This window comes from Erpetoichthys calabaricus, chromosome 18, assembly GCF_900747795.2.
Source record: "Erpetoichthys calabaricus chromosome 18, fErpCal1.3, whole genome shotgun sequence".
Taxonomy (NCBI): Eukaryota; Metazoa; Chordata; class Cladistia; order Polypteriformes; family Polypteridae; genus Erpetoichthys; species Erpetoichthys calabaricus.
The window spans coordinates 53,794,526-53,866,614 of NC_041411.2; positions in this window are offsets into that span (position 1 = coordinate 53,794,526).

Sequence of the window (72,089 nt, forward strand, 5' to 3'; positions counted from 1 at the left end):
AAAATGTGCAGAGGAGAGATGCTGAGTATATTGGGAGTAGGATACTAAGGATAGAGCTGCCAGGCAAGAGAAAAAGAGAAAGGCCTAAGAGAAGGTTTATGGATGTGGTGAGAGAGGACATGCAGGTCATGGGTGTAACAGAACAAGAGGACAGAAAGATATGGAAGAAAATGATCCGCTGTGGCGACCCCTAACAACAACACTAACATTTATTTATATAGCACATTTTCATACAAATAATGCAGCTCAAAGTGCTTTACATGATGAAGAAAGAGAAAAAAGACCAAATAAATAAGAATTAAAATAAGGGAACACTAATTAACATAGAATAAAAGTAAGGTCAGATGGCCAGGAAGAACAGAAAAAACACAAAAACTCCAGACGGCTGGAGAAAAAATAAAATCTGCAGGGGTTCCAGGCCACGAGACCGCCAGCCCCCTCTAGGCATTCTACCTAACATAATTGTACCTCATTGTATTCAGGGTTCTCATGGAAGAACTTGATGATGACGGTCATGTGCACTTCTGACCTTTAATCCATCAATGTAGGGACATCACGGTGCCTTGATAAGGTGGTGGTGGCGCAGGTCGCCACCCCAGAAAACCGAAAAAAGAACAGGAGCAGCCGAAAGAAGAAGAAGAAGAAGACACAAAAAATCACATAATCATATCCTTCAACTTTAAACTTCATTGCAATATTTAGATTCTCATTCATTCTGTTCAAAACCATGTAAACTTGTCTTCGGAAAGAAGCTTTAATGCTGGGGATTTACACCCCAATGGAATAAAACGAATTCTAGAAACAAGTGTGCCATGGCGCTCCAGCTCTTTTTCAATAGTTTCATTCTTTATAAACGTTGGTACATTTTAAATAATTCCTTTGCGGACTGGGGTGCCCAGCGGAGTTACCAGTACAAAAGATCTGTCAATAACTACACCTCTTTCCTCCACTATTGAGACCAGATCTACTGAACTTAAGGATAAAATAATTGAGCCGCTCATTCTGGAAGCCACCTGACTGACTGCTAGGACCACCGTCTCTAATGGGACAAACTCCTCTAACAGAAATTTTATCCCATGGCAGCGGCTCAAGGTCTCTAAATTCGTAGCCATACCAGCTGCAGTAGCCAAAACGCCACTCAGTACAAACAACGCTCAAAACCTTTCAATAATAGTTCAAAAGCATGACAGAATAGTGAAAAAGAATGAAAAAAATTGATAAAGATTCGGAAAAAAAAACACTCACCTCACTCAGAGTCTACCACAGCCACTCGTGCCAGATCAAACACCCAGCATGCACAGCGAAACAGGAAGGAAGTGCATAGATAGATAGATTTTAGATGGGTAGTTAGATAGATAGATAAGTTTTTTTAGATAGATCATTTTAATTTTTAAAATAAACTTTTATTTTACACAATAATTAAAAACATGAACACAGCAGTAATATGCAGTTAATAAATATGTAACAATTTCAAAAGAAAGCTAATACAATACAATACAATTTATTTTGTATAGCCCAAAATCAGACAAGAAGTGCCGCAATGGGCTTTAACAGGCCCTGCCTCTTGACAGCCCCCCAGCCTTGACTCTCTAAGAAGTCAGGGAAAAACTCCCAAAAAAACCTTGTAGGGAAAAATGGGAGAAACCTTGGGAAAGGCAGTTCAAAGACAGACCCCTTTCCAGGTAGGTTGGGCGTGCAGTGGGTGTCAAAAGAAGGGGGTCAATACAGTACAATACACAGAACAGAACAAATCCTCAATACAGTATAAAAATAAAAATTTTAGAAGTACGTAGCAGAATTTAACAGTAAATGATATCACATAAGATGATTTGGATATATCTTGAGTCCTGGAGACCTCATCCATCAAGCTGCCTCCCCCATTTGGCCATTCCATGGCTGAAACAGCGCTGGGCCAGCCAATCCGATGAAAGGACCCCTCCTTCTCATGATTCCTGCGATCCTCCATCAGGGATGACTTTACCTTGGGCAGGTAAAACAACATGACAGGTGGGCCGTGGCATCAAGTGCCACATTTCAGAACCGAGAAGAGAAACAGAATAGGTGAGGGTTAGTATCCAATTATAACTATCATGTTACTTATGTTTTAGTGCTAATGACTAACAACAGAGATGCAGTATGTACAGTTAATCAGCAGCTCTAGTCAGGATATGCTAAACTGAAGTAATGAATCTTCAGCTGGGATTTAAAAGCTGAGACCGAAGGGACATCTCTTATAGTAGCAGGCAGACCATTCCACAGTTTAGGGGCCCTGTAACTAAAAGCTCGACCCATCCATCCATCCATTTTCCAACCCGCTGAATCCGAACACAGGGTCACGGGGGTCTGCCGGAGCCAATCCCAGCCAACACAGGGCACAAGGCAGGGAACCAATCCTGGGCAGGGTGCCAACCCACCGCAGGACACACACAAACACACCCACACACCAAGCACACACTAGGGCCAATTTAGAATCGCCAATCCACCCAACCTGCATGTCTTTGGACTGTGGGAGGAAACCGGAGCGCCCGGAGGAAACCCACGCAGACACGGGGAGAACATGCAAACTCCACGCAGGGAGGACCCGGGAAGCGAACCCAGGTCCCCAGGTCTCAAAAGCTCGACCTCCCATTGTTATTTTATTAATCCTTGGAATCATAAGCAGACCAGCATCTTGAGATCTTAATGTGCGCTCTGGTTTGTAAGTCATGATAAGTTCCGACAAGTAAGCCGGACCTTGGCCATTTAATGCTTTATATGTTAAAAGAAGGATTTTGAAAACTTAACCGGGAGCCAGTATAAGGATTTAAGAACTGGAGTTATGTGTTTGTATTTTGATATAATTCTTGCAGCCGCATTTTGGATTAACTGGAGGCTGTATAAAGAACAGTTTGAACATCCAGTGAACACTGCATTGCAGTAGTCAATCCTGCTAGAGACAAATGCATGAATTATTTTCTCAGAATCCTGTTTATTTAGAAAGCGCCTTAATTTCCTAACATTTTTAAGATGGAAGAAACATGATTTGAACAACTTTGTAATATGCGCTTTAAATGACATGCTAGAGTCAAAGATAACTCCTAGATTGCGGGCTGATTCAGTATAATTAATGGGGATTCCAACTGAGTTAAATGATGACAAAATATTGTTATGATCAGCAGGGCCGGATTTTCCTATAGGCTAACTAGGCTTCAGCCTAGGGCCTCAAGATCAAGAGGGGCCTACATTCAAATTGTTAGCAAAATTTTATTATCTCTCATGTAATTTACAAACTTAAAAATGGAAGGTGAAAGGGCCTCATAAGTGGAATAGCCTAGGGCCTCTTTTCATATAAATCCGGCCCTGATGATCAGCGTCATTCCCTCCAACAATTAACATCTCTGTTTTATCTGTGTTTAAAGACAAGTAGTTCTCATTCATCCACTCCTTTAATTCACTAACACAACTAATTAAAGACAACATTGTAGAAACTTCATTTGATTTAAATGAAAGGTATAACTGGGTGTCATCTGCATACAAGTGAAAATTAACATTATGTTTCCTAATGAGAGATACCAGTGGAAGCATGTAAAGTGAAAACAATAAAAGTCCCAGTACTGAGCCTTGCGGGACACCATATTGAACTTCTGTGTATAATGATGGAGTACTGTCAGCACATTTCTGTACATATTGGAATCGATTTGATAAATAAGAACTAAACCAAGCGAGCACAGTGCCTGTAAGCCCCACATCATTTTCTAACCTGTGTAGTAAAATAGAATGGTCAATGGTGTCAAATGCTGCACTTAAGTCCGACAACATAATTACAGTGGAGTTTCCTTCATCAGACGATATCAGAATGTCATTTACAACCCGTGTTAGTGCCGTTTCTGTACTATGACCAGTGCAGAAACCAGATTGGAATTTCTGTGTGACTGAAGCTGACTGGCGACTACTTTTTCTAGTATTTTAGAGAGGAACGGTAAATTTGAAATAGGCCTATAATTATTTAGTATGTGTGGGTCTAGGTCTGACTTTTTAAGTAATGGTTTAATGACTGACACTTTTAGTGCATCAGGTACTGTGCCATGCAATAATGAACTATTTATAATGTTTAGAATAGGCGCTGCAAGAGCATCCATTGCACTTTTTACTAGTTTTGTTGGCACTGGATCTAGAGAACAAGTAGTGGGCTTCATTTTAAAAATTAAAGTTAAGACTTCCTGCTCAGTTACAGGATTAAAATTATTAAAGTGCTGAATGCAATGTGAGACAGGGTCTTCTAAGCTAGTATTTGGTTTGTAGTGTGATGCAGAGATCTGGGATCTTATATTTTTAATTTTCTCATTGAAGAAGTTCATAAAGTCTGTACTGCTAATATCTGTTGGTATTTTGCACTGTTGATCTGAATTTCCATTTGTTAATTTAGCCACTGTACCCGAGGATTTTTATTTTATTTTTATTATTGATTGCATTACTCCACTACTATTGCCCCTTACACGCCTCCTAGTCCGCACAAGTTATATAATTGTCCATAATAAATATACAATTTATAATTAGTTCATTATACCACCACTCCCCTGTACACGCCTCCTAATCCATACATAAATTTAAATAATTGTCCAAAATAAATACACACTTCATAATCAGTTTACTCCTCCATTACTCCCCCTGTACACGCCTCCTACTCCGCACATAATTCACTAATAATAATAATACATTAATAATACATTTTATTTATATAGCACCTTTCCCATGCTCAAGGCACTTCACAGAGTTTAAGATAGAACGGCAGGGTATATAGTATAAAGCATTGTACAAACCAGATAAATAAATAAAGAGGATTAAGACAGTAAATTCAGAGAAAAAGCCTAACACACAACATAATTTGTGAATTTCCCCCTGGGATTAATAAAGTATCTATCTATCTATCTATCTATCTATCTAATTGATGGTCTAGCACACACACACAGGTTACATGAGCAACTTGACATAGAGGTAAACTGAAAGAAGGGTAATAAAGTCAAGTAGAGCTAAAGCCTTCCTGAACAAACGAGTTTTGAGTTGTTTTTTAAAAGAATTCATGGAGTCAGCTGACCTGATTAATTTCGGTAGGTCATTCCAGAGTCTGGGCGCTATACAGCTGAAGGCCCTGTCACCCATAGAGTGTAGATTAGTGTGGGGCACAACAAGATTGCCAGAATCAGAGGACCTTAGTGGGCGGACAGGCACATAGTAATGGAGAAGGTCACAGATGTAGTTTGGCACAAGGTCATTTAAGGCTTTGTAGGTTATTAGTAGGATTTTATATTCGATTCTGTAAGACACAGGGAGCCAGTGAAGGCGGAGCAGGATGGATATTATGTGCTTGCTGCTGCTGGTTCAAGTAAGGACTCTTGCAGTCGAGTTCTGAGTAAGCTGGAGCTGTTATATAAGATTAGAAGGGGCACCTGCCACTAGGGAATTACAATAATCGATGCAGGATGTGATAAAAGCATGAACAAGTTTCTCAGCATTAGAAAAGGAGAGGAAGAAGCGAACACGGGATATGTTACGGAGGTGAAAGTAAGAAAGTTTCTTAATGTGGTTTATGTGGGCGGAATAAGAAAGGGAGGGATCAAATATGATACCAAGTTTCTTTGCACTAGAGGCATGGTCTGATGAGATCACCGCCAAGAGGGACTGGGAAGTAGCTCATTTTATTAAGTTGCACTTTAGTCCCAATTTGCAGGAGTTCAGTTTTGTTGCAGTTTAATTTTAAAGAGTTCTGCTCCATCCAGGTATTAATTTCACTGAGGCAGGTTGTGAGCCGAGAAAGCTCTGATGAAGTTCCATTTTTAACATTGTAATAAAGTTGAGTATTGCTAGCATAAAAATGATAACCTAGTCCAAAGCTATGAATAATATGGCCAAGGGGAAGCATATAAATACAGAAGAGGGCTGAGGACAGAGCCCTGAGAAACTCCTCGTGTGACTGACGCTGAGCTGGATCTGCTGTTGCCAAGACTAACAAACTCTTGCCTATCAGTCAAATAGGACTTGAACCACTGGAGGGCAGTGCCAGAGATACCCAGCATGTTCTCCATTCTGGACAGTAGAATGTCATGTCTGACAGTGTCAAATGCTGCACTGAGGTCTAATAAAATTAATATGCTGGTTTGTCCAGAGTCTGCTGCCATAAGCAAATCATTAGTTACCCTTATCAGAGCATTTTCTCAGCTCTGCTGCGCCCTGGAACCAGACTGAAAGGATTCCATCAAATTATTAGAAGTTAAGTAGTTGTTGAGTTGGGAGGCTACAACATGCTCAAGTACTTTTGACAGAAAAGGTAAGTGGGAAATAGGCCAAAAATTGTTCAGATTGTCAGCATCAAGACCAGACTTTTTTTAACATTTGTGGTTACAGAAGCGATTTTAAAAGTGATCTGCACAGATTCAGTGTCGAGGGATGAGTTTATTATTGTTGTAACAGTCGGGATTATACCATGAAAGCAGGATTTAACTAGTGTGCTAGGGATGGAATCCAGTACACAAGTAGTCAGTCTCATCTTACAAAGCAGGTTATTAACAGACGCAGATGTGACTGGTGAGAACTTAGAGAAAGAGCTGGATGGAGTGGGAAAACAGGAAGAAATATAAACAGCTGATGTATTTATGTTAGTTGAATTATTTAGATCTTTAATTTTGTTATGGAAAAAGTGGAGGCATTCCTCACAGACTTCAATAGAAGAGGTAGTTGGGCCAGATGCGGGTTCAATTAATTTATTAACTATAGAAAACAAAACCCTTGGGTTATCGTGGCCACTTTCTATTATTCTGCCATAATGGGTGTTCTTGGCAGCAGTTCGTGCTTCTCTGTAAGCTCTTTGGTGGTCAGAGAAAGCCTGGATGTGCATGGTGAGGCCAGTCTTACGTGACATTCTCTCAAGGTGTCTGCCAGCTGCTTTCATAGATTGCAATTCTGAATTATACCAAGGACCTGAACGCTTAAAGGAAACGTCCATATGTTTTAAAGGAGCTGTTTTATCTAATGCTGAATGAAGGGCTGTGTTATAGTGGTCAACGAGACTGCCTAGTGTTGACGGAATAGGTGCAGACAGTAAAAGATCAGAAATGGATGCAGAAAGGATAGAGGGACAGATATTTTTAAGGTTTCTGTAAGAAATTTGTTGTTTACAGGTAAGAGGAGGGAGAGGCAATGAGACAGTGAAAAATACTGCTTTATGGTGAGAGAGTCCCAAATCAGTGCTGTAAATGTTGGCAGCAGATAGTCCAGAAGTGCAGATCAGATCCAATATATGACCACCAGAGTGGGTGGGAAAATCAACATGTTATGTCAAGTCAAAACAGTCCAATAAGGATAGGAATTCATTCCTCAGTTTAGATGTAGTAATGACAATATGGATGTTGAAATCACAGAGAAGGATAATTCTCTGAGAGTAAGAGCTTAGGTGGGTTAAAAGTTCAATCAGTTCGGATAAGAATGATGCATTGTATTTTGGAGGACGATAAAGAACAATGAGTGAGACGGGACCTGATCCCGTTATTAGTTTAAGAGCCAGGCACTCAAAAGACAATGGACAGTCAATTGGGATTCATATGATGTTTAAATCTACTCTGACAATTACTGCAAGACCACCACCTTGTCTTGAGCCGCGAGGCTCTGTGTGGAAAGTGAATCCAGGTGGTGTCACCTCCGTGAGAGACGTAAATTCGTTCAGTCTTTGCCAAGTCTCCGTTAAACACAGTATATCAAGTTTGGTGTCAGTGATGAATTCCGACTTCATCAGCTTTGCCATTAAGAGATCTCGATTAAATAATGCAGTATTAGTTAATGAGGCTTCTTTTTGCACAGAGCCGTGATCGGAGTTTATTTTCACATAATGTAAATTTGGCACACTGACACTTCTATTTCCAGGGCCATGAGAAGGACGGTGTATTCCTGAGCAAATGCTGCTGGTGGTCTTTTCATTCGCAGCCCAGCAGTGATAGTGACCTGACTCGCAATGTACATATTTCGGGCGCCGCAGAATCCCGGCATCTTTTAGGATGTTCCAATCAGACCATTTGCTCTGGACAAACTGTTTAATAAGAAGGAGTTTGTCATGAGAGTATTTTAGCATGATAATGAGTAATACTTATCTGATAGCAGTGGAGAAGCAGCACAGCGCAGTGGAGCCGGTAGGACAGGCGAGTGTGGTAGCGTAGATGAGCGGCGATAGCAGAGCAGCAGAAAGCATAGCAGGAGGAGGTAGCAGGATATGGAAGTTCCAGCATACAGATATAAACAGTAACGCTGGGTATTACAGGCGTGATCACCCCAGAGCCACCAGCCAGGTTGCTTTGAACATCAGATCAGTTTTTAGTCGTAGAGTAATGTAAAATGAATCGGGAGCAGACCAGGATAGCAAATATAATCAAGGAGACAGATTATCCCGAGGTCCTAGATTGCCAGGTACAAAGAAATGCTCGTAAGGCTCATCCCGTCATCCACAGGTTCAGTTGTTCCCAGTCAAAGTACTGTCCATAAAATCTGTAAATATTAACCAAATCCATACAATTCGAGACAGCTGCATCCACTAACTATATGTACAAAAAAGGAAATAAAACAAGCGTAAGAAAGTGTAGAATTAAGGCGAGTTTTGCGAAAAGTGTTGTTAGCAGGGAGGATCGGCAACAGCATTATACACACAGCACTGTATTTCCCAGTACGTCTCCTATTCTGTGCTTTCAACCATCCAGTGTTTAAATATTGTGAAGGACATTTAAAGAAGTCACCACCCAGTCACCAAATTGCCCCTCTCAACTGAATACAAACTCCCCCCAAGCCCCCATAAATCACAGAAGATCTGCATGTCTCCAATAAGGTGGTGGTAAGTGAACTCCAGTTTCACTAGGTACTTCACCAGCACTTTAAACATGAAGAGCATATCAGTTGTCATTGAGTTTTTCTCTTTGTTCCTCCTGGTTTTGAGGATTGAGAGTCTTGCTTGGCCAAGAAGATAATTTCCCAGAACACACTTGCTTCTCTGTTTCAGAGTATACTTAACACCAAAAATAAAGCAAACAGCTGACAACTACAGTCATATCCCATCAAAAAATGTCTTGAGAAATGTAAAGAGTGGTTCAAGTCTTTTGCTGTTTACAAAAAGGTGAAAGACAGTTTCTCGCTGTTCACAAAAAGGACAACAGTCTGATGTTCCAGGTGAAATAACCAATAGTAAAGTGTTGGCGGTGAGAGCCGCATGAAGAATCCTCCATTGAAGGCTGTCAATTCTTTTTTGCAGTGGTTTCTTGTAAAAGTTTCTCCACTCTGGAGTTTCATTCACTCCAACATGCAGTTCTTCTCTGCACTGTGTGTCTGGCAAGTCACTAAGAAATTTGTTAAAAAAGTCACTTTAACTCACACCTGGTACAGTTAATTTTTTCCTATTGTATCAAACTGTTTGTCTATTAAGCTGCCATATCTCAGAATTGAGTGCAGTCTGTGACATTGGGCTTGACTTGAATGACGAGCTCTGTGACATCCGAGTCGAAGATCAGATTTTCTGGAGAAATGCTCTGACATAGTGACCCTGCACCTAAAGGGACTAAGGCCTCCTTAAACTGGCACAGAAATTGGTGTATGAGCCATTCAGACCTCATGCCCAGGACCGATGTGAGATGTGCTGCAGTGTGCCATGTGCTAGTGTGGTTATTTACAAGATGGTCAATCTTTGTGATTCCCTTTTTAATAAGGAGTGAGGTGAAATGATACGAGTTGAGCAGAGGAGATCTCAGCACATTATTCCAAATCAGAGTTTCCTCCAAAAAACAATGAAGATTACCAAAAACAAAACATGATCTCATAATCTTATTATGCCAAGTAAGTAGCATGGACTGATAAAATTTTGGCAACTTTGTATAATAGTACAAATGCCAGGTTTCTCCAAGGCAGGCCACCTGGGCCATAGAGCAGCCTCTGCAGAGTGTGGATCCTGAAGGCCTCGATTTTATTCTTGACGTCAATCAGTCCCTTCTGCTACTGGTAGGTGCAACACACCTTTCTGAACCCAGTGCATACTGGCCCAAAAAAAGTCAAGGATGATCGTCTGTACAGATTTGATCAGTGCTACTGGTGGATCAGCACACCTGAGCTTGTGCCAAAACAAGGAGGCTATCAGGTTATTCAGAATTAATACCCTGCCTCTACAGGAAATGTCCCTCAGAAGCCACTTCCAACGGTTCAGCCTAGCTTGGATCATATCTGTCCACCCTACCCAATTGTCTACAGCGGTGCCATCCTCTCCTAAATACACCCACAGGTACTTAATAATTTTCAAGACACCAAATATGTTTGTGTAGAGCATCTCAATATATTTGGAGAAGAAGGACCCAAACACAAAAGCCTGTCAGTCTGAAAAGATATTTGTGCTCCACTCTGTCAAAAGCTTTTTCTTGATCCAAAGAGATCAGTCCTGTCTTTAAACCAAGAAGCTTTGAAGTCGTAATTAGGTCTCGCACCAGAAATATATTATCAAAATTGGAGCGGCTTGCCACACAGTAGTTCTGATCTTGCCTGATTATGCACCCCATTACCCTGCGCAGGCAAGTAGCCAGGGCCCTGGAAAGAATATTGTACTCTGTACATAAAAGACTAACAGGATGGCAGTTCTTAAGGTTGGACAGATATCCTTTTTTAAAAGCAGAGTGAGCACAGCCCTTCAACAGGATAATGGCAGTTCATTACTTAATATGCTCGCCCTAAAGACCACCAATAAATCAGCACCTAATAAATTCCAAAATGTTTTTAAAAAACTCGACCATCAGGCCATCTATTCCATGTGACTTTCCTGTATTTAGTCCTCTGAGGGCTATAGTCAAGTCCTCTAAGCTGAGGGTTGCATCCAGAAGCTCTTTTTCTGTATTGGGGATTTGTGGCAGGTGTTCTAGGAGGCTCCTGGTCTCAGCTTTTTATAAAAATCCCAAACTAGAGTCCTGATGGACTCAGGCTTCTCAATGATGCCCCCATCCTCATTTTTTAGAGTGTGAATCACTTTGCTCTGTGATCTTTTTTTCTCAAGTCCAAAAAAATACTGAGAAGGAGAATCCATTTTAGCCAACTCCTGAATTATTGTGCGCACAAGAGCACCATGCACCCGTTTGTCACATAAGTCCATGAGATCTTGTTGGACTTTAAATTCTCAAAGACACCAGTGTTGAAAGAGCTGTCTAAAGATGAAGAGAGTTCTAAGATGTCCTCCTCCCACTCTGCCATTGCCTTTCTCATGTTCTGAGTTACATGTTGTGTGTACTGTTGACAGAGCACTTTGATTTCAGTTTTGGAATTTCTTGTTAATTTCCACCTCTTCCAGAAAAATTCAAAAACTTCAAAGAAACGGACATCTTTCAGTAGACTATTATTGAAGTGCCACTATGACGGAAAGGAAGATTGAAATGGAAGGGAAATGAAGTACAAGACTGTGATCAGAAAAGCCAGAAGGATGAATGGAGCTGTTCAGTATAAGATTGCTGTGGTGCTTCGAACAGTACACCCTGTCTAATCTTGCCATGGAGGTTGAACCTGCCGAATCCTTCACTCATGTGTACGGCCGAATTCATGGGTGTAACGCCCTCCAGATATCAAAAAGGTCAGCCTTACTGAGGACTGATTTGAAGTGAGCTGCTGGGTGAGTCTCATTGAGTTGGGGTGAGGCTCCAGGCTGTTTCTATCTAACATGGAGTTATCAGTGCAGTTAAAATCCCCCACCACAAAACCAAGATCTTCATCTTTGCACTGCAACAGCAAGTCACAGGGCAATGAGAAAAACTGCAAACGTTCCCTGCCTTCATTGGGTGCATAAACATTTATAAAGACCCACGTCGAGCCCCCTAAGCAGGCTTCCACTTTCAGCAGTCTGCCTTCAAACACCTGGTCAGGTGAGAAAACAGCAGAAAAGAAAATGGCGACCCTTGCACTAACACTCAACCCATGACTCAGAAACTCACCATCTTTTAAGCTTTCCATGAACACTGCATGCACATTAGCCCCTAGTAATGGCCAGAACTGTCTGTAGAATCAACAGGAAGGCCATCAATCCCTGGAGCCTTTCCTGTGTTTAGATCAGAGAATGAATCCGACAAATCCTTAAAATCATTTGTGATCCTAGGAAGTCCATTGAGGAAATCAGCCATTGCCATGTTATCAATAGAATTGTCCTTAAATAAATTTGTATAAAAAAAAACAGCAAAGTCTCTGATGTCTTCAGTGGTGCACAGTTCTCTCCCCTCTGTGTGGTGCAGCATCTGAATCAATTTGCTTTGGGCTTCTGTTGTGATGTAAGATTTTGCATATAACTTGATAAATATTTTGTATGTCTTTATTTGTAGTTTAGGCAAAGCGATGTAATTTAGTGTTTACCCAAATTTAGGAATGGGTCTTTTTGAATTTTACGACAGAGATGGTGGGGGATGTGCCTTAAACCATTTTTGCAAGTATTTCACTTCTAAAGTCTTTCAACCCCCACAAGGAAGCCAGGTTACCTTAACATATGGTTTTGTGGGATGGCAGGTGTTAAGATTGTCTTTGCCCCATTGGTCTGAAGCATGGCTGTTTGGAATTGGCTTCCAAATTGGCTATCAGAAGCTTTTAAGTATCATGATGTCCTATTGGCTGTAGGGGTTGGACAGAGAATCTATAAATCTGCTTGTTCAACCACATTCTCTCTCTCTTACTAACCAACATATGATGAAGAAGTATCTCTGTTACTAAACTGATGAAGACCATCACACCATAAACTGAAGAAGACAACACAATGGGGAGCACAACTCGGCAGCCATATTGAGGCAGGCAATGCAGCCTGTTCTGAAGAAAGCTGAATGATGCTTTAACTTATGACATTTTTAGGTAACTAACAAGTTTGTGTGCCGCCTGAAACTACACATCGCCATTTAATCAGATTGTATGGTTGCCAATATTCAAATGTACTTTGCATATTGTTATTATTTATGATTATTATCAATAATACATTATTTTATGTGTATCTTAACTCCTGCTTGTTTTTTTACTACACCTAATTGCCTGAGGTTATAGATATAGAAGGGAAGGTGGGGATAAGTTATATACTGTAATACCTTATAAACAGTGGTAAGTCTGTGAGATAGGCATTTTGACAAAGGCTATTTATTAATAATACAATAGGGGAAAGTAGAGCAACATATTACTCTACCAAGATAAAACAGCTTCTTTCTTCTCCAACCCAAAGAAAAACTTTGTAGGTGCATCCAAATGATTTATGTTTTGAAAATGTGACCTCATCAGGGCCACTTGTGCATGTAAATCCAAAAGATCAGCAAGGGATTTTTTTTAGATGTTAGAGCAGAAAAAATCTCCTCATCAAACCCCTTTTGTTAAGCATCCTGCAGTTTTAAAATGTCTTCTTCCAAGGCTTTCATGTTCAGTAGGCACTTTGAGTGACTTCTTGTGTGTATTGTTGGCAAAAAGCCTTTATCTGAACTTTAGAAATGTCCCACCACTGCTTGAGTAAATCAAATTTAGATTTGGTAACAGTCCATTGCTTCCAAAAAAATTCAAAGCATTTGACAAAATGAGCATCTTCTAGTAATGATACGTTGAAGTACTAGAAAGTTTTGAAAGAAAGTTTCTTTTTGGGGATGACAACTTTCAACCCCACCAAAGAATGGTCAGAAAAACCAACAGGATAGAGAGAGGCAGAAATGACAGTGTTAAGATTGTGACTGGGACAGTAAAACCAATCTAATCGAGCCATAGAAATATTTCCACCTCATCCCTTCCCCCATGTGTACTGTCTGTCTGATGGGAACTTATGACGCCAGACATCCACAAGATCGGCCTGTTTTAAAAGAGCTGTTAGGACTTGGGCAGAGCCGGGATAAGGTTCAGCACCATTGTGATCCTATATGTAACTAACTGTGCAATTAAAATCACCACCCACCAGTACCAACTCGCCATTAACAAAAGAATCGACCACCCTTTGTAATGATTCAAAGAAACAATCCTTTCTTTCCCGTTGGTAGGGGCATAGACATTAATGAACACCAGATCCTGATCCCCGTCTTTGACCTGAACCACTAACAATCGTCCAGCCATCATCTCACTGATGGCAGTGACCTGGAATCGTACAGATTTTGAAAATAATATGGCCACCCCAGCACTAACACTTGAACCATGGCTAAGAAAAACCAGACCCCCCCAAATTCTCATAGCTAGTCTGGTTGATTCTGAACGTCAGAATGGGTCTCCTGGAGCAGGCTGACATGCAAAGCTTTCTGTTCTAAGAATTTAAAAACCATAGCCCTCTTTGTCCCTCCTCTACAGCCATTAACATTCAAATTCCCAATGTGTAGTGATTGCATGGAAAAAATGTCAATGGGAGGCCACAGTAAAAAACACCACACCAAACATATTAGCCAACTAAAGAGACAATCCATTGTTTTGGGTTGAGTGGCTTGCACACTTTACTGATGACATTCTTTAAAATGGTTGCATCTTTTTGCTCCATGCGTAACTGAACTGCTTCACTCATAACTCTTTGTGCAGATACTAGAAAAAACTGCAGATCTGGAAAATGATCTTCTGCTCTCACTCCTTACTTGCCAGCAATAAACACCAAAAAATTCTTAACACTGGCAGTACTATTACTGCCTCATATCAGATATTGAGAGGTGTCAATGTCACTCTCAGCCTCCACATTGACCCTTAACTCATTTGTGATGTCACTTTAGTTTTTCACTCACTCGCCATGTTCCTTAAATGACTGATTTAACACAAGGCTTTTCTTTGCCTGTCCTCTATCCATTGATTCCTCCTTTCTTTTTCAAGTGGAAACTTTAACAGACTCATTGCTCGCACTCACTCCCTCACTCACGACTGCGTTGCCGCTTTCCACAGTGGCCACTCTGCCTTCAGTCTCAGCTCTCTCACATCTCTGCCCCTCTGCAGCCACCTTCGATGCACTCTCCAGCAGGTGTCTGTAATCCGAAGCATTCACTTCTATAAAATCATATCAGTAATCTGAGGCTCATTTACAGCAAAGACCAGTGGTGCAGTTTTCCCCGAGCAAACAGCTGCTGCCACCACCCCAGTGCTATTGATCTCAGGTGATACGTTAACTTTAGTTGGTGTGCTCTCTTCCGGCTCGCGGAGCTTAGGACTGACTGATAGGTGATCAGCTGAACTGCCACCCTTGGTCGACTTATCTGTAACACTTTGAAGCAGACTCTTCTCAGGAGCCGCTGTCATCAAAGTACTAAGGGGATGATTATCAACAACACCCGCTGCAGCCATCGCCTCACACTCATCCATACTTTCAACCTCTTCACCATTCTCAGATTCATTCTCACTATCTTCATTGTTCTCTTCATCTAAATTCTCCTCAGGGTGAGTAGGAGAACCTGCAAATACCACTGATCCTGTTTGGTACTGTGAAGCCTTGTGTCCTGCTCTACCACAAGTGAAACATTTCATGGATTCAAACGTGATAAAAACAACACAGTCACTGACGTCCACTTTAACTTGGAGGGCTGCATTGATACAACGTATTTTAATTCTTGCCATTTGCATCCAAGAGGTATCATTGTCAGTTCTGAAACAATTTGGCCATACCACTTCAGTTCATTTACCAGAACACCGTTCTTTAAAAATGGAGGAACATTTGAAACAATTCCTTTTTTTGCTGGTGTTGATAAAGGCAAAACCGGGACAAGTGCTCCACTTATAACTAACCTTCCCTCTACCAACTTATTTACCAGGGATTCCTTGTTTACAAAAACCACCAGAGATTTATTAATTCTTAATGCCGAGCGAACATTTTTATATCCAACTACTCTCCCAACTGACTCCACACACGTTTCAACAGAGACCATCAGATCCGCCAAGACCTTAGCTCCATTGCAGCTGGAGAGATTTTCATAAAACTTTGGCAATAAACCCGGCACTGAGTCTTTCGACGGGAATGGCCAAAAACATGCCAAAGCTGTGTCTTAACTAACAACAAACTTTCCAACAGTAATATAGCTAAGAGAGAAAAAGAGAAGAAAAATATGATAGAAAAATAAACACTAACCCAAAAGTCCTTTGCTACTTTAAGTAGTGCGGTTTCTATACTATTATTTGTTCTAAACCTGATTGAAACTTATTTCCTGCAGTCTTTAGACAATCCTGGAAGATCCCCAGTATTTATTAACGAGTTAACTAATCCAAGTACACTATCAATTAGCATTTTTAAAAATATCCAGTTGGAACTGGGTCAAGGAAACAAGTTGAAGGTTTTTGTTAAGAAATTATTCTACGGCATTCAGGAAAACCTATATCAGCGAAGAAATTTAATTCTCTGAAAAAAAATGCTGAGGTTCATCAGAATTAATTTTGGAAAGATATATTATGTTACTTTTAATATAATTTATTTTGTGTTTAAAAATGTGGAAAAAGCCTCACAAGTTTCACTAGAAGTTTTCAGGAGGCACTGCTTTGAATGGACTGGGTTTACTAGATGATAATTTGTTAAGAATAAATCTCTCGGATTATCAGAAATCTCTTAGAATATTAGAACAATCTAGATGAGAACAGGGGATTCAGCATAGTAAAGCTCACCAGTTTTTTCCAGTAAATTCTTCCATAATAATACCAAGTCTAGTTTTAAAAGTCCCTAAAGTCCTACTGTATACCCCACTACTTAGTATCTTATTCAATGTGTCTGTGGTCCTCTGTGTAAATAAAAACTAATGCTTATGAAAAATTTACCCTTAACAAATTTCCAACTGTGTCCCTGTGTTCTTGATGAGCTCATCTTAAAGTAACAGTCTCAATCCAGAATACTGATTCCCTACATAATTTTAAACACTTCAATAATGTCACCTCTTAATCTGCTTGACTTAAACTGAAAAGGCTCAGCTCCCTTAATCTTTCTTCATAATTCATCCCCTGTAGCCCTGGAATCAGCCTAGTTACTCTTCTCTGAGCATTCTCTAGTGCTGCTATGCCCTTCTTGTAGCCTGGAAACCAAAACAGTACACATTACTCCAGATGGGGCCTCACCAGTGCGTTATAAAGCTTGAACATAACCTCCTTTACACTACACATTGTGCTTTTCGAAACCCCTGTAGACCATCACTATCAACGTCAGCCAATTCTGATACGGTTCTTTGCACCATAACCCTCTGCTTCCAGCATTATCATTTGTAATTTTAGAAAAACAGGCCTGCCTCTCAAGATGGACTATTGTTATTTTCAGCTATATGCTCCTTTATACAGTGATCCCTCCTCGATCGCGGGGGTTGCATTCCGGAACCCCCCACAAAAGGTGAAAATCTGCGAAGTACAAACCATATGTTTATATGGTTATTTTTATATTGTCATGCTTGGGTCACAGATTTGCACAGAAACACAGGAGGTTGTAGAGAGACAGGAACTTTATTCAGACACTGCAAACAAACATTTGTCTCTTTTTCAAAAGTTTAAACGTGCTCCATGACAAGACAGAGATGACAGTTCCGTCTCACAATTAAAAGAATGCAAACATATCTTACTCTTCAAAGGAGTGCACATCAGGAGCAGAGAATGTCAGAGAGAGAGAGAGAGAGAGAGAGAGAAAAGCAAACAATCAAAAATCAATAGGTGCTGTTTGGGCTTTTAAGTATGAATGTCAGAGAGAGAGAAAGAGAGTGAGAGAAAAGCAAACAATCAAAAACCGATTGGTGCTGTTCGAGCTTTTAAGTATGCGAAGCACCGTGCGGGAAGCATGTCGCTTGACAAAGCAGCTGCAAGAAAGCCCAGGAAACAAAGGGAGAAATGTGAAGGTAGTCTTTCAGCATTTTTTAGACGAGTGTCCGTATCCTCTAGGGGTGCGAACAGCCCCCCTGCTCACACCCCATCCATCAGGAGCAGAGAAAGTCAGGGAAAGAGAGAGAGAGAGAGAGAGAGAAAAGCAAACAATCAAAAATCAATAGGTGCTGTTTGAGCTTTTAAGTATGTGAAGCACCGTGCGGGAAGCATATCGCGCAACAAAGCAACCACAAGTAAGCCCAGCAAGGAACGGAGCAATATGAAGGTAGTCTTTCAGTGTTTTTTGAGGAGCGGCCGTATCCTCTAGGGATGCGAACAGCCCCCATGCTCACAATATATTTGAGGAGTTTTATTTAATACGTAATACATGTTCTGATTGGGTAGCTTCTCAGCCATCTGCCAATAGCGTCCCTTGTATGAAATCAACTGGGCAAACCAACTGAGGAAGCATGTACCAGAAATGAAAAGACCCATTGTCCACTGAAACCCACGAACCAGCTAAAAATCTTCGATATATATTTAAATATGCTTACATATAAAATCCGCGATAGAGTGAAGCTGCGAAAGTTGAAGCGTGATACAGCAAGGGATTACTGTACATATATACTGTATATGTATATATACTGTATGTATATACATATATATATAGCCTATATACATCAGACTTCCAATACAACTTGGAGTCCTGCCATGTGCAAAAGTTCGCTGATGACACTGCTATTGTGGGCTGCATCAGAAGTAGGCAGGAGGAGGAGTATAGGAACCTAATCAAGGACTTTGTTAAATGGTGCGACTCAAACCACCTAAACCTGAACACCAGCAAAACCAAAGAGCTGGTGATGGATTTTAGGAGGCCCAGGCCCCTCCTGGACCCTGTGATTATCAGAGGTGACTGTGTACAGAGGGTACAGACCTATAAATACCTGGGAGTGCAACTGGATGATAAATTGGACTGGACTGCCAATACTGATGCTCTGTGCAAGAGAGGACAGAGCCAACTATACTTCCTTAGAAGGCTGGCATCCTTCAACATCTGCAATAAGATGCTGCAGATGTTCTATCAGACGGTTGTGGCGAGTGCCCTCTTCTACGCGGTGGTGTGCTGGGGAGGCAGCATACAGAAGAGGGATGCCTCACGCCTGGACAAACTGGTGAGGAAGGCAGGCTCTATTGTAGGCACGGAGCTGGACAGTTTGACATCTGTGGCAGAGCGATGGGCACTGAGTAGGCTCCTGTCAATCACGGAGAATCCACTGCATCCACTGAACAGTATCATCTCCAGACAGAGGAGCAGCTTCAGCAACAAACTGCTGTCACTGTCCTGCTCCATTGACAGACTGAGGAGATCGTTCCTCCCCCACACTATGCGACTCTTCATTTCCACCCGGGGGGTAAATGTTAACACTATACAAGATTATTGCCTATTATACCTGCCTTGCACTCTCTACCCTGCTATCTTTTTTTTTTTTTTTTGCACTGCGTTTTTATTGCTCTTTAATTAAAATTGTTTTTATCAGTATGCTGCTGCTGGAGTATGTGAATTTCCCCTTGGGGATTAATAAAGTAAAGAAATAAAGAGATCAAGAGGTAACCCTTTTACCACTCCAAGAAGACCGTCTCAGATTTTGGAAGGAACATGAGCATGAGTACCCTCAGTTAACCAGAGTAGCAAAGTGTTTCCTTTGAATTCCTGGCACAAGCATCTCCACAGAGAGAATTTTCTCCACTGCAGGAGACATTGTTACCACACAGAGAAGTGTTCTGAAAGCTGGGCATGTTGACCATCTCATCTTCCTCCACAAAAACCTTGACATTAAAAAATAAGCTCTGACATATATGCATACTGTAATAACATGTTCAATCCAAGTTTAAGATCTGAAAATGTTCACATCAGTATATACATATTTTCTTACATTTGTTTAATATTTTCTTTAGGAATCCTGCAAGCACTTTCAATTTTCACTGTTATAGGCATATGTAGTTCCTTTCTTTAGATTTCAGAAAATATAGTATTATGAAGTTGGATGTTACGGGGATGATGCATTTTCTTTTATTAACTACATGAGATTGAAAAAGAAAAAAATAGAATGTGAACCTTTAGAGCAGAATTTAATATATATACTCTCTGCATATATATGTAACACTGTTTGATTTTTTAAAATTTTCTTAATTTGTTTACAAAAGATCCCTGCAAGCACTTTTATTTTTTACTGATATACTGTAAGCAAATGTTAATTCCTTTGTTCAGATTACAGTACTATGATGTAATGCATTTTAAACTACTTGAAACATAGTGTGACATACTGTGAATCTTTAAAGCAGGATCAAAAAGTACAGTGATTTTTTTAGTGTTATAGGAACATGTTAATTCCATTCATCAGATTGCAAAAAAGTATTGCTATGATGTCTGAAGTTACAGGGACTGTGATAAATGCAGTTGCAGATCCCACTGTTCTGATTGCATAAAAAAGTAAACTTTTTTTTACTCAGATTTTATGCATATGGTGGTGAGTTCTTTATACTATGACAGTTTTCCTAAAATTAGTTTTAAAAAATTGCAGTATATTACCTTGCTTACAATATATTGAATCCTATCATAATCCTAACTTTATTATGATACGTAATGTATTGCAAAATTCTTGCCAATACACAGCCCTAGGTTTTATATGACAGGGCCCTAGAAAAGGGCATTTATTACCGCCAATTTTTTATTCAAACTGATGTCTATTCAATAAGATTAAATGTATTCCCCAACAACTGCTTTAAATACATTATTATTGCAAAGGAAAGTCTCACTCTATTAATAAAATGAATCATTTTAAATGTTTCCTTTTCAGGTTACAAAAATGCCTGACTCAAGTTACAAATGTTCTGTAAAAGTTACAAAATTGCCCTATTACAGAAAACCCCTACTGAAGTTACAAATTCTCCCAATAAGTTCCAAATCATCCCTATGCCTGTTACAAATGATCCCTATGAATTACAAATGGTCCCTGTTTAGGTTAGAAATGGTCCTATCTATCTATCTATCTATCTATCTATCTATCTATCTATCTATCTATCTATCTATCTATCATATTTCATAGTGGACTTTTAATTTAATTTTCTTCCATTTAAACTCACCCTAATGACATTTTTCTTAAGATCCAATACTCTGTGGGCGTTCCAAGGTATTCTAGTGCTAGAGGAATTACTATTATCTGGGGGAAGACATGCGATTATTAATGGATACATAATTATCTAAGAAGTCAACAACTTTTAAAATTGCCAATCACGTTGCTCCAAAAAATGCCCTGTAAGATTTTAGCCTTCTGATGAACCTGTCACCAAACGTGCACTTTTTTGGAGGTGCCTAAATAACATTTAAAATCTCATGATCCACATTACTGATTTCTTTGATTTTTTCAGTTTGTGCAGAATATCTTTATGTTTCAGTCTTCCAAATGGTATTGAATTTCATTGTATATATTTTAAGTTAATAACATTTTTGTTTTCTAATGAGGTTACAAATGTTACAATTGATCCCTACTTGAGCATTTTGAAAACTGCTTTATAACAAATTGTATCAGTTTAATAACAGACATTTTTATCTGTGGGTTTTTGTATTATATAAGAAATAAATTTAGGGTCAAATATAACTTGAAAATGCTTTCTTAACCATCACTTCCAGTAAGGTTCTGCAGAGAGTAGTGCTTTGGAAGACAGCTTCAGGGCTGTTATTTGCTATTGGAGTGCCCCTAGATGGAAGTCTATTGGGAAACATTATTTAATTAAGTGTTCTTCATTGTAAAACTTTATATTTTTCCATATTATAAACATGTAGTTATCAATTTATGTAGATCTGTGTTTAATTTTCCAAAGATATATGTATTTGTATTATTTCAACTACTTTGTAACACGATTTGTAATCGCAATGAAAGGAACTAAATAAACTTTTATATACTGAGTGTGGATTTCTAGTACAGGAATTATTGGGTAAAAGCATGTATATTATAATTTCAAGTGTTAGTAATGTAAAGATCTTTTTATTAATTCTTTCTTTATCCAAATGTTTGTATAATCTTTCTATTACTTTTAAGAATAATGTGATGTATTTATTTATTTATTAGTAACCTATTGATACTCTCAAACAACACATCATTTATTCTAAACCCCACTTAATCCAATTCAGAGCCAGACAGCCAAATCCTGGACAAGGTGGCAGTCTAACACATGAGCCACTCATTCACATACTGGGGCCAGTTAGGAATCATCAATTGACCTAATTTTTTTGTAACAAGAGGAAATATCCTAAACACAGAGAGAACGTGCAAAGTTTCATGTCCGGATAAGTTGGCCCCCGCATTTGGCCCCCAACACATTTCACCTCCAACACATTTTGCCCCCAGTAATTTTCACTCCCCAAACACACATTTTACCACCACTATATTTTGCCCCGGTATTTATGTACATATCTATAATTGCAATTAAAAATTTTATAAACTATACCCAACATTGAAAATAAAAAAAGTTCACTCAGGTAGTGTTCTTATACGACTCACAGATCAACGTGTTCCACTGAAAATAGTATCCGTGATTGCCTCCATAAAAGGTGAGTATTGTACTTAAAATTTAAAATGTGTTATGTGATATAGTATTATACGATTGTACTGGATTTTGTGCGTTTTTTCTGCAAGCACTACGGCCATTTCAAGACGCGCATTTATGGTTTTCACCGCATGATTATTGGTGGTGCATGGCTGTGTTGAAGAACCATCAACACCTCACAGACAACGCAATATCAAAACTGTTGCGTCACCTCTCGCCACATTGTGTATTACCTTCTCACTGAAAACGTTATTTTTGCATCGTGACTAAACCTAAAATTAACTTTATAAAATTTCACTATGGCAGAACGAATTTCATCAATTAGAAGTAAAAGAAAATTAATAGATGATGATAACCACATTTACGTGTTTTCAAAGAAAACAGTCGATGAACGACATGGAATCTGGGTCTATTATTAATATTATATCATTAATATATATATGTGTATCCATCCATCCATTTTCCAACCCGCTGAATCCGAACACAGGGTCACGGGGGTCTGCTGGAGCCAATCCCAGCCAACACAGGGCGCAAGGCAGGAACCAATCCTGGGCAGGGTGCCAACCCACCGCAGTATATATGTATATATACATACATATTTACATATACATACAAAATTGAATTTCACATATGTTTTTTTGCAACAGCATATTATATTAATTTTGTAAAATTGTTTCGATTCGTTTAACCGAAATAAAAATGTATACAGTAATCCCTCACTTATCGCGGGAGATAGGTTCCAAGGCCGACCGCGATAACTGAATTTCCGCGAAGTAGGGACACCATATTTATTTAATTATTTAACGTGTATTTGGACGTTTTTAAACCCTCCCTGTATTGTTTACAGCCCACCCTTTACTCTATTAATAACAGGGACAACTGCTAAGCAATATGAAATCGGTAGATAAGTTTACACTTACTGTATAGCGAAGTACACGTAGCAGCTTGTAGGCAGTCATGACGTCGTCGACCTTGTTGCAAAGATTCCTAAAGCAGATTCCATCCAGACTACTGCCTTATCACGTCCACTTGCAACTCGTTTTGCGCCCTGGTTAAAGGACACTGCGGCCGTAGATCTTATATGCTTTTCCTCCTTTTTAAATAAAAAGAATTGTGGACTCATTGATGCTGTAATAGTGTCCTGACAGCGGTGTAGCTGTTCCCTTCCTTCAACATATCCAAAACTTTTACCTTTTCTGCAATCATTTGCATCTTCTGTTGGCGCTTGGACACGGCCCCTGAAGCAGTAGCACATTAATGCTGAATGAGTGAGATAAGACTTCCTGGTTAATGCAACACTCCGTCGCTGAGCCAATCAGCAGCACACAGGAACTTAACTGCGTGCTCTGATTGGGTAGCTTCTCAGCCATCCGCCAATAGCATCTCTTGTATGAAATCAACTGGGCAAACCAACTGAGGAAGCAAGTACCAGAAGTAAAAAGACCCATTGTCCGCAGAATCCCGCGAAGCAGCGAAAAATCCGCATTATATATTTAGATATGCTTACATATAAAATCCGCGAAGTCGTGAATCCGCGAAAAGTGAACCGCGAAGTAGCAAGGGATTACTCTATATGTTTACAGAGCGTTTCATTTAAGTGATGCACTATTGCTAACTTTTTTATCATTTTGCTACAAAAATGTTTAAATTAGCAAAGTCAGTTTTGAACACTGAGAACGATTATTCACTTTATTTTTTCTAGAAACTAACAACACTCAAAACGTCTGTGTGTGGGTATTAGAAGTTACTGGGGTGGGGAAGAAATATCATGGAGGCAAAACGTGCTGGGGGCGAAATGTGCTGGGGCAAAATGTTGGGGGCGAAATGTGAGAGGCGAAATTTCCGTAAACTGTACAACAATTAGGTGAGGTAGTCAAACTCAAGTTGATGGATCTGTAAAACAGTGACATTGTCTACCGGGTACCAAGCTTCCCAACTGATCAGCTAAAGTAAAATCCATCTGTTCTTCTATATATTCACTTTAAAATGCCTCTCAGTACAGCTCAAGAGCAAGAACATGTGAAATTTCGCTACCCTTGCAGCACTGTGAGGATGGCAGCAACCAGTCCCAAATGGGATGCCTGTCAACACCACACACACATTGGGCAAGATTACAGTTTCTATTAATGTTATCTATACACCTGTGTCACATGATGTCATATCATTTTCTAATGTGCTTATCCAACCAGGGTCAAAAAGACTAAGCACTATAAAGCCTCATACAGTCTGTGGATGTAATCCGCTATTGTGAGGATTTTTTTGATGGGGCAGGGCTATAATCTTAGCATAAGGGCAGAGCTCTTTAGAATCATCAGGATTACACAAAAAACTGTAACCATCCTTGGAGACACAAGAGAGAAATTGTGAAAAAAACTTAAAGGAGAATGTCCATTAGTGACCAAGGGAGACTTTGACATCAGTTGTTCCTTCTTATTAGGCATATTTAACTCTAATCTTGATGACATCTCTGGCTCAAGGGTGGGAAATGGGGCATAGTCACTGCCAAAAGATGGATATGTGAGAAAAATGTTAAGAACACATAATTTACGTGTTAAATATACTGTACATATTATTTTACGAACAGTACAAAATGTTAAGACTATTCCATATAGAAAAACAATTAAATTGACTTCAAAGTTGACATCAGAGACAGACAATGAAATCTTTGTTTAACTAGGTAAGGTAAAGTGCTCTCAAAGTTACTGCATCCCAGTACCCACATCACCATCTTATTACAATATACAGTATACTATGAAGAGAAGTCATATGGATCTTGGTAATAATAAAAAATACTGTGCATAAATTTATGATGGTAGGCTGATTCTGGAATATCAATGACTACTTAATTTAACTAATGGGGATGGTGGCAGCTATTGGAAAAGCCTCAAGTAAGATGCAAAGCCTTCTCTGTTAGCTCATGTTCACAATCTCACTGGAAAAGACCACTGCTATCCTGTTTTTGGACACTGACAATAAAAACCAATTGTATTTTGTAACAGTTGTTCCTGTGTTCGGATTCAGCGGGTTGGATAATGGATGGATGGATGTTCAATAAAAAACAATCAGCTAAATTGGTACTAAACAGTGTATTGTGTTAGGAGTAGGAGCATTTCAATCACTTAGGAAGGTACACATTTCCATATTACCGAAGTGAAGACAGTAACATAAGTAAATGCAATTAGTTACTTTATACCACTACTCCCACCTGTAGTTGCGTTTACCAAAAATTAACAAAGTTGAGCAGTTCCAGCATGTAAATGGGATTCAGCAAAAGCCTGATGCATCAATATGATTTCAGAGACAAAATATGTTTGTTTTTAAAAGCTTTAGTAAAAATTCAAAGTAAGACAATTCACACAAAAAAGAGAAAATTTAAATAGCAAAAATTAGAAAAGTTATTGTTTAAGAGAAGTTCTGTTCAAAACTTATGTCTTGTTTCATTTCTAATCATTACAAAATCACTTCTAAACATTTCTGAACCATTTCAAAATGGTCAGAAAACTGTATGCTATCCCATGTCTATGCCGTAAATGGGTCTTTCAGTCTCTGTTAGCATTGGGACCTATTCTAAAAAACAACGGACTCAATTAACACACTGTATCTTAATTATAGGAAGAAAGTTCATTCTCCCCTCCTTTAACCGCCACCTTATCGTGGTGGAGGGATTTGCGTGTCCCAATGATCCTAGGAGCTCTGTTGTCCGGGGCTTTATGCCCCTGGTAGGGCCACCCAAGGCAAACTGGTCCTAGGTTAGGGATGAGACAAAGAGCGGTTTAAACCTTCTATGATGAATGAAAACTTTGGACAGCGTTTTCCCTTGCCCGGATGCAGGTCACCGGGGCCCCCCTCTGGAGCCATGCCTGGAGGTGGGGCTCGATGGCGAGCGCCTGGTGGCCAGGCCTGCACCCATGGGGCTCGGCCGGGCCCAGCCTGAAGAGGCAACATGGGTCCCCCTTTCCATGGGCTCACCACCTATGAGAGGGGCCAAGGAGGTCGGGTGCAGTGTGAGTTGGGTGTTGGCCGAAGGCGGGGACCTTGGCGGTCCGATCCTTGGCTACAGAAGCTGGCTCTTGTGCACTTGGCACCAGGACACCCTAGGCCTCAGTTCGATGATCAACTTTGTGGTCATTTCATCGGACTTGAGGCCACATGTCTTGGACACTCGGGTGAAGAGAGGGGCTGATCACCACCTGGTGGTGAGTTGGCTTCGATGGTGGGGAAGGATGCCGGTCAGGCTGTGTTGTGAGGGTCTGCTGGGAACATCTGGCAGAGCCCCCTGTCAGAAGTAGCTTCAACTCCCACCTCCGGCAGAACTTCGACCACATCCCGAGAGAGGTGGGGGACATTGAGTCCGAATGGGCCATGTTCCGTGCCTCTATTGTTGACTCAGCTGACCGGAGCTGTGGCCGTAAGGTGGTCGGTGCCTGTCGTGGCGGCAATCCCCGAACCCATTGGTGGACACCGGCGGTGAGGGATGCCGTCAAGCTGAAGAAGGAGTCCTACAGGACCCTTTTGTCCTGTGGGACTCTGGAGGCAGCTGATAGGTACCGGCAGGCCAAGCAGAATGCAGCTTTGGTGGTTGCTGAGGCACAAACTCGGGCATGGGAGGAGTTTGGGGAGGCCATGGAGAATGACTTTCGGACGGCTTCGAGGAGATTCTGGTCCACCATCTGGCATCTCAGGAAGGGGAAGCAGTGCAGTGTCAACACTGTATATGGTGGGGATGGTGCGCTGCTGACCTCGACTCGGGATGTTGTGGGTCGGTGGGGGGAGTACTTCGAAGACCTTCTCAATCCCATTAACATGCCTTCCAATGAGGAAGCGGAGCCTGGGGACTCAGAGGTGGGCTCCCCCATCTCTGGGACTGAGGTCACCGAGGTGGTCAAAAAACTCCTTGGTGGCAGGGCCCCGGGGGTGTATGAGATACGCCCGGAGTTCCTCAAGGCTCTGGATGTTGTAGGACTGTCTTGGTTGAAACGCCTCTGCAACATCGCATGGACATCAGTGACAGTGCCTCTGGATTGGCATACTGGGGTGGTGGTCCCCCTCTTTAAGAAAGGGGACCGGAGGGTGTATTCCAACTACAGAGGGATCACACTCCTCAGCCTCCCTGGAAAAGTCTATTCGGGGGTCCTGGAGAGGAGGGTCCGTCGGATAGTCGAGCCTCGGATTCAGGAGGAACAGTGTGGTTTTCGTCCTGGTCGCGGAACAGTGGACCAGCTCTACACCCTTAGCAGGGTCCTGGAGGGTGCATGGAAGTTTGCCCAACCAGTCTACATGTGTTTTGTGGACTTGGAAAAGGCATTCGACCGTGTCCCTCGGGGAATCCTGTGGGGGGTACTCCGAGAGTATGGGGTACCAGACCCCCTGATAAGGGCTGTTCGGTCCCTGTACGATTGGTGCCAGAGCTTGGTCCGCATTGCTGGCAGTAAGTCGAACCCGTTTCCAGTGAGAGTTGGACTCCGCCAGGGCTGCCCTTTGTCACCGATTCTGTTCATAACTTTTATGGACAGAATTTCTAGGCGCAGCCAGGGCGTTGAGGGGGTCCGGTTTCGTGGACTCAGGATTGGGTCACAGCTTTTTGCAGATGATGTTGTCCTGTTTGCTTCATCAAGCCGTGATCTTCCGCTCTCTCTGGATTGGTTTGCAGCCGAGTGTGAAGCGGCTGGGATGGAAATCAGCACCTCCAAATCCGAGACCATGGTCCTCAGCCGGAAAAGGGTGGAGTGCCCTCTCAGGGTTGGTAGCGAGATCCTGCCCCAAGTGGAAGAGTTCAAGTATCTCGGGGTCTTGTTCATGAGTGAAGGAAGAATGGAGCGTGAGATCGACAGGCGGATCGGTGCGGCATCCGCAGTAATGCGGGCTCTGCATCGGTCTGTCGTGGTGAAAAAGGAGCTGAGCCGCAAGGCGAAGCTCTCAGTTTACCAGTTGATCTATGTTCCTACCCTCACCTATGGTCATGAGTTATGGGTAGTGACCGAAAGAATGAGATCGCGAATACAAGCGGCTGAAATGAGTTTCCTCCGCAGGGTGTCTGGGCTTTCCCTTAAAGATAGGGTGAGAAGCTCAGTCATCCGGGAGGGGCTCAGAGTAGAGCCGCTGCTGCTCCGCATCGAGAGGAGTCAGATGAGGTGGCTCGGGCATCTGATCAGGATCCCTCCTGGACGCCTACCTGGTGAGGTGTTCCGTACACGTCTAACTGGGAGGAGGCCCTGGGGAAGACCCAGGACACGCTGGAGGGACTATGTCTCTCGGCTGGCCTGGGAATGCCTTGGGATTCTCCCGGAAGAGCAAGAAGAAGTGGCCGGGGAGAGGGAAGTCTGGGCATCTCTGCTGAAGCTGCTGCCCCCGCGACCCGACCTCAGATAAGCGGAAGAGGATGGATGGAAGTTCAATCTCATACTAGCTTACAGGGGGAAAAGACTAAGACTATGATACTTTTCATAGTCAATGACTATGAAAGAAATTTATATTCTATTCAAGTTAAGGAAACACTAATGAATTTAAGTTAACTTAAACCATTAACTTTCTAAGATTGGCTCTTACACCACCTATTAAACTTGGTTGGTGTAATAATAATAAATATTATTGTAAAGTAATATTATGGTAAAGATTATTATTACTTTTATTATTATTAAGAATATCATTATACTGTATAATCTACTCTACATATATAAAATCCTAAGCCTAAAAGTGCAACGATTTTGTGCAACGATTTTATGTGACTTTTTATGTCACTTTTTTGTCACGCTTTAAATTAGGCTTATTTTAAAAGCTACGTTGTTTGGTTACATTCTTTTCAGAATTTTAAATTGGGCTTATTTTAAAAGCTACGTTGTTTGGTTACATTCTTTTCAGAATTTATCGAACTTTAATGTGATGTTGTTAGATTTTCAGATTCTTATTCTGTTTTTAAATTATAAACTAAGAAATATCAAGAACTCACATCCCGCAAGACAAGACTTTGTGCCAAGAGATTTAACCACACCCAAGGCAGGAAATAAAAGACAGAGTAGGACAGCTGCTGTACAGGCTTTTAAATGTTCGAAACACCGCACAAGATGCAGAGCATGCAGTGGCAGCAGCAGCAGCACTCCAGCAGCTGATCAAGAAAAGAGGAGGTAAAAAAAAAAAGTTGTATTTGTTACCCATTGTATTACCGTTTAAGAGGGGGTTTTGTAGTAGCGACCGCATCTCCTTGGGGTGCGTTCAGCCCCCCACTTCACAACGTGAGCGGAAGAGATGCAAAGTGGCTGTTGTGTAGTGCAGGCCGAGGGGATTGGCAAGCGAAGCAAGCAGGGGGTGAACCCCCTAGTAATATTAGAATATTAAGGTAAAGAAGTTTTTATTATCAAAATCTGAGCTAGGTTTTGTTAGCGGTGTAATAAAATACTGATACACTTGAGTATTGCAATATAATGTTTTTTGATATTGCATCGATTCTCAAAAACATAGTATCAATTTTTAATTACTAGTTTACAAAGATTCAAGGCACACAGTTCATTTTGCATTGTGTTTAACCCCCGAACACAAGATAGCAGCTAATGTGATAACATAAATTGAGACGGGAAGTAGTGTAAGGGTTGCCGTATGTAGGCTTTCAATATTCAGGCACGCATATCTGGCAGACAACATAGATTGTGCAGTGAAAAACCGAGCTAACTAGTAACACGACGAATGATGGCTGAATCCAGAGGAGTTAGACCAGCTCCCATAGTGTACAGAGCAGAAGTGTTGGCTCATTTTGGCTTTCACAATAATAGCACTAAGGAAATTGACAAGAACCATGCAATCTGCAAATTGAATCTGACACAATGAATCTGAGAGCACACTTAGCAAGACACCATTCAGATGTACAGCTAAAGGAGCAGCAAACAGCAAGCGTTAAAAAAGTGGGTCCCTCTCAACTTACTATGGAACAAGTTCACAGACTGAAGTTAGCACCAACCTCAACTCGTGCAAACAAAGCAATTCAGTCAATACTCTAATTCATTTTCAAAGATATGCGCCCTCTGAGTGTTGTAGAGAATGAAGCCTTCTGAAATATGTTGAATACAATGGAGCCTCGTTACACCATTCCCTCCCGAGAACACATCATTGACATCGCTGTGCCCAAGTTGTACAAGGAGGTGAAAAAAAGGGTACTGGAATCTCTCAGCTCAGCTGAGAGAGTCGCTTTGACATGCAACACTGGGACATCAAGGGCCACTGAATCATACGTAACAATAACAGCACATCATATAACGGATGAGTAGAAGCTGGACTCATATGTGCTACAGACAAGAGTGATGCATGACAGCCACACAGGAGAGAACATTGCAGCATTACTAAAGGAGGTCGTTCATGAATGGCAATTGGAAGCGAAAGAGCCCGTCATTGTAACAGACAATGGATCCAATATGAATTGAACTGGACTTGCAGAGATGACACATGTACAATGTTTTGCACACAGCTTGAATGTCGCCTCACAGAAAGCACTGAAATTGCCAGCTTTGGAACGACTGCTCAGCAGGATCAGACGTTTTACATTTTTCAGATGCAGCACCATAGCCAGCCACTAGCTAAAACACAAAGAAGATGTACTCCAGCTACCAAAACACAGGTTAATCACAGACATTGTTACAAAGTGGAACAACTCTTATGACATTATAGAAAAATTTTTAGAACAACAACCAACTACAGTATCTGTGCAGCACTCCTGTTAACAGAGGTTCACACTGAGCGAGGCTGACATCACATGTGCTGAGGAAGTGCTCAAGGCACTCAATCCAATGAAGGATACCACCTTGGTAATGTCAGAGGAGAGCATGCCCACTGTCTATCTTGGTACCACTTTATGCTAAGCTTGTTATGAGCACAGAGGAAAGATTGGATGACATGCAGATAGTGAAGGACATCAAGGATGCAATAGCACAAGATCTGGAAAAGAGATATGCCATCACGCATCAGCTCTTGATCCTAGGTTCTACCTTTTCTCTCTGAAACAGAGATTAATGAGACCTACTCCAAAATGACTGATGCTGTGGTGGTTGCCAATAAAGCAACATAATGTAAGTAAATAAATTAATAAATTAGACTGTTTATTTTTATTACATACAATACAGTTTAGTTTTAATAGTTGGACTTGGATAATTATGTACAAAAGTAGAATTGTATACTAGGATGAATTTGGGTTCAGAAATTTGTGTTATGGTAGTAAATTTACTGTAAAATTAATTTGATTTTGTTATACTTTATTAATCCCTCAGGATAATTGTCTTCTCTCATGACCTTTGGTGGTGAGAGCAGGAGGTTAGCCATTGTAGAGCGCTTTTCACGTAAAGAGCCTTTCTCAAGGGCCCAACAGAGTAGAACCCTTTCTGGTAGTAATGGGATATGGACCAGCAACCTTCCTATTACCAACGCAGATCTATAGCCACAGAGCCACCACTCTGCCAATACTAGTTTGATTTAATGCTTTGATGTTTTTCAGCAGCAAGTTGAGGTAGACAGTCTGGTGGAGGAAATTGACCAGTCACAGGAGGCTGATCACCCACCTTACTACAAGTGTGGCTCTTCCTCCATGCCACAGCCACCTATGAAAATACCAAGGAGCTCAAGTGCACTTGCTGACTTGCTTGGAGCTACATTTGCCCCTGCCAAAGATAATGCTGCACCAAAATCTGCACATGATACTGCTGCAGCTGAGATCAAGAGGTAACCCCTTTGCCACTCCAAGAAAACCTTCTCAGATTTTGGAAGGAACATGAACATGAGTACCCTCAGTTATCCAGAGTAGCAAAGTGTTTCCTTTGAATTCCTGGCACAAGCATCTCCACAGAGAGAATTTTCTCCACTGCAGGAGACATTGTTACCACACAGAGAAGTGTTCTGAAAGCTGGGCATGTTGACCAGCTCATCTTCCTCCACAAAAACCTTGACATTAAAAAATCAGCTCTGACATATATGCATACTGTAATAACATGTTCAATCCAAGTTTAAGATCTGAAAATGTTCACATCAATATATACATATTTTCTTTAGGAATCCTGCAAGCACTTTCAATTTTCACTGTTATAGGCATATGTAGTTCCTTTTTTTTAGATTTCAGAAAATATAGTGTTATGAAGTTGGATGTTACAGGGACAATGCATTTTCTTTTATTAACTACATGAGATTGAAAAAGAAAAAAATAGAATGTGAACCTTTAGAGCAGAATTTAATATATATACTCTCTGCATATATTCAATTCAATTCAATTCAATTCAATTTTATTTGTCATTTAACAGAACATCCAAGATGTGCTGCAGAACGAAAATACGATGCACAAGACTTTAATAAAAACACATAGTTAAAATCAGCCTACAATAAAATACTAAAATGCTTCATTTAAAAGACGAATGGCAGTAGGAAAAAAACTGTTTTTAAACCTGGTAGTTCTACATTTCAGGCTGCGGTACCTTCTGCTTGAGGGCATGAGGGAAAACAGTTCAGAGGCAGGATAAGTAGGGTCTCTAGAAATCTGCACAGCTCTGGCCAGACAGCGTTGTTTTGCCAAATCTTGTACATTAGGCAACGGGGCTCCAATGATCCTCTCCGCAGCCCTCACCACTTTCCTCAGTGCTTTCCAGTCCGAAGCGCTGCAGCTCTCCTGCCACAGAGAGCTGCTGCTGGTTAGCACGCTCTCTATGGTCCCTCTGTAAAAGTGGTGAGGACTGACTTACTGAGATGGGCCCTCTTTAGCCTCCGCAGAAAGATCAAGCGCTGGTGAGCTTTCTTGATGACGGAGGAGGTGTGCAGGGACCAGGTGAGGTTGTTCGTCACATTTACTCCCAGGAACTTAGTAGACTGCACAATTTCCACAGCAGTGTTCTTAATGTAGACCGGGATGTGTATCAGCTGTTTCTTCCTGAAGTCGATCACCAGTTCTTTTGTTTTTTCGACATTCAGTATCAGATTGTTTTTATCACACCATTCCACAAATGACTTCACCTCCTCTTTGTAATCCCCTTCCCCGTCACCTCGAATGAGACCCACCACTGTTGTGTCGTCCGCATACTTAATAATTTGGTTTGTGCTGAACTTGGCACAACAATCGTGGGTCATGAGCGTGAAGAGGAGGGGACTTAGAACACACCCCTGTGGAGACCCTGTGCTGAAGGAGATGGTATCTGATTTATTCTTTCCTACCCGTACGTACTGTGGCCTATCCATTAGAAAGTCCAATATCCAGTTTTGCAGAGGTATGCCCAGTCCCAATGGGCCCAGTTTGCTGATCAAATTCTGAGGGATGATGGTAACACTGTTTGATTTTTTAAAATTTTCTTAATTTGTTTACTAAAAATTCCTGCAAGCACTTTTATTTTTTACTGATATACTGTAAGCAAATGTTAATTCCTTTGTTCAGATTACAGTGCTATGATGTTATGCATTTTAAACTACTTGAAACATAGTGTGACATACTTAACCGCCCTCTGCCGGATATATCCGGCACCGTTGTTTTATTGCTAACGTTTGCCTGTGGTTATGTGAATGCCTGGCACGTAGTACAACTGACAGTTTGGCGTGGGTATTATTACTACGTTGTATTTCGACAACTCTGCGCTTGTATTGGCCGATCACGTGATGTGATTCGAAAGTGAAAGCTGTGAATATGGCGAAACGTAAACTGACTTCAAGTGAGGATTTGCAGGCGATTTTAGACAGTTCTGATCATGATTGTAGCAGTTCTGAAGAAGATTTTAGCGACAATGATGAGCAGCAACGTGCGCTGCATGATACTGTGAATGAAGACGCATCGGATGACGGCGCTGAGTGGGTGTATCCCCAGCATCTCAACTGGACTGCTGCCCGAGGTGAACTACCTTTTCTGCATCCGTTTGAGGCAACGTGTGGCTTTATTGTTGATGTAAACAATTACACTGCTGAGCAGTTTTATGAGCTGTTTGTGTCACCTGATTTGATCAGACATTTTGTTCATCAGGCAAATCTGTATGCAGCACAGTTTATTGAGAAAAATCCCAATTTACCTCCACATTCCCGTGTTCGTGCTTGGTTTGACACTGATGAAAACGAAATGAAAAAATTCATTGGGATTTTGATGTTGATGGGAATAATCAGAAAACCAGATATTGAGATGTACTGGTCTACAGATCCTATGTATGCAACACCTATTTTTGCAGCTGTCATGACACGTAACCGATTCTCTTTGCTGCTGAAATTCTTTCATTTGAATGACAACAGAAATGAGCCAGATAAGAAAGATCCAAACCGCGACCGCTTGTTCAAGCTACGTCCTTTGATTGATCATTTATTTGAAGCATTACAGTTGCCCTACATGCCAGGACCGTCAGTTGCAGTTGATGAAAGTTTATTGTTGTGGAAGGGCCGCTTACAGTTTCGACAGTATCTACCATTGAAAAGGGCACGGTTTGGTATCAAGATGTTTTGCTTAGCTGAGAATTCAGGTTACATTTATAGATTTCGTGTATACACTGGCAAAGAGGATCCTATGAGTAGTATTTCAGCAGTGTTGCCAGATGAATGTAAGGACTTTGGACTTTCAGAAAAACGCTGTCGTGTCTGTTCAAAGAAGGGTCAGCGTAGAGACGTCAAGACCTTCTGCTCAAAGTGTCCCAGCAATCCAGGACTTTGTGCAGTTCCCTGCTTTGGCCTGTGGCACAGCAAACTCAAATACTGGGAATGAAACTATGATTGACTGAACTACTTTTGACTTTTGAATTACTTTTGACTGTTCCGTTTTGTAGTAGACAATAAATCCAGAAGCCTGAGAAAAGGTACATTTTGTGTTTTATTATGTGTTTGCCCATTTCTAGAACTTGCACAACATTTAGTGGTCAATACTGCTTGAATAAATGTAAAAAATGTAAAAAAAATGTAAAAAAGTAAAAAAACGAAAATTGTTCAGATTTCGCCTGGCGTGGGGAATATTTAGGGAGTTGGCGGTTAAAGGGTTAAAGCAGGATCAAACAGTACAGTGATTTTTTAGTGTTATAGGAACATGTTAATTCCTTTCATCACATTGCAAAAAAAGTATTGCTATGATGTCTGAAGTTATAGGGACAGTAATAAATGCAGTTGGAGATCCCACTGTTCTGATTGCGTAAAAAAGTAAACTTTTTTTTACTCTGATTTTATGCATATGGTAGTGTGTTCTTTATACTATGATAGTTTTCCTAAAATTAGTTTTAAAAAATGCAATATATCTCCTTGCTTACAATATATTGAATCCTATCATAATCCTAACTTTATTATGATACGTAATGTATTGCAAAATTCTTGCCAATACACAGCCCTAGGTTTTATATGACAGGGCCCTAGAAAAGGGCATTTATTACTGCTAATTTTTTATTCAAACTGATGTCTATTCAATAAGATTAAATGTATTCCCCATTAGACAAATCTGGCAACCAACAACTGCATTAAATATATTATTATTGCAAATGAAAGTCTCACTCTATTAATAAAATGAATCATTTTAAATGTTTCCTTTTCAGGTTACAAAAATGCCTGACTCAATTACAAATGTTCTGTAAAAGTTACAAAATTGCCCTATTACAGAATACCCCTACTGAAGTTACAAATTCTCCCAATAAGTTCCAAATCATCCCTATGCCAGTTACAAATGATCCCTATGAATTACAAATGGTCCCTGTTTAGGTTAGAAATGGTCCTATCTATCTATCTAATCTTATCTATCTATCTATTCTATCTATCTATCAATCTATCTATCTATCTATCTATTCTATCTATCTATCTATCTATCTATCTATCTATCCATTTTCCAACCCGCTGAATCCGAACACAGGGTCACGGGGGTCTGCTGGAGCCAATCCAGCCAACACAGGGCACAAGGCAGGAACCAATCCTGGGCAGGGTGCCAACCCACCGCAGGACACACACAAACACACCCACCACACCAAGCACACACTAGGGCCAATTTAGAATCGCCAATCCACCTAGCCTGTATGTCTTTGGACTGTGGGAGGAAACCCACGCAGACACGGGGAGAACATGCAAACTCCACACAGGGAGGACAAAGGGAAGCGAACCCAGGTCCCCAGGTCTCCCAACTGCGAGGCAGCAGCGCTACCCACTGCGCCACCGTGCCGCCCCCTATCTATCTATCTATCTATCTATCTATCTATCTATCTATCTATCTATCTATCTATCTATCTATCTATCTATCTATCTATCTATCTATCTAGGGCTGGGTGGTCTCATGGTCTGGAACCCCTGCAGATTTTATTTACACATTTTTCTACAGCCGTCTGGAGTTTTTTTGTTTTTTTTCTGTCCTCCCTGGCCATCGGACCTTACTCTTATTCTATGTTAATTAGTGTTGTCTTATTTTAATTCTTACTTTATCTTTTTTCTCTTTTCTTCATCATGTAAAGCACTTTGAGCTACATTATTTGTATGAAAATGTGCTATATAAATAAGTGTTGTTGTTTTTGTTATCTATCTATCCATGGTCTTGTAAGAGTAGAGCTGTATTGGAGTGTGTCATTCATGTTCATTCTGCTTTGTCCAAACATTTTAGTTAGGCAATGGTCCGTTATTATAGTGCAGAGTAACACTGACTTGCAGTGGGGCCATAGGTTTGGAGCATGGAAGCACAACCCTGCTGGGGCCAGGGCACCAGGATATTTGCGAAGCCCTATTTAGTAGCACTTCTGCCGCACAAGTAGTGTAGCTGGAATTTGCTGGAAGAAGCTTGTTGGACACCTAGAGTCTTTCCAGGTATCCTATAAAAGTAGCCAGCTACCACTATTCAGGGAGCCAGAGTCAGGAGGAGGTGGATGAAGCTTGCAGAAGTGGAGGCAGAAAGAGAGAAAGAAGGAAAGGGTATTGTGCTGGACTGTACATTTGGTGCTTGTATTGTGTACTGTACTATGGGGTGCAGGGAAATAGCACTCCCCACATGGATAAAAATGTGTGTTTTATGGCAAACTCATGTCTCTGCATGTCTGTGTCGGGTTTGGGGCAGCTGGACCACCACAACATACATAAACATATTTTTACTAAATGACACCACATAAAAAATCTGCAAAAGAGGATCACCACATTTTTGAAAAGCATAATATTTTAGGATTGAATTACTTCTAAACTGTAAGTAAAGACCTGCCATGGTAATGGTAGTTTATTATGTGAACATTTAACGCACATTTATAACATTTTGGGTATAGGGCCTTTGAAGAAATGAGATCAACAGATAGTTCACAAGAAAGAAAGAGTTAATTTTGGCATATTTTTGCCAAAAAAAACAACAACAACAATGTTAATTTTCTGAAGTGTCAAGTCAGAGTTCACATCTCAATTCTTCAAAAGATAAATTATGGCTGGACTAGAAAAGGCTTTTCACTCACAATCTCCGTACATCTTGATAAAGCTTGTGCAGTTTCAAAAGAACAATGGGGAAAAATGGCAAAGCTGATAAAGGCAGAAAGGATGTCATGGTATCCAAAGAAACAACTACTAAATAGTAATTAAATGGCTGCACCAGTGATGATTTTGGTGTGCCATATTAAAACGTATGAATACTTATGCTATTAATTATACATCCATTTTCCAACCCGCTGAATCCGAACACAGGGTCACGGGGGTCTGCTGGAGCCAATCCCAGCCAACACAGGGCACAAGGCAGGAACCGATCCCGGGCAGGGTGCCAACCCACCGCAGGACACACACTAAAACACACCCACACACCAAGCACACACTAGGGCCAATTTAGAATCGCCAATCCACCTAACCTGCATGTCTTTGGACTGTGGGAGGAAACCGGAGCAACCGGAGGAAACCCACACAGACACAGGGAGAACATGCAAACTCCACGCAGGGAGGACCCGGGAAGCGAACCCAGGTCCCCAAATCTCCCAACTGCGAGGCAGCAGCACCACCGTGCCGCCCTGCTATTATTTTCTGATCAATTATAATCAATTTAGACAACTTTGCAAAGATCTGTCTGTTGACAGATATGTCTTTTTGGTTGATCAGTGTCATAAAAGCTAAATGAACTCCACTATGTTTCCATGTTGTAAACATAAACATATTGTATAACAATAAAATGTGAAAACTTCCAAAGGGGTGATTAGTTTTCATAGGCACTGTATATGTGCAAATAAGTAAGGCTGACTCCCGCCATCATTTTTGAATTAGTTCTTTAAGAAAAACAAAGGCCCATAAAGGGCAAATTGTTTCATCATATATTTTGTACAAAATCAGAACATATTTTTCAGACTGATTTATTTAGATACTGTAAATGCAAAAAACATTTGTGTTGTATTGTTGTTACTTAGAGAGTTACTTAAAATACAAATTTTGCTCCTAAAAACTTTTTTGGCTGCTGTCTATCACTTGGAATGTTAAGCAGCCATGTGTAAATAAACTGCTCAAAAAATTAAAGGAACACTTTGAAAACACATCAGATCTCAATGGGAAAAAAATCCTGCTGGATATCTATACTGATATGGACAGGGTAATGTGTTAGGAACAAAAGGATGCCATATCGTTTGATGGAAATGAAAATCATCAACGTACTGAATACTTATGCTATTAATTATTTTCTGATCAATTATAATCAATTTAGACAACTTTGCAAAGATCTGTCTGTTGACAGTTACGTCTTTTTGGTTGATCAGTGTCATAAAAGCCAAATGAACTCCACTATGTTTCAATGTTGTAAACATAAACATATTGTATAATATAGTCCATTTTGCTGAAATTTCATTGCAGCATCTCAAAATTGTACTCAGTAGTTTGTATGACCCCCACATGCTTGTACGCATGTCTGACAACATCGGGGCTTGCTCCTAATGAGACGATTGATGGTGTCCTGGGGCATCTCCTCCCAGATCTGGACTAGGGCATCACTGAGCTCCTGGACAGACTGAGGTGCAATCTGGCGGCGTCACATGGACCGAAACAAAATGGCCAAGAGGTGTTCTATTGGATTTAGGTCAGGTGAGCATGGGGACCAGTTAATGGTATCAATTCCTCCATCCTCCAGGAACTGCCTGCATACTCCACGGCTTCTTCAGACCCTTACACGTCTGTCACATGTGCTCAGGGTGAACCTGCTGTCATTTGTGAAAAGCACAGGGCACCAGTGGTGGACCTGCCAATGGTGCCAATCGAGCTCCACAGTGCTGGGCAGTGAGCACAGGACCCATTAGAGGATGTTGGGCCCTCAGGCCACCCTCATGGAGTCTGTTTCTAATTGTTTGGTCAGAGACATTCACACCAGTGGCCTGCTAGAAGTCATTTTATAGGGTTCTGGCAGTGCTCATCCTGTTCCTCTTTGCCCAAAGGAACAGATACCGGTCCTAATGATGGATTAAGGACCTTCTTCAGCCCTCTCCTAAAGTAACTGCCTGTCTCTTGGAATCTCCTCCATGTCCTTGAGACTGTGCTGGTAGACACAGCATACCTTCTGGCAATGGCACGTACTGATGTGCCATCATAGAGAAGTTGGAATACTTGTGCAACCTCTGTAGGGTCCCGGTATCGCCTCAAGCTGCCAGTAGTGACACTGACCATAGCCAAATGCAAAACTAGTGAAAAAACAGTCAGAAAATATGAGGAGGGAAAAATGTCAGTGGCCTCCATCTGTTAAACCATTCCTGTTTTGGGGGTCATCTCATTGTTGCTCCTCTAGTGCACCTGTTGTTAATTTCATTAACACCAAAGCAGCTGAAACTGATTAACAACCCCCTCTGCTACTTAACTGACCACAGTTCATTGATTTGATGCTATACTCTGATTAAAAAGTGTTCCTGTAATGTTTTTGAACAGTAATATTTAAAACTTTTTCCCCCAGTCAATGTTTGTACAAAAATGACCAGAGATAGTTGTCATCATTCAAATAAAAACATTCCCCCATCTATCACACAACCTCATCTACACTAAATTGCTCAGTTGATTTATCCAGCCTTTGTCTGTGCCGGGCGCCACCATTGTCCCTCACTAAAGTCAGATCATACCTGTGCTGGATAGTAGGTATCAGTCCTACTTTTTTATATTTTGTGAGGCTTTGTGAAGCTTGTTGAAGGGTCTTACTAATGTCTGGGCACAAAAAACATAGGATTAATCATGTTTTATTTATTGCCACCAACAGTTTACAGTTTTTCTTCTATACTAATAGAGTTGAACACGCCATGCTTTATGCACTTATTTCCAAAGCTCCATTAATGCCACAACTACAAGTGTCTAAAAAAACTAGCACTAAACACTGACTGTATCTCTGTTGTTAGTCATTAGCACTTAAACATAAGTAACATGACAGTTATAATTGTATACTAACCCTCACTTATTCTGTTTTTCTTCTCGGTACTGAAATGTGGCACTTGGTGCCACGGCCCACCTGCCAAGTTGTTTTGCCTGCCTAAGGAAAAGTCATCCCAGATGGAGGATCGCAGGAATCGTGGGAAAGAGGGGTCCTTTCATCGGATGGCTGGCCCAGCACTGTTTCAGCCGTGGAATGGCCAAATGGGGGAGGCAGCTTGAAGGATGAGATCTCCAGGACTCTACACAAATCCAAATATTATTATGGGATATATCATCTATTGTTAAATTCTGCTCTGTACTTCTAAAATTTATATTTTTTATTTCTTACTATATTGAGAAATTGTTCTGTTCTGTGTACTGCATTGTATTGTATTGACCCCCTTCTTTTGACACCCACTGCACGCCCAACCTACCTGGAAAGGGGTCTCTCTTTGAACTGCCTTTGCCAAAGTTTCTTCCATTTTTTCCCTACAAGGTTTTTTTGGGAGTTTTTCCTTGTCTTCTTAGAGAGTCAAGGCTAGGGGGCTGTCAAGAGGCAGGGCCTGTTAAAGCCCATTGCGGCACTTCCTGTGTGATTTTGGGCTATACAAAAATAAATTGTATTGTATAATTGTAAATAAAGGACCATCCATTGATAATGTTGTGCTTAGTAAGGTGGTAGTGATCACTAATACAGAAATTGTTGTTTCTGTTGAGGAGGTGTAGTGGGCATAATCATTATATTCAACCACCTAGCCCTAAAGGTAAATGTTTGCTCCTTGCTTACATACAAAGCTATACCTGTATATATGTATTCAACAGTTTTATTTGTCCACACACACCAAGTGAAAGAGGGGTAACTCTACACAGTAAAAGTGCAAGTGTTAATTTAACTCCCACAGAGTCATTTTCAACACTGCCTCAGATAACATATGGTCCCACTCCTCCTAGTGTAACTTGAACTCTGCCTCCAGTGTTAAACTTTCAGATTTAATTCAATACCAAATAATGTTAAAAATGAACACTGCATAACACGGACTGGTGTTGGAACAATTTTACTCCACAGTTAAATCAATTCTTTGAAGTGTTATTTTTTACTTTTCAGCTTCTTGTATCCATCCATCCATCCATCCTCTTCCGCTAATCCGAGGTCGGGTCGCGGGGGCAGCAGCTTGAGCAGAGATGCCCAGACTTCCCTCTCCCCAGCCACTTCTTCTAGCTCTTCCGGGAGAATCCCAAGGCGTTCCCAGGCCAGCCGAGAGACATAGTCCCTCCAGCGTGTCCTGGGTCTTCCCCGGGGCCTCCTCCCGGTTAGACGTGCCCGGAACACTTCACCAGGAGGCATCCTGATCAGATGCCCGAGCCACCTCATCTGACTCCTCTCGATGTGGAGGAGCAGCGGCTCTACTCTGAGCCCCACCCAGATGACTGAGCTTCTCACCCTATCTTTAAGGGAAAGCCCTATCTTTAAGGGAAAGAACGTGGAATGTCAGCTCCTTGTAAAGAGTTGAAAATGTAGCTCTTGCTAGAGCATGGGAAAGGGCTATATAAATAACATGTATTATTATTAGTGTATCTAATGAATGATAATGTTTAGCGTTTACTTATTTTTGCACTATTAATTGAAATTTTGCTTTTTGAGATGTACATATATAAAGATTTATCCATTTATTTAAAGTGAAACTCAAAAATGTAAATTGTTAAAAAATATTTATTGTTCTTCAGTGTTATATTTATACATTATATACATAAACATATATACATATATACAGCACAGTTCAATAAAAAAATCTTCCTCAGCTTATTGCTTTTCAAAAAGAAACATGCTCTTCACTTGAATTATATATCTTGAAACAAAATAAGTTTATAGGAGCTTAACATCTTTAGATAAATGTTGGCCTATAATAAAGAATGTCATAACCTTTGACCAAAAACAAAAAATATGCTGGTTCTAAGAATGCATTTTCATGCATTTTATCAAAAAATTAACTTTCCCTTAATACAAAGTCACACACAAGGTGAAATAAAATCATGCATCCTTTAGTTTGTGAAGATATAAACCAGAGACACACACAGTTCAAGAAAGACAAGACTACAATAAACACCAACAACAGTTACCACCACAACATGCCCAGACATAAACGGACTACCAAAGGGCTGAATGTCCTATACATTTAGTAGGTGTCCCAAAAGTAAGTGCTCTTTGTGCACCATGGTAAGATGTCATGAAAGGTAGGCAGGTGAACAGGGAAAACCCTTTTGGCCAACAGCTGGCAGTTTACATGTGAGACCCTACCATTGGAAAAAATGGGTGCCATGATCTTGCCAGCAGCTTCTGGTTAGAGATCTGCCTTTTTTCCATATGGCAGCCAACTACTGTCACCTACCAGTTCATACTGGTTTCACTGACTTCCTGCCTGCCCGCCATGACCTATGTTTACAATGAAGCACAGAGACAATTTATTTCTAGGACACGAACTAACATACAGTACAACACACCCCAAAGACCATGCAGAATGGACTGTCCAGGTAGCCTGCCATTGCCAGTGTGGGATGTTATCTTTATTGCCCTTATTTGGCTCATTCTTCATCTTGTGTAACATTAATGCTACCTTGAAAATAAATTGATCAGAAAAACATATTTTCCTTCAAAAATGGTAACTATTCATGGGAACCTGGCAAATATAATGTTTTTTATCCAAAGTTTGCTTCTTTAAAATAAATAACAGTATGGCACAACAAACCAGCTATACTCATCTGCCTTATATGTCATTTGCAAATCAAAACATCTATGGAACAAAAGTTGTTCAACATTAACAATGGTATACATATTTGTTTTGGGTATTTCAACATGGAATGCATGCAAAAGTTCATTAAAACATATAGTCTTCAAAGCTGTAACAACTAAGAATACTTGCTCATCTATTACTATACAGTAATTGCTTTTATTTTGTGAAACACTGAAATTTCATAAGAAACTTCAGTGCAAACAATCAAATCAGTGCGATATTCAGCCCCAAGATACTTAACGCATTTCAGTGATAAAACAATGATAGATTCTGAAATGTTTAATTTATGAGCAAGGTCTTTACCCACAGGCACGCGATATAAAGGTGTTGCTTTCCCTGGACCAAACATAATTCTTTGTTGGCTAGATGTTTCGCAGTTGACTGCCATGTAATTCTGGTGTTTTTTGGCTAATGTTAATGTGATATTTTTTGAAACATTTCTGTTGTTTTTTGAAAAAGTTATGCTTGGATTCAAAACGCATACACCACATGTGAATAATTGGACCAATCGTTCTTATACAGCGGGGATAGTGGACCATAAAATGGTGTTTTAGTAGCAGATTTTTATGAGGGAACAAACGCTTAAACAAACTGGTGGAGAGGTGGGTCTGAGGTTAAGGATCTGTGCTGGTATCCAGAAGGTTGCCGGTTTGTATCCCCGTCATTGCCAAAAAAGATCCTACTCTGCTGGGCCCTTGAGCAAGACCCTTAACCTGTAATTGCTCCAGGGGCACTGTACAATGGCTGACCCTGTGCTCTGACCCCAAGGGGTATGTGAAAACTAACAAATTCCTAATACAAGAAATTGTATAAGGTGAAATAAAGAACAAAAAAAAAAAACTATGATGTTCAACTATCAAATGCTTTAAAAAGACTGTTAAACCTTTTCGTCAACACTGGAGCAAAGAATATACTTACAATCTGTAGCAACAGGAGCAAAAGATACCAGTAGTGATCATTTGTTTGGACTAGATCACCAAAAAGTAATGGTATATTACGAAACAAACACCAGGGGCCTCATGCATAATGCCGTGCGTAGAATTCGCACCATAACATGACGTAAGCACAAAAGCCGAAATGTGCTTACGCACAGAAAAATTCAGATGTATAAATCTGTGCGTTTGCCAACTTCCACGTTCTTCCACTACATAAATCCCGGTCAGTGTGACAAAGTAATGCTCGTGCATGCGCCTGCTGTCCCGCCCCAACTCCTCCCAGAATTACGCCTCTTTGAATATGCAAATCAATATAAATAGCCCTTAAGCTCAGTGTTCTGTGAAAAGGCAATGGCAAAAGTACGAGGAAAAATAGAAGAATTTCAGCGAATACCAAATGGAGGCAAAGAAAAACGTACTATTTGTTGGTTTAAACAGTTATATAAGCAACAAAAGGAAGTTGATCGAGTGACATAGCGTGTCGGAGAAACTCGAAAGCTCAAGTTCACAAAGTCGCACAGTGCCTGAAATAAAAAAGAAGTTGTTACATATCAAAGTCAGCGTGAAAAGGCGACTTGTAGCCCACCATCTGAGTGTCATATGAAAGCTTATTAGGGTACAGTGAAAAAAAAAGGCACACAGTGTGAAAAAAGCACGAAATTTCCACTTTAATCACATAGTTTGTTTTGTCATTAAAGTAAAACATCATAAACTTCATTTTAAAATTGCTTAATTTACTAGTTTCTGAAATCCCATTGTAACTAAAGTAGCATGTTAAATGCTTTGTTTTGTATTTGATCTTATATGTGCTCTATGTGCCTGAATCACTACGTGCTCTTCCTCTGACAGGACACAGAATCCATTACATTCGTAATATTACAGCTCTCTGAATAATTAAAATACTGAGAAGTATATGTGATATCATTTTCATGATGATATGAGTTAAAGCATGTTATTAAACATGGGAACACGGTGGCGCAGTGATTGTTCATGTCTTACGCAAGATGCTTGCTGCACCATGCGCGACCTTCGATGAAATGCTTTATTACAGAAGTGCTGTCTTTTTCAAATGTACTAACCCCCAATTCCTGTCCTTATTTCTTTCTCCAAATACCCAATTGCCACACAATCAGCTCTGTAATAGACGTTAAGCCATCTGTAAGCTTAGAAGCCGATTCTTCAAAACTTTTAAGGAACATCGAAATATCTTCGTAATGTTTAATTATTCTATCCATCTATCCTTCCAGTGTCGCACCAGCCACAGCATGAATACAGCACGAGGCAGGAACAAACCGCGAACGAAGCTCAAGTTTCTCGCTAGCGCTGTGGCACCGTGTAGTTAAAGTTTTTTCTGTATAATATAATAAATATATTTTGCTGCATTTCATCTTAAAAATGATATTGTCAATATATGTAAATACGCGCTTTATAAAGTGGCTCAGGTTGTGCAATATTATAACTGTATCATAAGTACAATTACCTCACGGTAACTTGCAAGTACAAACAGTTCTCCAAGGAGCACTTGATGGACTGATTGAGTGCATGTATAGTTCTTGGGATGAAACTGTTTGTGAACCGCAAGGTCTGAACAGGAAAGGCTCTGAAACCTTGGTCGGATGAGAGCAGTTCAAATAGCGAATGGCTGAGGCAGCGTGTAGATCTGTGATTCACACTCAGATACAATGATATAAATACTCCAAGTGGTGCAGTGAGAGTAATATGGAAAAAGATGATCTGCTGTGGCAACCCCTTACGGGAGCAGCTGACAGAAGAAAAAGAAGGTGAAGTGAGAGTAACAACGCTAAAGTAGTTATGGTATTTAGAATAGTTTGACTATTCTGTGGACCTTTATATTGTTACAGGTTAATTACAATCAAATGCATTAAACTAATAAACAATATGCGGTTAATTTCAATGTATTTATAAAGCCGCGTCAGGGATGTGGATCTAAAAAAGAAAGGGAAACCACACAGGAACAGTAGCACTGCTTTGACGCTGGGAGCTGCCAGTCTGCAAAACCAAGCAGAGAACTTGCATACGACAGGGTATGAGCTACCGTGGAAACGTGCGTGGCTTTACACCAAGTTTAGGTTTTATACATCGCGATTTGAACATGGAAATGTTCTTATGCAACATTTCTGTGCGTGCGCACCATTTATACATGAGGCCCCAGGTCTGTATAGCACGAAGCCCCAAGTCATTGCACCCATCATCTAGTTTTACTGCAGTAGGCTTATTCCTTCTTTCTAAGTATCTGTAATTAAAAGAATGTATTCTATCATTAATTTCTTGGCAACTGATAAAATTTTCTTGTATCTACTTCAAAACCAGTTTTATTACCAATAGCACTACTCCTTCTAAGACATCATGCATGACATCTACTGCAAAATTATCAACTGGGTGGAAGTACTGTAGAGTATTTAGAAAGACAATCACGTTTCACACCGTACACATTAGATAGTGAAGAATTAGATTTTATAGACTGACAGTGCCCTTCGTGCATCATTTTAGTACGCAAAATTACTTTAGAATCATCTTCGGAGAACACAGTCTGAAAATCTTCTCTATCCATGAGGCAAAAACGACAACAGTTCTTCCCACTAAACAATTCAACAAATCCAAACAATGTGTGAAGACCAAGATTATCTCCTGTAACTTGAAAGGTACTTCCATGAATATGGCCACCCAGTGCTGGAACATCAACTCCCTCACTTTCAAGAATTTTGAGGTAACAAATCAGGGGCTCAAGGATAGAACTGAACCCATAAGTTATGTGGAAAAGTGCACATAAATGTATGTTTACTAAACTTGAGTTATACCTTGGTGGAAAATTCCTCAAAATAAAGTAAACTCCACCCAATTTATGTGTTCCATTTTTTGAAGCTAGAGGATTGGCAGTCTCAAATTCATTATAAAACAGTTTGTAGTGTTGTTTTCTCTTTCAAAAAAAGAGGATGTCTTCTCCAGTAAGATCCGTCCTTCACATCTACATAAACATCATCTTTAGGGGTATAAGTTGGCTTAAACAGTTCACTAATGTTAGAATTTTTCAGGATTGATTGTAAGGTTTGTAAAATTGGAATATATGCAAATTTGTCAGTTACAACCACTTGATCATAAGTTCGAGTGGTTTTGCTCCTTCTGGTATCAAATCTAGTACCAAGTATTATTTCTACTGGACTCACAACACTCCACCTTTGAGAAAAGTAAAACTTCCGCTTTGCTACCGAATTTAACTTTGTAAAGGGGTTATTAATCTCCTGAAAGCACTGCTCATCTAAACATTCTGGGTGTTGTGTGGACAAATGTCTGAGTATTATGTCTTTAGCTTGACTTTGCAATTCAAATACAACTTCTTCCATTGAACATACAAAATTGTTTACTGTCAACTGACTAATTCCTTCATTTTGAAGGTGTGCTATAATGGATGCACACATGTCAACAGTACTGTGGTTTGATACTGGAGAGACAGTGGGCGTAGCTGGCACCAAAGTTTCAAAATTGCTTAGTTTAAAATCATCAATATTTCCTACAAAAGCATTTGTTTCCTCATTTAACACAATCAAATCATTTAATTCGTGTACCCTTTTTAGATGCTTCCTAAAACCAGAAAATGCACCTGATACATGTATACAGCCTACTCCACCACATTTGAGTCTAAGTGTTTTACCAGGACATAGACCATTACTTTTAAATGTTTTACAAGCAAAGTCGCATTTAAATGATATGACTTACAAATAAAACACTTCATCTTTGAATAGTTACATGCAGCTCTGCTTCTACTATAAAATTCTTGCTCTTAACTCAGACACTTGTGGAATTTCTTTTACTTTACTTATATCTATGTTATACACAGTCATCTGAATAAATGTGTACATGTTGCGCAAACACTCACTGTATGCAGTTCCATAAACAAAATGTGCTTTAAATAATTCATCAAAGGCTCCAAGTGAACAAACTGCCTAACAAGGAATGGCCAAATTGTCCATTATGATATAATATGCATGGATACTGCTTCTTCTGGTACAGCAAGGAGATAGGGCTGGTGTCTTTGGGTTATGGCATCCAGATGCTCTTGAAGGCTGGTTCCAGACTAAAAGGAGCAAAACAATTGTTGTATTACTTGAGCTATAAGCAAATACCTGATTATCTGACTCCAAATATGTATAGAATAAAAAGAATTAGCCTGTAGAACATTTGTAACAACAGCCACAATTCAAAAGAGGTCTTTGTTTCATATGGAGTAGGAAGCAGAGTGGTACATTTTCACAAATTAGCCCAACTTGTCACCTATAAAAGTTTAGGATACTGCAGACTCTTAAACCCCTGCCTTGTCACTTATTTAAAATATGTAGTGGCCATGATATATTAACTTTTTTGAATATAACAAGATGCTTTGTCGCTTGTGTGGCTGACATTTTTCCTGTTTTTTTCTTAGGCTGATGGAGGAAGTAAGTGAAGCAACAGCAAAATATAGGAAAGGTCACTGTCCCAACCAGAAAAACGTAATGTTTCCAAAATGCAAACAAACTTAAGGTAAATCTTGAAAAAATACCTTCACATCTGCATCATATCAAAATGCCACTAGGTAATGTGGCTGTAATGCAGTCTTTATATGAGAAGCAAAATACCCTTATCAAATAAATCTGTTGCATTGTCTTCTGTTGTTGACTCTGCTGCTTGAATCAATTCTTGAAGATCTCTGGATTGTAACAGACCTTTGCTTTGCTGAATAACTTTGTATTTGAATGAGATTGACAACCTCTCTAAAAGCTTTGCTGATGTACTATCTCCAAAAAGCATGATACAGTCTTGCTCAATCTATAGCAAGTACAATTATTTGAAAATTAGACATAAAAAATGTTCAACACCATGCTGAAATATGTTTAGACCATATTTAAATGAAAACTACTGTACATACCAAGCCTTTAATATCGTTAAACCAAGAGAAAACAGATAGCACATTGCAGCACATACAGTATTTTCATCATGGACCATCTTCTGCCGATAGCTGAATGTAATCTTCATTTTCTGCTTGATCGTTTCCTCATCTGAACAATGTTTCATAAAGGAAATTGCCTCTTTGCATTGTTCCTCATTCAATACAGGTTGAGAAATGGACAAAGACTCACATGCGGATGTTGAGCCTCCTGTACGCAACTGGTATGTTAATCTTTTTTTCCTCAGAGGCTACTTTTCTTTGTATGGTCTTGAGACGCCAGGCTGAATAGCCGATCCACTTTCTGGGTCATAGTAGTGTTATGTCTAAGAAAGACGCTGAGAGCTGTTAAGTGCAACACCTTCCAAAACCTTCTTTTATTTGTTTCCTTATCTCCGTTTTCTTTTCACAGACCAAAACAATCAAACTCCTCCTAACAAGCAGACCTAACGCACATGGCTGCATAATCGAACCCTGCAATTAAGATTACAGTGCACATATATCACATTTCTCCCCCCTCCCACCAACAGCAAAGAAATTTAAGTATATAACAGAACAGATAAACATGAAACGTAGTAACAAAATCCCGCAAGTGTCCAGGGCGAGAACACAACCGAATGGGACGTGGAGATGGCTCCTGGAGCTGAATAACAGGGTCGGCTTCATTCTGTGTTACATCAGGCTGGATAACAGAGTCACCCAGCCATGCGTTTGGAATGGACGAAGAATTTGCGTTGTTTTTGTCAGCAGGATGAAATTCTACAACAGATGATGGTGGAGACACCTTTCGAAGACATGTGGCATGCCACCGAGAACCGTCAGCAAGACCAAATATGGCTGGGCCAAGCTGTCGGGTGACTTGTACTGGTGAGGACCAGAAAGAGGCCATTTTGTTATTGCGATGAGGCTTCCGAACTCTTACCCAGTCAGAGACTGCTATGCTGACCTCCTTGACCCTTTTTGATTGATCAAACCTTTGTTTCATTCTGTGTTGCTGTCTGGTGACAGAGTGCTTAACGTGAGGAATTGAAGGAAGGGCACAGGGCATACTCTGACCGAAAAAAGGACGAAGTCTGTCCAAAGGTAGGGTAAGCTCACGACCTAGCATGAGGAAAGCAGGCGAGACTCCAGTTGTGCTATGCTGGGATGATCTGTAGTGCAAGAGGGTATTAAGCAGAGCCTGATCAAAAGAACACCCTTGTGCCTGGTGTGCCCTAAGGCCATTTTTTAGTGTTTGGTTGAAACGTTCCACCCCTCCATTAGACTGTGGATGGTAATATGCAGTGCAAATATGTTTAATGCCTTTTGATTCCAGAAATGAGGTAAATTGATTACTTGTGAACTGAGGCCCATTATCTGTAGTAAAGGTCTTAGGGAGACCCCAGCGAGAAAACTGTGATTCCAGCATGTTAACGACGACACAGGAGGTGACTGTGCCAGTTGCGGTAACCTCTGGCCATTTTGAGTGTAAGTCATACACAACAACCAAATACCGCTGATGGTGAGGGACACCATGGATTTCTCCCGAGATGTCCATCTGTATATGTTCCCAGGGTTGGGTGGGCCAGGCAATAGGCTGCAATGGGGGAGGGGCCTGGAGACCTGTCTTGCCACTTACCAGACAGGCCACACAATCTTTAACCAGAGTCTCAATGTCCCTGTCTATGCCAGGCCACCACACCAAGTCACGACATCTCTGTTTTAGTTTCACTATACCTAAGTGGCCCTCATGTGCCATTGACAACACACGTGCACGGAGCGCATTTGGAACCACAGTATGAAACCCTCGTGCCACACAAGAACCATTCCAGCAAGAGAGTTCTTCTTTCACTCTAGCAAAGGGTAACAGATCCTCAGGTGCCCTGCTAGGCCAACCATCCCTGATAAAGTGGCATACCTGGGATAGTACTGGGTCATGTGCAGAGGCCTCCTGGAGTTCTTGGAGAGATATAGTGGTCTGAAGAGGCATGTGCATCATCTGGACAATATCATGTTCCATTTGGTCAGAGTCAGGAGATTGGGCTGAAGCCGCAACTGAGCGAGACAGAAGGTCTGCAATAACATTTTCACGCCCCGGAGTGAACTGGAGAGTAAAGTGGTACTGGTGAAGACGGTCAGACCAACGATGTAACCTCAATGGGCGGTGTCCAGTGCCAGATGCCGACAGTAGGGTAGTGAGAGCTTGATGGTCTGTTCTTTGTGTGAAATGTCGGCCATACAGATAAAGGTGCCATCTCTCACATGCCCAGAGACATGCCAGTGCCTCACGTTCACCCACCGAGTATTTCCGCTCTGTTTCAGTAAGGCCACGAGAGGCAAAAGCTATGGGCTTCTCCACTTGACCCTGACTTTGTGACAGCACAGCCCCCACTGCTATAGCAAATGCATCACAGGTGACAAACGTGGGACTAGAGATGTCAAAGTGGGCTAGAATTGGAGGGGAAGTAAGCTGTGATTTCAGGAGGTGAACAGCCTTGGCACAATCAGGAGACCACACCCACGGCTCATCCTTCCGCAGGAGCTGGCGCAATGGTGCAGTAGTAACAGAATACTGGGGCAAAAACTTCAAATAGTAACTGGCCATGCCCAGAAAGGAAGCCACCTCAGCTGCAGATGTAGGCTCCGGAATGGCGTGGATTGCATCAACGTTTGATTGGAGTGGAGATAAACCAAAAGCTGATACTTGAAATCCAACAAATTCTATCTCTGGCACCGCAAAGACACACTTCTCCACATTCAATGTGAGTTTGTGCTTAGACAGAGCGGAAAAGACCATGTGAAGACGTTTGTCATGAATCGCAGCGGTGGGCCCATGTACAACAATGTCGTCTAAATATATGACCACTCCCGGGATGCCAGCAAACATGGAGGACATGATTTTTTGAAAACTGCTTGGTGCTGAACATAACCCAAACGGTACTCTTGTATAACGAAACATGCCATCATGTGTCACAAAAGCTGTGAGGTCTCTACTGCTGGGGTGGAGGGGCACTTGCAAATAGCCTTGCCTAAGATCCAATTTAGAAAATAAGATAGAACCATAAAACTGTGCCGTGAGTTCTTCTGAAGTAGGAAGTGGATATTTGTCTGGAATTATTGCCTTATTTACTGCACGAAGATCTACGCAGATACGCAAGCCACCAGACTTCTTCTTTGCTACTACTATGTTTGAGACCCATGGGGAGGCGTTGACTGGTTCAATGATACCAGCTGCTAGTAGCTGCTGCAGCTCAGTGGACACTCCATCTCGGAAGGCCAGCGGGATATGTCGTAAAGGCTGCATAACTGGTGTGACAGTGGGGTTGAGTAAAGGCTTGTGAGTGTAGGCAGTGAGGCAACCCAAACCTGTAAAGAGTCCTGGCCATTTTTGTTGTTGCAGTGAGGTTACCTGTAAGATTTGCAAGCCACTTTTATCTAAGACAGAAAATCCCAGGGCAAGAAACAGATCTAACCCCATCAGATTTGCCCCTTTTTTAGTAACATGAAAGCAAACATTAGGCAGAACATCTTTGCCATACTGAACAGTGAGATAGACTGAACCCATCAGGGAGATCCGAGAGTTCCCATAACCATTGGCAGTCGTGGTAGGTGGAGACAAGGCCATAGAACTGAAAAACTGTTTGTATGTGCATATATTTAAGAGGGACATTGTAGCACCAGTGTCCAACAAGAGGGAAATGTTCACACCATTTAAACTGACTGTGCATGACTTGAAAGCTGCTGGTCCTGAAATCACATTGTGAATTATAGTTGCGGTGTGTCCGTGCGCACTGCTTGGCGAAGAACGACATACCTTAGCAAAGTGGTTCTGTTTACCACAGCTGCGACAGGTCTGACTGCGTGCCGGGCAGCTTTGAGCTCTGGTCACGTGTGATCGTGATCCACAGTTTCCACAGTGGTGCTGAAGTTGATCTGAACGCTTGCGCTGCACAACCTGCACTGTTTGTTCTCGGTCTGTTGAGCTGACTTTGGATGCTGCGGAATCGTCCGTCTGCAAGTGCTGCGCGTAACTGTCTGATGCAGTGGCAGAAGCAAAGCGTTTCGAAAGCTCCGCCGCACAAACAGCTGCAGATTCCACACTGAATGCTATTGCGACTGCATTTGGTAATGTCAAATCATCCTTTTCAAGCAAAAGCCTTTCGCGAACTTTATCATTGCTAGTGCATTCGATTAGCTGGTCGCGGATCATTTCCTCTTATAATGCCCCGAACTTGCATGAGCTAGCTAGTCCTCTTAAGTTTGCGACATACTGATGCACAGTCTCCCCAGGAAGCTGACAGCGCTGTCTGAAAATAAATCTCCGTAGTAGAGCACTTTGTGGGGCAGAGAAGTGGGCATTCAAAAGTGTAACTGCAGTATCATATGTGTCAGCCAGTCCCAAAGTCCCAAGCACTCGCTGCCCTTCCGCTCCTAAGCAGTGAACGAGTAGCGCCCTTTTGCGAGTGGCCGAAACATCCTCAAGCCCCAAAGCCGTGAGATAGACTTCAAAGGATTGTAGCCAACGAGTCCACGGAATCGGAGGCTCACCAGGTAAAAGTAGGAAGGGAGGTGGTGATGAAAGGGAAAACTCAGCCATTCTCGTCGCCAAATGTTATGTCTAAGAAAGACGCTGAGAGCTGTTAAGTGCAACACCTTCCAAAACCTTCTTTTATTTGTTTCCTTATCTCCGTTTTCTTTTCACAGACCAAAACAATCAAACTCCTCCTAACAAGCAGACCTAACGCACATGGCTGCATAATCGAACCCTGCAATTAAGATTATAGTGCACATATATCACAAGTAGTGCTCCTTGAAAAAAAAAGTCCAAGTTAAATAAGTGCTCTCTATATACGTAAATCCAGGACTCCCTTACAAATCAAACTATAACTCTCCAAACAAAATTAATAACTTGTGAGGAAGCATTTTTGATAATTGCAAAATGGCCTAAAGGCTGCCCCTATAAAATAAAATTTAAATAATCAATACTTACATAGCCATTTTTTGAAAAAGGGCCTTTCAAATAAGAGAAGAGAAGCAATTCCTCTTACATTCATCTCCCTTACATGTCTTGGTGGTGTTGTCCTGTAACAGACCCATGTACATTAGTGTAAATAAAAAAGTTTCCTGCATAATGTTTTGTAATAATCAGGATTCTGAAGTGTTTGTTTTTATTTGATAACCCATCAAAGGTAACTTACCCATAAATCTCTGTCATTTTAGCAGTAAGAATATTGACCATTTGTCATCTTGTGCAATCCATTAGAGTATTGGTCCGCGTGTATTCCTTGATTACATGATCTCCTCCTGGGCTTTTCTGAAATATGTTCTCAATCAGCTACGGGGAAAAAAAAAATTAAGGGCCACATATTTCAGCATACTTCTTAGCAAAGGTGTTGAATAATGGTTCACCTATTAAATTTGAAACATCTTCTTCTTCTGTCGGCTGCTCCCATTAGGGGTTGCCACAGCGGATCATCTTCTTCCATATCTTTCTTGTCCTCTGCATCTTGCTCAGTTACACCCATCACCTACATGTCCTCTCACACTACATCCATAAACCTTCACTTAGGCCTTCCTCTTTTCCTCTTCCCAGGCAGCTCTATCCTTAGCATCCTTCTCCCAATATACCCAGCATCTCTCGTCTGCACATGTCCAAACCAATGCAATCTTGCCTTTCTGACTTTGTCTCCTAACCATCCAACTTGAGCTGACCCTCTAATGTACTCATTTCTAATCCTATCTATCCTCATCACACCCATGGCAAATCTTAGCATATTTAACTCTGCTACCTCCAGCTCTGTCTCCTGCTTTCTGGTCAGTGCCACCGTCTCCAACCCATATAACATAGCTGGTCTCACTACTGTCCTATAGACCTTCCCTTTCACTCTTGCTGATACCCGTCTGTCACAAATTACTCCTGACACTCTTCTCCACCCATTCCACCCTGCCTGTACTCTCTTTTTCACCTCTCTTCCACAATCCCCACTACTCTGCACTGTTGATCCCAAGTACTTAAACTCATCCACCTTCACCAACTCTACTCCCTACATCCTCACCATTCCACTGACCTCCCTCTCATTTACACACATGTATTCTGTCTTTGTTCCTACTGATCTTCATTCCTCTCCTCTCTAGAGCATAGCACTTCTCCAGGGTCTCCTCAAACTGCTCCATACCTGCTCCCTACTATTGCTACAGGTCACAATGTCATCAGCAAACATCATAGTCCATGGGGACTATCTAATCTTGTCTGTCAACCTGTCCATCACCATTGCAAATAAGAAAGGGCTCAGAGCTGATCCCTGATGTAATCCCACCTCCAACTTGAATTCATCCATCACTCCTAATGCAGACCTCACCACTGTCACACTTCCCTCGTACATATCCTGTACAACTCTTATGTACTTCTCTGCCACTCCCATCTTCCTCATACAATACCACAGCTCCTCTCGAGGCACCCTGTCACAGGCTTTTCTCCAGGTCCACAAGGACACAATGCAACTCCTTCTGGCCTTCTCTAAACTTCTCCATCAGCATCCTCAGAACAAACATTGCATCTGTGGTGCTCTTTCTTGGCATGAAACCATACTGATGCTCACTAATCATCACCTCACTTCTTAATCTAGCTTCCACTACTCTTTCCCATAACTTCATGCTGTGGCTCATCATTTTTATCCCTCTGTAGTTACTACAGTCCTGCACATCCCCCTTATTCTTAAAAATCAGCACTAGTACACTTCTTCTCCACTCCTCAGGCATCCTCTCACTTTCCAAGATCCCATTAAACCAATGTTTCTCAACCTTTAAGTATTTGCGACCCGAGTTTTCATAACAGTTTTAATCGCCCCCCTAACGTTTTTTTGAAAGTAGCCCACTAATACCAATTTGTGCTTTTTTAATTAATGATATATCATAGATGCATATTTTATTATACCTACTTAACTTTTATCGACATTTATCTAACTCTATATTTATTTTTCTAGTATCAGAATGTAGTTTAACTTAATTTGTTTTGGTTTCAATAGATGTATTTTTCATATTTTCAACTCTTGTTTTCTTTTTTTCACATCTTCGTGCCCCCCTTTTTGTTACTTCGCGCCCCCTTAGGGGGGCCTGCCCCACAGTTTTAGAACCACTGCATTAAACAATCTGGTTAAAAACTCCACTGCCATCTCTTCTAATCACCTCCATGCCTCCATAGGTATGTCATCTGGACCAACAGCTTTTCCATTTTTCATCCTCTTCATAGCTCTCATCACTTCCTCCTTGCTAATTCATTGCACTTCCTGATTCACTATCTCCACATCATCCAACCTCTTCTCTCTCTCATTCTCTTCATTCATCACCCTCTCAAAGTACTCTTTCCATTTGCTCAACACACTCTCCTCGCTTGTGAGTATGTTTCCATCTGTATCCTTTATCACCCTAACCTGCTGCACTTCTTTCCCAGCTCAGTCCCTCTGTCTAGCCAATCGGTACTGGTCCTTTTCTCCCTCCTTAGTGTTCAACCTCTCATACAACTCATCATACACCTTTTCTTTAGCCTTCGCCACCTCTCTCTTCACCTTACGCCTTATCTCCTTGTACTCTTCTCTACTTTCTGCATCTCTCTGACTATCCCACTTTTTCTTTGCCATCCTCTTCCTCTTCCTCTGTATACTCTCCTGTATTTCCCCATTCCGCCACCAGGTTTCCTTTTCCTCCTTCCTCTTTCCAGATGTCACACCAACCACCCTTCTTGCTGTCACCCTTACTACATCTGCTGTAGTTTCCCAGCTGTCTGGTACCTTTTTACTGCCACCCAGTGCCTGTCTCATCTCCTCCCTAAACTCAACCTTGCAGTCTTCCTTTTTCAACTTCCACCATTTGATCCTTGGCTCTGCCCTCACTCTCTTCCTCTTCTTGATCTCCAATGTCATCCTACAGACCACCATCCTGCTTAACTACACTTTCCCTTGCCACCACTTTGCAGTCTTCAATCTCCTTCAGATCAACTCTTCTGCATAGGATGTAATCTATCTGTGTGCATCTTCCTCCACTCTTGTACGTAACCCTATGTTCCTCCCTCTTCTTAAAATACATATTCACCACAGCCATGTCCATCCTTTTGGCAAAATCCACTATCCTCTGACCTTCTTCATTCCTCTCCTTGACACCATACCTACCCATCACCTCCTCGTCTCCACTGTTCCCTTCACCAACATGCCCATTGAAATCCGCCCCCATCACCACTTTCTGTCCCTTGGGTACACTGTTCATCACTTCATCCAACTTGCTCCAAAAATCTTCTTTCTCACCCATTGCACACCCAACTTGCAGTGCATATGCACTAAAAACATTCATCATCACACCTCCAATTTCCAGCCTCATAATCATTACTATGCATGACACTCTTTTCACCTCCAAAACACTCTTGACATACTGTTCCTTCAGAATAACTCCTACCCCATTTCTCCTCCCATCCACACCATGATAGAACAATTTGAATCCACCTCCAATACACCTGGCCTTACTCCCCTTCCATTTAGTCTCTTGCATGCACAATATATCAACCTTCCTTCTCTCCATCATATCTGCTAACTCTCTCCCCTTACCAGTCATACTGCCAACATTCAAAGTTCCTACCCCTCAGTTCCACTCTCTTTACTTTCCTCCTCTCCTCCTGCCTCCAGACACGTCTCCCCCCTCTTCTTCTCCTTCTTCTTCTTCGGACATTATTATGTTTATATTTCTCGTTAATTTAATATACTGCATTATTTTTTATTTAATTTGCTGTTCAACAGTACCTCTGTAAGTGAATGTGTGTGAGTTGGGTCAAGGATATTTGTGTTCCTGGGGACCCCACTGAAAAAATAAATAATCACAGTCCCTTTGATGGTTTGAATCTTAGTGGCACCTGAACCGCTTCAATGTTACCATGCATCCATCCTCTGTTTTCTTGAACCTAGCATCAAATGTGGAGCAGGCTGTATCTAACACAGTATCTTATTCTAATGTAAATTCACAACCCACTTCCCATATTACCATATTCCTCCAAAGGCAGAAGGAAATAGTTTACACCTCTCCTGGGCCTTTACCTATAATATGGCCTAACATGTTAGTAATCACATTTTCTGATCTACTCTGTACTGTATTGTTCCTATTAGTATAAAATTAAAATCCAAAATAATAACCAGTCACTATTCGCATTATCAAAACAATAGTTAAAAATATGTGTTAATATAATAGATCTGTTATCCTGTTTTGCTTGCCTACTACTTTTCCTCTTGCCAGTTATTTTCATGGTTCCTTGAAAGATTTGGCTGCAGAAAGATATATAGCAAGTTTTGGCAAATCCTTTTCTACAGGTAGAAATTTAATATGGTATACTAATCAGGCCTTAGGGTCTTATATCCCAATGCATAAGATATTGGATATCTAACTCTTGATCTGACATAGAAGGATGCCTACTGTGATTTGTAACCCACAAAGACCAAGAATGTCATTTAAGGACAGTTTTACATTGACTTATTTATCTTTTGGTGTCAGAGGTTACTACCACTTGACACACAGTTGGAAGAGTCTTTACTGCCTCATTTAGTGAATAGAGGTTCGGTTTTTAGGTGTTTTATTGATGGTGCATTATCATGAGGTGAACATTTTCAGCAACAGGAAGCATGAACTCCGTTTGATCTTTCTTCTAGTTTCAGTGCTATGTTGAGTGGTTAGCAGTACCTGGTGTGGCCTGTTCCACTGTGGGACCAGGCAATTGTTTTGCTTGAAAATTGTTACTATAGCCTAGTTTCTGGCTTCAAACTCCAATAGGCTTGAGAGAGTAGTTGTTACCTGCAGTTAGAAAACCTGAGAGTATTGCTCATTACTAGATAGTATAGCAGCATTTCATCAGTGATTAATAAAAGTGTGTTGGGGGTCCTATAGAAGAGGGGAAGATGTCAGTTGTTGCATTGGTCTTCCCATTAATACTTTATGAAGTGCTTAGGGCTGTGTTTTTTTTTTTGTGGTTTTTCAACATAAACAGGAGTGGATGGTGGGTAGCCATGATAATTAAATTTCTCCCTCAGAATCTTGTCCAGTTTGTTTTAAGCACATTGTAAACATTTTTCAATTAATAATCCTCAACATAAACCCTGAATAACAGCATGTCTGTTGGTCTGATGAAATAAGCAACAAAGCTACAAATCTGAGTATGATCTCTTACAACTCAGCCATTGCAATAGTATTAGCTTTAGTCTTTGGCATGGCCTCCACCAGAGTAGTATAAAACGTCACCATTATACATATCAAATTTTGACCCCCCTGGCATTTCTGGTACCCACCTGATTCCACCTGGTTAATGGGCGTTCCCACACTCTGGTCTCTACCTGTTGTCGGGTGATGTTTAACAGGCATTGGACCTTTTGTCAGTCGTCCGAAAGGAATTGGTCGGCCAATCTTGGCCTTGGTCATACAAAGTAGGCTGGTCAGCTTTGTAAGCCGAGACGGACCTTCAGGGATCTGTAAGGTGTCAAAAAGTAAGTCAGCAATGGGGCGGAGCAGGCATCCTGCTCCTATGTGTGTACAGCACAGGTATGTACAGAGAGTACAGATAGCGTGAGTGACAGACCCACATAGAGGATGTACAAGAAGGCTTTAGAGAGAATCTATTACACACCCAAGGAGTCTAGCAGTACAGCCCACACACACCATGGGCATCCCATTACCTCATCCACCTTCCAAAACCATACCCTTTATAAAGTAAATCATAAAGTAGAATATACTAAGGTGTCTTAAAACAATAACTTTATTGAATGATTCAAGGACACACACAGTTTGCATCCTACCCAACCCATCTGTTATAAAATGATACATAAAGGAGAGAAAAAAGATACCAAGGTAGTTTAAAAGGACAAGTTTTATTGAAGCAAAATTTCAAACATAGCAAATAAAACGTGGTCTTCGCTTTCATAGTTACACACTGTGTGCTATACATTAAAATTGTTTAAAATGTATGATTAAAGCTTATTTATATACAGATCAGTAACCCATTTGAAAAGAAACAAAACACAAGAATTGTATACAAGTATGAGAACACAATCAAATTGCAAATCACGTCCAAACCCATCAGTGAGCCAGTAATACAACTAAAATAAAATGTTTAAGCTAGCACATGCTTTACATATTTGTACTTCACTAAATTATGCAAGCCTATTTTCTCTGTTTGGAACAGAGCTGACCACAAAAAGCTGGTCTTCACAGGCTGATCAGTTGTGCGTAAGCATCAATGGGTATCTCTCCCTGCTCAAACTCTGCTATAACATCATCCACATCATTCTTCACACATTTAAAACAAGGGAGATTATACATTTTTAGCATAGCACCCATACAGGACACAAGTCTATCCTTTCTAGCCCTTTGGAGCATAAATAAGCTATGTCTATATGCAATAATTGGTTTAGTGAACCAAAAACTGCAAATGTGTCCATCTGGTATGTATTTGTTCTCTTGACATTCAGTACATTTTTCTCCTAAATGTTCAACAGAGCTAAACACATAAGCCCAGATGACTTAGTGACCAATTATTGTCATAATGAATCTTTTTTTTAGCATATATAAGGAGAAATCCTTCTATAGGGTGTATTACGTGTCACGCTGGGCAGGGACGTGGTTTTCCTTGATCTAGCTGCTGAGTCTTGGTTCCTCTGACAATAGAAACAAATCAAAATACAATAGTTAACCAACAAAAAATATAACACAAACAGGTCTTGTTTAGAATGGATAATGCATCTTGTTTAAGTTTCTGTAAATCAATGTTGGTTTTAAAAAACAACTGTAATGGTGATTAGACACAAGTTCAAAAGCTGCTGTCCGAATCTTGGGCTTTGTTGCTTGGTGTATCTTTTGTATAAGCTGAAAAGTGTTTACTTCAGCAACAAACTGCTTCAGACAGTTAAGAGTATGAATTTTAGTCTGTTTAACAGTTCTTAATCCACACAAGGATTTAACCATATAAAACACAATGTGTATTAATCTTTTAATACTGATCTGTTGACAGATGCTGGAAACACAAGGGTGCATTTCCTCAGGATCAGATTCTAGTAAAAGACAAGTGTGCCCATCCTGTGATTCGTAACCCAAACAGCATGCTAAACAATACCCAGTTAATATATCTCTTACACAGGTGCTTATCACGTAAGCTGCAACAGACTTTACACAGTGCTTCATTAAAATCAATCCGGCTCTGTGACTGCGATGGCTGACAGGTGTTTGAGAAATTATACACAGGTCTTGAGAGTTCAGCCTTGAAGTTGAACAATCTTTTACACTGTACTTAAATACCTCACCAGCCATCTTAGAGTCACTCTAATATGGGAAAAAGAAAAGTTATATCCCCACACAAAAAATACATATTCCTAAGGAGCTATCAGTACAATATAAAAGAATTCTGGACAACATTTCAGAAGCCAACAGGATTGCTGTCTCAACAGAATCATCATTACTATTGGAACAGATATAAGCCACATGTCTTAAAAGGCACAAAAATGTATCACGTGTCATTACAGGAACGGTATTCCCTATTGATCTATAGATACATCTAGTCACATGTGAAATAGCTGTTATAGTTTTTACATCGGCCCTTTTGTCTGAAAATAGTAAACACTCCACTAAGCCAGGCATTCTTTCAGCAAGACTTTCAATCTCACGTATTATTTCTTTAACATCTGGTTTTAAACCATATTTCTTTTTATTGATAAGGCCTTTCAAAGCTGCTGAAAGAACTTCTTTCGCATAATACTTGGGCTCCCCACATGCAATCTGTCAAGTTAAAATAAAATAAATGAGAACCTATTTTGTACTACCATGCAAATAGACTTAACAGAATTTTCTTAAAGTCCAGATTTACCATGTCGAAGGTCATGCCGTCTTCATTGGGTGTTTCAGTCTTTTTCTTGTCAAAGGTCGTGCCGCCTCCAACAGGTGTTTCAGTCTTTTTCATGGACTGACGAGTTTCTCTTTTTGGCATCTCCTTTAAAGAAAAAGTAAATAGGTGTGAAAGTCAAGAAAAGCAATAATATCGTGAAAAGCCAAGAACGTTTTTAAACATTCCGGTTTAGATTTCTCTGGTTCAGATTCACGTTCTACTGACTGGTAATCTTCTATAATGATGACACCGGTTTCTGCTTTAGCGGTATATTTTGTTGCAGAGTCCATATTTTGCTTCTTTCTAGTAAAACAAAAGCAAATAGTGGTGTGTCTCTGTAATGGAGAAGCAAGAATGCTTGACCAAGCAAGTGACACACTGACAGGGTAAGCGAGACCAGTAAGCGCTGATGCCGCACTGTGGCTCTGACTTTTCAGTCAGTCTCTGTGATGGAGAAGCAAGAACGCTCCACTGACCAAGTGACACATGGACTGTAGTTAGCGTAGCCGGTTAAAACCTTGCAAAAGTGGTGGACTCAGCCAACTTACTTCAACTTGGTCAAAACAAAATGTTAGCTGTAAAACAACCGTTACCATCTCCTTTCAGACTTTGAGAGCAGTGGACTCAGCCGACCTGCTCATTCTCTCTCTTAAGGAGATGGCCACCTGTGCTTGGTTTTACCCAAAGACCAAAGGAGAGACAAAAAAGAAAAGGAAAAAAAAAAAAAACCCCAGCACAACTTACCCAATTCTTGTTATTGAGGCGCCCGGGCCTTTGGGTCCAAATATCTATCCTGAAATATGCTTTTGGGCGAGGCTTTTACAACGCTGGGGCCAATCAAAACGTTTTAAAATAAGATTTCTTAAGATAGCCCGCCAAGATATTTTTAGCCAATCAACAAACACATGCCTCATGTTAAGCTAACCAATGGAATTACACCATGCTGGTGGGGGCATGCACTGAGTGCACCAAGCACTTCCCAAGTTCAGAACCGCCAATTAGGATACACACCGGGCGGCGGGAATGTGAAGAGTCTATTGGCTAAAAAACAATATGGTGTGACTTAAAAAAATGTATGAACTGGGGTGTCAATGAAAACGGTGTTAGCATATGAATTTAATAGTAACAGACAAAATCTTTATAACAAATGCAACGGTGGTGCATGCATAGGGCAGCCGCTTTCTAAGCCAGGAGATCCGGGGACGAGAGTGAAAGTAAGACAGGTGTTTTTAAGTGTGTATATTATCATGATTAAAATTTTAATGCATGTTATTCTATCATATCCCCATAAACTAAATGGTAAAAAAATGGAATGCTCTTCTTGTCATTCGTAAGACACGCTAGGGCAAGCGGTTTTGTAAATAAATATAAATCCTGTAACGCGTTAATATTTATGTATATATAAGTCATGAATGTGTACACGTTTAATTAGTTGTTTTATTCCTGGCATGATTAACTTGTGCCTTAAAAAGAAGAAAAAATCATTATTTTGGTGCATTGCAAACATTTATTAATTAACTAGGATATGTTAAGAAATAAGAAGCAGCACATCTGATCGGTGTATTGGCTGGTGTAAATAAATAAATAAAAATCCTGTAACGCGTTAATACATATTTATGTATAAGTAGAAAGCCAAATGCTGGCTTAGTGGCATCCTCATAAGTCTCGAGAAAATAGCGCCACCTTGTCGGGTACATCTGACGGACCAATATTGATATCTGTTGTTTGTTTCTCGGATTCTTAAACAAAACAATGTATTTTGCATTTAATCCTATATAGCACGGCTCTGTTTGCCCTGGCAAAAAAAAAAATATTCTGAACAATATAGATTACATTCAAATTTCTACAATGAACATACATTGTGAATGCCAATTCCATCTCATTACTTTTACAGGCAGATTGCATGAGATCATCCACGACAACTAAGTTTATTTTATCACGGGGTAACAATGAGTCGTAATTTAGGGAGTCAGTGAGGCCTTCTATAAATTTTATACATCTGAATTTTTTCATCAATTCTGAATAGAAATGTTGCCAAACAGAATAACAATAGACAATATTTTGTGGTTGGTGACACATCATTTTTGTCCCTGATTCCAGTAATGTTTTCAAAAAAAGATTTTCCACAGTTGCTCAGGCCACTTGAAATGCAGGAAAACGGGGTGTTGTAAACAAATGTTCATTATTATTATTATTTTTTAATTATTTTTCATTATTATTTTTTCTCAGAATAAACAGCCAAAAGGTAACAATGCAAAATGTTCAGTTAACACACGCTTGTCATACACAACTTTTTTTTTTATTTACCCTAGGTTCTTGTCTATAACTTTTTTCCTTAGATAAGCCGCGGCATATAGACAAGAACTTAGGGTATTTTTTTTCTGGTTTTTATATGCCAGCTGCGTTTTACCGTTACAATATGAAAATCTTCAAGTTTAATTTTTATTCCGGGCATGATTAACTTGTGCCTTAAAAATAAGAAAAGGCATTCTTTTGGTGCATAGCAACCATTTATAAATTAACTAGGATTTGTTAAGGAAAAAGAAGCAGCGCATCTGCTCCGTGTATTGAAGAGCAGCATCCACTTGCAGAGCCACAGCACCATGTGTCACCGCAGTTTTAGACCCGCAGTTGTAGACCCGCAGTTTTAGACCTGGACATGATGTTACCATTTCTAGGCAAGGCGAACACAACACCTCCATTTGTCGAACACAACAAGTCTCAGTTTTTAGCACGAGTGCAGCATTTTCGAGCACAAACAAAATATGACAGAAAACAGCACGGTATTATTATTATTACTGTTATTTTTAATTATAATTATAAAACTGTACATTTTGCAAAATGTTTTTCAAAACAGTTTGAAAAGTTTACGTTACATTTACGTGTATGTCATCTTTGGCTGGCGAGCTAATTGTTAATGACTGCAACACTGGTTATGGTGGTTTGCCTCGTAAAAACTGGGGAAATCGACACTTAATGTTGCATTGTCAGCAAAATACGATAAAAATGCATTTTGCCCAAAGTTCAGTCTATGTTCTTGATGAATGGAAAATTCTCAGTACTTTAAGATGATATTTAACTTAAATTAAGATATTTTAAGTTCCGTTTTATTGTTTGTTATATATTTCATAAATTGTATTCATCCAGCCATCCATCAATTCATTTCCTAACGAATTTAACTTTTAATTCTTTTCTTTTTTTTGGGGTGGGCGCGACTTTGTAATGACAATGAAACAATAAACATATTCCTGTTCGGTTAAGAAGTGAACATTAAGTCTTCAAATGAGAAAGTAATCTAGGAATAAGCTTCAAAATTCTACGCCACTTTATAATAAATTATGTTTTCTTATTTAGCCAGTGAAGTAGTGTCAAATGACGTTGCTTTTAAGAAAACTGAGAAATTTAAAATCCTTTGCCCATATTGAATGTTCAGAATTTGGTGCATTAGTTAACAAGTCTAAATCTTCCTTCATTTTCTTACTACATTTGTGAAAGATCTTTTACCTTCTCTTTGGTAAACCACATTTAAGTATTATAAATTAGTTTTTAGATCTTGAATATGTACCTACATTATTTACACTGGCTAATAACCTCTTCTTAAGGTAAAAAAATCTTTATCCCTTTGATCTATCAAATTATAGACCAATTTTCTAATCTTTCTTGTATTTCTAAAATTTAGAGAAAGGTGTAGGTAAGCGGTTCTCGAAATTTTTGCAAATTAAAGTAATCTCTTGTAACATTTTTACCCAGGTACTGCTTTAGTCAAAGTATTCAATGATTTGCACTCCACTGACCATGGTTGCATTTTTAGGCCTATATATTGCATCTACAGTAAGTGCCACATTTGATACTATAGACCATGATATTCATCTGATCAACTACATGAACCATCTCAGTGTTCTAAAATAGAGGTTTGCCTAGTAGAAAGTAGATTCCTTGAAATTTTCATTTGTTGAATTCTAACAAAACAGAAGTGCTAGTCATTGGGTTGAAAGCTGCTAAAAATGTCAATCTGAATGTAACATGTCTGTTGATGGCACCCCTGTCACTCACAATACACTAATTCTAAACTTGGGTATATCTACAGTGAAAATTATGATGTTTTATTTGATACACATACTAAACATGTATCTAGAGTAGCCTTCATTTTACTTAAGAAATATTGCAAAATTTAGATTATGTTAGCATTCCATGATGCTAAATAACTTATCTGTGCTTTTATTACTTCTACACTGTAAAACCTAATAAGTTGGCTTTACTTAAAAAAAGCATGCAAACTTGTTGCCTCAAAAAAATTAAGTTTTTAAATCTTGAGAAAATAAGTACAATTAACTTGTAATATTTAAGTTAGCAGAACTTAAAATAAATTGATACATCTAAGTATGCTGAAGGGGCGGCACGGTGGCGCAGTGGGTAGCGCTGCTGCCTCGCAGTTGGGAGACCTGGGGACCTGGGTTCGCTTCCCGGGTCCTCCCTGCGTGGAGTTTGCATGTTCTCCCCTTGTCTGCGTGGGTTTCCTCCGGGCGCTCTGGTTTCCTCCCACAGTCCAAAGACATGCAGGTTAGGTGGATTCGTGATTCTAAATTGGCCCTAGTGTATGCTTGGTGTGTGGGTGTGTTCTGTGGTGGGTTGGCACCCTGCCCAGGATTGTTTCCTGCCTTGTGCCCTGTGTTGGCTGGGATTGGCGCCAGCAGACCCCCGTGACCCTGTGTTCGGATTCAGCGGGTTGGAAAATGGATGGATGGATGGAAGTATACTGAAATTACATGATGTAATTAAAAGAACTTAAAGCTATCCAGTATATTTAAATTAAAGAAAATGCTTTGTGTAAACTTGTTTTCATTCTCAGTGTACATGATAAAAAACTTAGTTGCCCTAACTTAAGCAAATAATTTAATTCAAATTGGTCATAGCCCTAGTCATTAATTTTGTCACGATTATATTGTACCAGCTATATTACTACTTCATTTACATATATTCACACTAAATGACCATTTAAAACAATGTCTTAACAACACAGATGGAGTTATTTCAGCTGACATTTATTTTAGAAATGCAAAATCTAGTTCCAAAATGTTTAAATAACTAGCTGCACAGGTTTTCCCATTCTGACATCAAATATGAACATGAGGCACCTCCAGACATTTATTTAAAACCAGTGCTGAAGTGCTTAAAACATGTATTGCAGACTTAAGGTATGAGTGACTTAAAGTAATCAGGTACTGCAAGTAAAATAAACAAAATAAGGAAATCGTAATACAGTACAACCTCGATTATCCGGTTTAATGACCGTTGCCCGTCATCTGGAGAATCAAAAATCACGGATAATCGAAAATAATTATAAAAATTCGCAAATGCTAGAATAGGTGCTGTACAGTGAAATTCTTACCTTTCTTGTGTTGTTTATGAAGTTTTCTTGACAAAATCAGACAGGAGACGCTACTTTGTGTTCTTGCAGCGCTTCAGTTTTATTGACGTGCGGAGCTTGCGAAGTGTTAGGATGTCACTAAAATTTGAATCCGCTTTCTGCTCAAGAAAGCCTCGACAAGACTTTTAAATTCCGTTACGTATAGTGCTGCAACTTCAGAATCACCGCTTAGTTTCTCACCTTGGATATCCAACTGTCAAATTCCGTGGCGAGATTTGAAACATTGCAGCCATCCTTGAGACGCAGCAAATGGTTCAGGAATCTTCATCTCACAGTGAAACCATTTTGCTTTTTTTGAGCAGGAATGGCCCGGATACAGGACATCCCTCGGCGCGTTTTTGCTTGAACCATTCGAACATGGCTCTATCCAGATCGTCAAATTTTGAACCCTTTGTTGTCTTGCGCGCACTCGTCCCGTTAAATGTATCGGATGAAGTTACGAACTTGTAGAGTTCATCTTTCTTCCGAACAATATCACGCACTGTTTGATTTCCTATGTTAAATTCTGATGAAAGCTTAGCAATTGATTTCCCCTTTTTCAGCACGTTTACCACTTTTTTTAGTTTCGTAGCAATTGACAAAACAGCTCTTTTTCTTTTTGCTCCCGCACTGGACCCCGACATTTCAGCACGAAAATACGCAAAACCGCTTTCTAACCTCGAGGTGTGAACACCAACTGAATGAACCCGGAACAAGGCATTGCCTACACGGACCGTGAGACCCATACAAAACTTATTGACAAATGGCAGTCGTCTGAATTTGGAAAAAGGGGAGGGAGAGTGTTCGGAACGAGTCCTCTGCATCGGATTAAGTCTAATGGTTTTTCATAGCAGGGGATCGCCTGGCTGGTGCACAGATGATATACTGTATTTTCAATCCTTTTAGAATAATTCTCAGAAGCCCATCGACAAAGAAAACTTAAGCTGTGACACACGTAGTGTACATTCCTGTAGTCGGAATTCTTGGTGGCGAAATCTTGGCGGTCTTGTGATGTCTCACACATTTTTTCTAGGCGATCCCGGATAACCAAATGTACGGTTAATTGAAGACCGGATAATCGAGGTTCCACTGTACCACAATGTGGACCTCAAATGCTTTAACGAGATGTATGCTTATTATGGTTAAGTTTCATGCCATCTTCTCAAAACAGTCAACATTTCAGAAAAAAATAAACTATTTACTTATAAAATTCAAGTACATTTTTTCATAAAAATAAAACTTTCAAATGGTATATAGAAGCAGGCACTCAGCCTCTTCTGTTTTCTCACAGAACAATTATTAGAGAAAAGTGCAACTTGCAGAACAAAGGAGTCTACGGCTAGTTTACCAAAAGACTGTTCTTAAGTGTTAACAGTTTTGGTGGGAGGCTTTTGCCTCGCAGACCCAACATGACCATTTGGATGAATTTCAGAGTGTTTGCCATGCATTTTGGATAGTCCAAGTGTAACGCATACGTCAGCCCAAACAACAGGCAAACTGCCTGAGGAAAGTTCTTGATATTATCCATGGCAATAACTCCCTCAAGAACAATGGCTGTGGATATGGGCAGAACAGTCAAGACACCAACTGTCAGAGAGGCCAAGGCTTCTTCTTTTGTGGTGTCCTATGGAGAAGCAACAGAAACAAAATAATTCTATTAGTTCCAAGATACTCTGGTGATCAGCCATCTCAAAATAATGGTATGGAGGCAATACTGACCCCTCATAGTGGTCTCAAATATTGCTTGCTGAGTGTGTAATCTGAGGAAATTTACTTTCAGAACCATCTAGTATACACTTGGACACCCAGAACTAAAGACAACAGTTTCAACCAGACTGTTGTTTTACCATTTCTGCTCGCAGTGGAAGTGACTACTGAACCTCTGGTACAACACAAGTAGTTAGCTCAATGCTTTAACAATGAAAGCTGAGCTGACACAGTGTAATACCGGTGTAATAAAAGTTTAAGTTGTTTTAGTTGCATGCCAAGTACCTTAATTATTTATTGTACTCTCTTGTCCAAGAATAATGTTGGTAGTTGTACATCATACAGGGCATATGTAATTTTTGCAAGTTAAAAGTAATGCATTTAATGTATTTAGGAAAATTAATATTTCACTACTGTTTATTTTGGACAAATGCAAAGTTTAGTAGACAAACAACTTTTGTATTCCAGAACTTACGAAGCATGACACGTAGAAGTCACTGGAGTCATCGCCTAGTACAATGGGAAGGCCTTTGAGGACAATTGTACGCCGTGCAGTCACATCTGGTGTCTGTTGATGCAGAAAAAACTCCTCTAAGAAACAATTTCTGAGAAATAAGCACAGACTGAGATAGAAAATTATATTATCTGTGTTTCAACTAAAAGTGAGGCAAATTTGAAATGTTAAACCAAGAAAATGTGAATCAGGACTGATTATATTGATGCAAATAAAGAGAAGACATGTAGTGTACTCAGCAGGTGGTGTTATTGCCTACTTGACACCTAATTCTTCCAAAAAAACAAAAATTGTTGTTTGCAGCACACAATGACTATATTGTTGACTATATTGTTTGATCTATAAAACCTTTAACAGAGTTTTTATACACTCGTCACCCCATGCTAGTGTATAAACATTTTTGGGAATTAAGGGAGTTTTTTGAGAATCTGGTCATTTTTTTTTCCCCATCCTTGTCTGATGCAATGCCTCACAATATGGTTTAAAAGAGTTTGATGACATGATCTTAATCAGACAGGGGGGTAACTTTTCATGGTACACCTTTGAAGTAACAACATAGGAACAACAATGATGAAAAAGAGTTATAAGTCACTCACCATCAAGTCAATTTGCTGCTTCAGCCCTGCCAGTTTCTTTCCAACAGTTCCTTTTTTGCAACTGAACAGTTGGATGAAGCTTGGTGTGTATTGGTCCAGAGCCTCAAAGAAATCTCCTTCAAGATTCTTACTGGCAATTCTGTTAAACTCAGCAAATACCTGAAAAAGAGAAAGGGGAAGAAGGATAAGAAGACAACCTTAAGTAATCAATTACATTCATAACAATTGTACTCACAATACATTAAAATCTTACAAGACAAAAAAAGATACATTTCTTTCATATTCAAATATTACTTTAAAAAGTCTGATGCATTGACTTCATACAAACTGGAATTAAACACTGATTTAAAACATATTCTGGGCAATAAAATATTAACAATTTGATAAACTTCTGAGATTATTTTTTTGCTTCAAAGAGCTGTAAAATTTATCCTTAAAGTTTAACTTTTCAGGATCTTTTCAGTTTAATAGTAGCTTACCTGTCTATCCATGAAAAGTGCTGGCCAACGTTCAGCCATGTCCTGGACAGCAGCCTCGTTTCTCACTATCTCTCGTCGGCGCAATGGGAATGTTAGATCCATTAATTTTGAGATGAGAGACCCATTTGGTTGTTTTTTCTTCATCTCCTCTACGAGCATATTTCTATCATCTTCAAGGCTGTTTTCATGCAGGCCTTCAGGCAAAACTGTCCTAAAAATAATTACACAAAGGAGTTTGATTAAATTAGATTACAAAGCGGTTTGCCACAATGTTTGATAATCATGTCCCATGTTACTAAAGCAGTACAGTGTCCATTTAATGCAGGTCATGTTCAACATGCGCTACTTAGCATGACGTCGACAGTGGACACTGAATGCGTGCGACTTTCAAATGCAGGTTATCAGGGATCTAGCGCAGCTAACATTAAAGATTGAAATTTTTTTCCCCTTCCTTACTAGACAACTGAGAAAATTATTGCAAGCCAGCTACTAAATCACTTAATGTTGTGCACGTTACATTCGCTCCACGCAACTCTACAAACATATACATTAAGACAAATATATAAACGCACTGTTTCATTTACAACGCGATTGTGGGTGAGTTTAACACTTTCCTGTTCTCATACCAAATTAAGGAATGGTGTCAATGGACAAGAAGCAAAGCAAAAAAGGAAAAGCAACTGACTTTCTGCGATAATGGACAAAGACTGTGGCAATGTTTAGCACAGATTCTCTCCCGTGCAAGCACAACAGACAGGCGCTCATTAACAAAAGTAAAACAGTGTGAAAAAGGATGAAAAGAAAAGTACTCACCAAATTAGTGTACCAAGTACCACAGTCACCGGTATATACTGACAACAACGAGCACAACTGCAGAGATGACGTCTGGCCGCACCTAAACTTATATGGCATGTCCACAAAATGCCGTAAAACGCGCTAAGTTGAGCAGTTCTCTGCGCATGCCCAAGCTTTTCAAATAAATTCTGATGATGTACTTCACCGTAATTTTCTACTTTATTGTTCTTTTGTCCATGAGACAATATTGTTATTATTTAATTTTTTTGTTTATTTTTCTAAAATGGGTTACATTTCAATTTATTACAATAACTCATACTGTACATCAACCAATAAACACAAACTACTTGATAATTTCTATTATACGATTATTATAACTCAATCAGCTACCAAACCAAGAGTAAGAGTACAGTGTATGAAAA